Raw genomic sequence first — 72,089 nt, forward strand, 5'->3', positions numbered from 1 at the left:
AAATCTAACATAGAATCAATCATTTTTGAATCCTATATTACAAACCAATCTAAAGAGGTATGCTATATTACAACAACAGATCTTGCATATTTCATGCCCCATAAGGCCATACTTATGATAATATGTCAAAAAAAAGTTATGTTTGACCAGAGGTTGATTGGTTCAAACACTGATTTTTCTAGTGGGGAAAGATAACAAGGGCGTAAATTAATTACGAATAAAATTTCGAAAATTGACCTTTTACAAAATATATCCTACTAATTGTTGTAGTCATTGCTAAGAGTTAGCTAATCAATCAAAATGTACCATTATATCAAAAGTTACAGGGCAATTACTACCACAAGGCCAATAGCCCACATGAAAGAGCAGCACAAACTGCTGGGTAAAATGGATCGACTTTAGCCCAAACTAATGATGGGTCCATTTTTCAATTATATTCATCTATTGTTTGGTACTTGCCTACTTGGTACTTGGTAGTTGGTACTTTGGTAGTAAAAGTATGAATTTTATATCATTAAATGTGAATTATAAATACTTCCTTAGTTAATTATACTATGAAATTTTATAAAAATCAGAAATAAAGCTAAAAACATGTTATTAGTTCATGAAATTTATTCTTTTTTTTTTTAAATTTATGATCACTACCTCATTGATTTTGTATAGTAGGTGGCTAAAGTATGAGGTAAAATTAACACCATATCAACATCACAAAATAGTAATGCTCATTCCTGTTGTTGAAATGACCTACATTCGAGTCCTACTCACATCACAAGAGAGGTTTAGGGGTTTGTCTGGTTCTTGCTCGATGTAGATTGGGGCACTCATGGGTCTCTCGCTCTAAGGCTCAAACTCAAGTGAGTAGTTAGATCCTGAATAATCGGTTCTGATAGTGAGCCGTTAAACAAAAAAAATAAATATAAAAAAAAATAACATACAAGATTTGACCACATGGATATGAGAGCAAGAAACAACCTTTATAATATAATATTACAATCTGTCAATTTTGGTCAAGAGAAAACATAGCTTGAACTCGTTTTGAAATGACAATTGACAACATTGCTATATGACATAAAAAATATTTTTAAGAAGATAGATTTAAAAGAATCAAAGAATTATTTTCAATCAATCAATCAATAAAAGAAAAACCAAAACTAAAAATAAATTTATTTTTGTTCCTCTTTGATGACCCCTCCAATATTTACGGTCTTAACTTTAAAACGCTCAAGTTTTTGGCTCATCTCTTCATCAAAACTCGCACCTCTATCCACAACTTCGAAATCTTGATCATTATGGGCTGCCATCTTCGTGGTTACTTTTGTCGTAATATTCCTCAAAAAGTCCTTAGCTCGAGACTCTCCAATCGCTTCTCTTGCAAGCCCTCCTAATGAAATTTCGATATCCCCTTTAGAAATAATTTTCTTGAACAATTCCTTCCCTTTGATATCAATTTCCTCTAAACATTCCTTAAAGGCACCAATTATGTGATCGTGTAATTCATTCGAATACATGTCATCTTGCATTGAATACGCGGTAGTTGTACTTTCATAAGCAGAGTCGGGCATCGAAGGCTGGGGAAAATATTGCATCGATTCGGTGTTACAACCAAGATCATTTATCGCCATTCTAAGACTTTGAAACAAGTTAATTTTCTGAAAAAGCATGCAGGAAGTTTTTTTTGTTGGTTAGCTTGTAATGGTGGACTTTGTATATGAAAATGGATGATATATATTTATAGCTTAATATTGGTGAGCCCAGCAAGTTTGATTAAGCAACATTCCATGGGTTTGACTAATCAAAGATCTATCCTTTTTAGACTCATTATCACACTTTTCGCTATTGAACAAGTCTCCTATTACTTGTGGAATTTTTTTTTTCAAAAATAAAATCCTAGACTTGCACGCCAAGAAGTAAGTCATATGTAACACACGTTTTACTTGTTTGGTTCGTCAGTTTAGTAGGAAAACTTTTTAAGTAAAAATAAGAAGAATAGATTAGTTTGCCGTTAAAAAATAACCACTACCAATTAAACATAACATTTCTATACCCATTTAATTATATTATTTCCATCTTGAAATATTTTATCAATATTTACTATCACAATTTTCAAAAAAAATAAAATAAAATAAAATTTCATACATATGAGGTACATGACAATCCAATGCTGTTGGTAGACGAAATCGGTCGCGGCCATTATCACCCATTTTCCATATGTACTAACTGAATTTACCGTCATCTTTAACACTTAAGAAACCACTGACAATCATGTCTTACCACAGGGTACGGTTATGAATCTTAATAAAAAACGATTAGATGAAATATGCTAATTAACTAGAAGATCTATGTGACCTACGACCGTTTTTAATTTGTTTTTCACGTAGTACAACTAGGCGTGTTGAGTTTGTTTTGTCCCTCGGGGTACATAGTGGTCCTGCGCGCGCTCCTGCCTTCTTAGACTATCCGCATCAGTTACGTCAGCTTTTCATCCATCCTTCTCACAAACACTTTTTACCCACAATAATAATATATTCATCCTTCTTACAAACAACCAAATAAACTCCAAAGTAATTTTTGCCTTTTATTTTTATCTTTCCCCATCATTCTCTATCCTTCTCTACAAACAACCATGGATGGACATCCTCCATGTCATCACCTACATCAATAGTCTCCCTACAAACACCCTCCATGTCACCACAAATTTCCTATGAACATCTTGTTGTGGATGGTCTTAGTTTGTGTGGTCGAAGTCTCTTTAATTTAAGTACTTTACAACAACCCATAACCACGTGTTGCATATATAGGTCGATCGAGTTAAGGCCTAAATTTTCTTTAACAATTCATTTTGGAAAGACATTCCACCATATTTTGTAAGATGAGAATGTCCTACGTATTAGATTATTGTATATAGGTTCGGCATTATTGTGGACATGCTCTGACCTTTATGGCAAGTATCATATATATTGCATCACTACTAAACGAAATTATCTATTTAATAATAATTATAATATATTATAAAGCAAATAAGGTTTCAATTTTTAACTATCAATTTTAACAATGTATACATGATAATGCATGATATACCATACATCAATGCCAGATAACTTTCAACTCTCATTTTCATCTTTCTCCTTAAACCTCAACCACTCATTTTTTCCTCTCCTTCAGTACCGTCTCTAAAGATTTATGGATCCAGACCGAGCATAAAAATAAGGGTGCATAAGCTAAACATAACAAATTATTATATCATATATAATAATCTCTAAAAACTACAATAAATGTTATATCAATAAATAAAATCTAAAACCCAAAGACATAAATAAAATTTCGATAAATTTAAAGCAACATAAAAAGACCTAAATAAATGACAAACAACAAACTTCTTTGTTATTGTTTTTTAAACATGATAATATTTTGTATATCATTTAATAATATATTATTATTTATATACATATATATTATTTACAATAAATAATAAACAAAAATAACTACTTGTCATACCGAATAAATGAAAAGTGGAACAATGAAAGATTACATATTTCCAGTAAGTGACGATACATCCTTTTTTAATCCAATAAAAAGGTATATACGTGGGCTTTTTTATGTGTTAAATTATATGTTTTAGTTTTTAAATGATTGTTAGAGTTTACAATACACTTAACTAATTACACATGTATATAAATAACAATAAAAACTAGAAAAAATTGGGCATCGGCCCGTCGGCCACTGTGGCCACCCTCTCCACCGGCCTTGCTCTCCTCAAATTATTTAAATTCTCTAATTCATTTAAGATCTTTTATCTTAAAAACCGTACATCGATAAATCATAAAAATTATATGGGTGTTCTTCAAATTTCATGCACTTTAATTAGAGATGTCATTCGATATACTTTCGATGAATTTTTAAATCTGAGGGCGGAGCCCGTACGGCTAAGGCATTTGACTATCACACTCTAAAACCTATCACCTCCTATTACCTATCACACTCTATGATCTATCATCCTCACCATCTCACCGCCGCTAACTCTACGGCCGTTGCAACGCGCGGATACCGTTCGTTTGACTATTAAGATACGAAGACCTTTATTGACCAAAATAAAAGTATTGTAAAAAGCCTTAGATATATGTTTAGTTGGTCAATTGCAAGAGTTGATTGTTCATCGAATATATTGATAGTTTGAGACGGTCCCTGGCTGCTACATGATCGATACCAAACAATAACTATGTTATCTACCTAATCATATGACACTTTTAAGTTTTTAATCCATAAGAATCAATGTTAGCAGCTGCCAAATACCTAACTTTTTGTAGTGGTAGTGGGTGGCAATTTTGAAGCAGTTTAATTAAATTTCGTTGTCACTATCATCAAAAGTGAATTTTCATAGACGGGAGAATTGAATAAAATGTGGTAAACATGAAATGGTTGCATGGTGTATAAGTTATTTATCAAAAAAGTCCAATTATACTTGTGTTGCTAGTAACCTAGACATTTCTCGGTTGGTTGGTCATTGGGAAATACCTAAACATTTCTCGGTTAGTCATTAAAAAAAAGTCTCTTTCAATTCATCATATGTATTATATAATTTTTTTAAATCCGAATAAACCAAATTATTATTGTCAAATCCAAACCCGATTCCTGAAGATATACCTAAAAAACACAACCAATAATGCAATGAACCAGAGATCAAATTTATATATATTCTATCGTCATATAGTATATCACTACTATACCACGTATTACATGGCTTAATTACTTGCTAGATAACACATTAATATTATACTCAAAACTTATTATAATATAATCTTAAGCAATTTTCTATAGCAAGATACTAACAACTTAACCTCGTATTCTTTAAACATAATTAACTCTAACAAACAACAGATATACATATATATTGGAATTCATAAACGAATTAACTAAGGAGGACGAACATATCCAAGAATCGTGTAAGCTGTTTGTGCAATGGTTAGAATTAAAAGAAGAAAAGCCGCCAATGCCGATAAAAAGGACCATGGCGAGTTAAAATATGTGTACTTCAAACTCGCCCATTGAACATGCCACCCGCTATGATAATGGTGGTTCACGTTGTCAAATAACCGAGCCAAGTAACACTCATCGATATCGAAAGAAATATCTTTCCCCATGTTGTTAATTAAAGTTGCAGCTTCAGCATCCGTACCAAAATAATTCTCAATTATGTTCCAGTCGCATAAATACCCCACGTCTCTAGATGTGTTTATCAAACAATCTAGCAATGTAACGTATGTTGTGAAGTGGGTTGAGCATCCACTATGACATTGTTCGAATGCTACCACGTTTAATAAAAATGCACTCATGAAATCATCGATGGTTATAGTTGGCATGTGGATCACCCCGTTTTTGAAGCTGATTACAAGGAAGCTTTCGGCTTCATGGGGTTTTAACTTGATTCCCGCTCGACGTAGCTTTGAGATGTTGTGAATTACGTGAGGCGGGGGACGGTTTTCTTGTTTTGTTGACTTTTCTAGTTCGGGTGGTAGAAAAGTTAACCGGAGAAGGTCGAGCAAGTGTTTGGCTTTGATGTTGGCATATTTCTTGAGAACATTTTCTGGTCTTTGAACTACAAGATTGAAAAAGCCCAACGTCAGGCTAGCCAGTGTTGGGCTTCTTGGCGTCTTTGTTAACTCGAATAAACATTCAAGAACAAAAAAAGGTATCTGATTCTCAAGTCTGATCAGATCCCGTAAGAAAAATGAAACAATCCAGGACATTTTTATAAGTGGATCGTGCTCATCTACCTCAACCACCTCTCCAAACTTTCTAAAAAGTTCGATAATAAAACAACCATCTAGTACCATCATTTCTATAAACTCATCAGTACTGTAAGGGATGGTCTCAGAGTAACACTCACGGGCCATGACCTCTAATGGTTGCACGGCCCTCAAGTAGTCCTCCAAGACTATCCCTTTAGCCTTGGTCCGATCAAGCAATTGGCGAAGGAACCGCCACTTGTGCTCCTCGATCATTTCAAGTTGCGCCTTGCCATGATGAAACGGACCGACGGAGATGATGTGAGGTTGGTATGATTTACCGTTTACATCAACTAAGGTTTGTGGGACTTTGAAGATGGAGCATGTTGTCCGACCCGCCGCAACACTTAGCAGTTTTGGTGTATCGAAAAGTTTGTGTTGCATAGCCGTGAGTCGATCCTTTTTTATTTCCCATATTGTAATGTTATGTTGTTCTGCAGTTGTTTGGGAATTGTTTTTCATTTTTAGTTTATGACATTAAAATGATTGATTGAATATTAGTTATTTTGTTAAGAATGTGGGATAGGGGGAATTGAATGTACGTAGAGATAGAGAGAAGAACCAACACGCTAGCATAAAATGAATAATTAAATAACCAAGTGTGTTCTTTCGGGCCACTTATTTTCTCTAATATTTTGACTTTGACATTTATAATTTGATGACTTTATTATTTTCTTTAATGGCTTATTATTCGATGACTAGCTTCTAATTTAGAGATAACTTGCTTACAAAATTCAAAACATTCAGTTAATTTTGGCTAATTTTGATCTTGGCAAGATAAGGCATTAGATCACATCATATCATATCATTGCATCCAATATTCCAATCCTAATAAGTATTTGAAACTTCTATACACACCTATCAATTCAACATAAACACACTATACTATATACAAATACTCGTATGTTCTTACTTATACTTATAGTATTAATTTCATACATACGGAAAATATAAACATATATATACTTTTCGTATAATAAGTGTTTGGATGTTTATATTGAATTAGGGTTTTCCAATAACAGAACTTATAACTCTTAAAATAAGAACGGTGAGAACACTTAAAATCATCATTTTGATGCATTAAAAGTCCATAAAACTAACATAATGCATAACTAATTACAATATAATTATTTAAGTGTTTAACAACACATTGATGCATCAAAATCGAAAAAATCACGTTTTTTGTTTTGTGCATCCATCTTGGATGCATATCCATCAAAATGATGCATCCAACAAAAAAAAACATGATTTTTTTGATTTTGACGGATCAATTTGTTGTTAAACACTTAAATAATGATAATTAGTTATGCAGTATGTCAATTTTATGGACTTTTAATGCATCAAAATGTAATTTTTAAGTGTTATCACCGTAATCTTATTTTAAGACCATTCTTATTTTATTGTCCCTATATATATATATCTTACCCCTATATATATATATATATATGAAGTATTATATATCCATGTTTTTTTTTTACATATTAAAAAGAATATCATTAATTTACTGTTATCAAAATATTATTACAGTGGTTGTAAATACATATAAATATTAATATATGGTAAGATAAGATACTTTTCATTATTTTAAACAGTATATTTGAATTAATTTACCACTTAGCTATCATAATATTAATATTAAAAAATTAAGAGAGTTGTCCTAAAGGTCAATTCATCATCACAATGGTGGCATAATTTTGAAGTTGGAAAATGAAAATAACCTATATGTTTTTGGTATCACTTAGAATTTTATTATAATTAATAAGTAAATAAGAGATTATATATAGGTGTGTCTTCAAAATAATTGGAAAACTGAAAATACAAAACATTTTTATAAATTTGTATTACGTACATGTTATGATTATAAAACGAATAGGTTGATATGATTACGTACATGTTATGATTATAAATTAATAGAGAAGTTTAGATTGAGGATACTCTCATATATACAGCTAGGCTTCTTTTTTTTTTATATATATATCAAAATTTCGATCTGTTTCAATCTATCAAGGCACCAACGTACACAAGTTGCAAAACTTACTCAATCATTTGCTTAATCATATACGAGTATAATACATCTCAAATAGTAAAATTACATCATCGTCATTCAAACAGTACGAGCATAACTAAGTATCGCGTAAATTGTTTGTGCAATCGTTAGAAGCAACAAAACGAAAGCTGCAAACGACGACATAATTGACCACCGTGTAATAAAATACGTGTTCTTGATGATTGCCAATTGGACTTGCCATGAGTACACACATCGCTTGTTCACGTTATGAAATAACGGGGCCAAGTAACACTCATTGACATCAAGTGTAACATGTTTCACCATGTTGTTTAAAAATGTTTCAAGTTCATCATTCGTACCCAATTGATTCACAATAATGTTTTGATCACATAGATATTCCATGTCTCCAGATACGCGTATTAAACAACTGAGCAATATTGCGTATGTTGTAAAGTGTTTCGAGCTCCCCGTGTGACATTGCTCGTATGCTATAGCATTTAACATTAAAACACTCATGAAATCATCGATTTGTATCGTTGGCATGTCAATTGTGTCTTTATTGGAGTAGTTAACCAACAAGAAGCCGATTTCGGCTTCCTGTGGTCGTTGTAACTTGAAACCCATTCGATGGAGTTGTGTAGCATTGTGAATAATATGCAATGGTAGATGGTGATTTTCGGGTTTTGTAGGCTTTTCAATTTCTTGTGAAATGAAGGTTGACCGGAGAAGGTCAAGCAAGTGTTTGGACTTTTTGTTAAAGTAAACATTTTTTGGTTTTTGTGCGTAACCATAAAAGCCCAACGCGAGCATAGCAAGTGTTGGGCTTTCTGTAGGCATTTTTGTCAGCTCGAATAAACACTCGAGAACAAAAAAGGGGATCTGATTTTCCATTCGGATCAAATCACATAATAAAAATGAAACGACCCACGACGTCTTTACAAGTGGATCCGACTCATCAGTATCCACCAATCCGCCAAACATTCTAAGAATTTCGATAATGAAACAACTATCTAATACCATCATTTCGATAAACTCGTCAGTACTGTAAGGGACTGTCTCAGAGTAACACTCACGGGCCATGACTTGTAGCGGTTGCACGGCCTTCAACAAGTCCTCCAAGACAATCCCTATAGCCTTGTTTCGGTTAAGTAACTGGCTAAGAATTCGCCCCTTGTGCTCCTCGATCAATTGGAGTTGCGGCTCGCCATGGTGGAATGGCCCAATGGAGACGATGTGAGGTTGGTATGATGGACCGTTAACATCGGTTAGTACTTGCGGGACTTTGAATATCGAGCACTTGGACCCGGCCGCAGTGACCGTGAGTAGTTTGGGTGTTTGGGTAAGTTTGTGTTGCAATGCCGTAAGTCTATCTTTTTTAACTTCCCATATTGTGATGGCATGTTGGTCTACACATTTTTGTGAATCTAGTTCCATTATTTTTGTGATGTGTGAATTAAGGGGGTTTTTTTTAATTGTTATTTAAAAGGACTATATAGATATATATCTGATGAATTGAAGGCATCAATCAAACTAATAATTTAAATGAAACCTCTGTGTTGTTTCTTCCCATTGCTTTCTTTTGCATTTTGTTGTTTTTGTCAGCCGCTGTATTTGAATATTTGATTCCATAAATCAGCTAAGAAAATCCTTTATATGATAAGATATCTACCTATCAAGTGTGTGGTTGGTGTATCTTGAGTGATATTTCTTTATTGGCATTGGTTAAGTGGTTTTTTTTTTTATAAATATATCTTTATTTTCTCTGAAAAGCTTTTTATAAAGAGTTTTTGAAAAAATCCAAAATTTATTAAATTACAAATAAGTATAGATGAAAGAGGGTGTTCATGTCATCAACTCGGTTGAAATTCCATAAGCTATTCTCAAAAAGACTTTAACGTCCAATAGCAACAAGTTTTAAAATACTTTATTGGAGATGCTATATCTAAATGTGTGAATATCTTGTTTTGAGAATAAGGAACTATACATATCTCATAGGACTATAGGAGTGTGTAAGAAAAACAAGTGTATCGATAACTTTAGTCAACAATGAGGCTTAGTTTTACGCATTGCATTACAACATATTCACTCAAAAGTCATAATTCTAATGTTATGGTCACACAATTCTTACATCAAATTTTAAGGTCACTTATCACACATAAAACACAGCGAGATACATGCCTTTAAGCAATTCAATATGTGAGCAGTCTTCACCTCACGTTCGCGGCCATTATCTGATACTTTCAATACTATCTTATAAAACATCTTGCCCTTTTTCAAATTCTTATTTAAAGATTTGAACTTCCTAAATTACCTTTCTTATTTATTCATTAATTTAAACATCTCTACCTAATATACCTATAATACCCTTAAATTTCAACAACTCATTTTCTTCTCTCTCATCAAATATCAACCATTCAATTTTTTTCTCTCCCCTCCATAAATCATTTTTTCCTCTAATTTATTCAAAATCTTTTATCTTAAAAACCGTATATCGATAAATTATAAAAATTGTATGGGTGTTCTTAAAATTTCATGCTCTTTCATTAGAGATGTCATTCGATATTTTCAACAAATTTTTAAATCCGAGGGCAGAGCCCTTACGGCTAAGATATTTGGCTATCATACTATATGACTTGACTTATCACCCCATTATCTCACCGCCACAACGCGCGAACACTATCTCTGCTTTGATATTAATTCATATCTTTGAGTGTGACTAGAGCATATGCTAATGTCTTCACATCTTTGTAAATTGATTTCCACGTCACAATTTATAACAAAAAACTTTGTATTACGTTCAATAATAAATATACAAAGATTTGAAACATATTATTTAAAGGACCAATAATCTATACTACAAGAGGCTCTCTTATCCGGATCCGATTAAAACAATGTATGATAATTAGAAAATCTTTTAAAAAGTTTAGACCGGTTACCCATATTTCCTTTGAACCATAGCACCAATAAAGAATACATTATTTTTCTGAACAAATTACTCGTACATTACATCGATCTAGCAAACCATGGCCTGAGCTCCCCTTGTTTCACATGTAATTCCGCCTTTGTTACAATTAAGTATAGATGAGAAAAGATGTTTATTATCATCAACAGGTTCAAATTCTATAAGCTATTTTCAAAATGGCTTTTACACCTAATGTAAATTATGTAATAGCATTAAAACTGTTAGTAAAATCACACTGTAAATGGTCTATTGCTCTTAGCCATGAAAAAATCCATGAAAAACGTCTCGGCCTCTTATGTTTGGGCCTTTGGGCTGCTCGGCAAAGTAGAGCAATTGAGTATTGACTATTTGTTAAAGAATATGAATGGGCTTTCAGTTCTTTTACCATGATTTTTAAATATGCATTTCATTTCATACAATTATGAATTATCCATCATCCACTCTTCTGAGTTCCTAACTTCCTATATATCCTGTATGGGTAATGATCGTATGCCACTTATTTTTAGCCATGCACCACTTCACATTATTATTATAGTGTACAACATTGTTAAATCATGTAAGCATCAAGCATGTAACCAAAACTCGGTTCTTCACTACATACATATTCGTTTTTCTATGCCTCCAATGGTGTGATTTTACTTCCAAGTACTTCCTGGATGAATCTGTTATTCAACACATAATAGAAAGCCAAATTACATCGATAACATAACTCATATAACCATACCTATAAAAAGTGACTAGTTTCATTTTTTTGGAAAATAGTATAACCAAAAATCCAAAATTACATCATGACATCATGTTGAGCTTTGGGGCCAAAGCCCAGAACCATCATTTAGATACTTTATTTGGCCCTAACCTATGCTTCTTTTCAATTGTAAATTATTGTATGAACGGAAAACAATCTGTATATGGAATTGTTGTTATAATGTATTAGGTTTTATATATCTTAAAACGAAAAAAGGTATAAAGTATTGCGTTACAGTACATTACAAGTGTGTAAATCTATAAAAGGTTTTTCACAATTATGCACCACACTTGTAATCCAATTCGATTACTCTATCAATTGGATTGGATAAATGGTCATTGTATGTTCACGCTAAAGAAACTTGAGAGGGACAGAAATAAGTATGTTGCTAATTAGAACATGGGGTATGGTGCTTCAATGCCGACCAAGAACAATGACATGGCAGTCCGCACCGTTTAGTTCTCCATAACACCTCATTCGGCGCCGATCAAGGATTCGATGTCCGGCGTGAAACTTCTTCTTGGCTTTTAGTGGAAATCAAATTCAGGATAACTTACTATAGCATGATGGGTTATTTATTTAATATAGGATAAACCTTACCTAGTTACCTTATATACTTAAATGGAATTGGTTTAAGGCTGGATTCATGAAACTATCTATCAACCTTCGCTGCTTTTTTCTTCTTGACTATGTATGGTTGAACGCACATTTTTGATGAGGAGTATTTCTGGAATTAATTTGAAAGTAGAAACAGAAGATCATCATAATGGAAGTAAGTATTGAAAAAATATGATGAGTAGTATTGCTGGCACTTGATTTTGTTAGCCACGTATATACTCTCAAGTTTATAACAATCTTTCTAATGGTTAAACATCCACATTTATTTTAAGACAATTTCTTTATTTTAATTTTTTACTTTTCAATTACCGAGTTGTTATATAAAAAAAAAAGTAAAAAATATGTGTTTGTTATACTTATCGGCATGTTAGTATTTTTGAAGTGGTTTATTATCATTAATGTGTTACTTTTATATGTGATGTGTTTTTATTTGATTATTAATAATTAAAAGAATAAGTTATGTGTACTTCCTATCATAGCTTAGTGGTTGAGCACCAGTTTTATATGCTGGAGATCTCGGGTTCGAGATATTGGAAAGACATTTAAAAAGAATTTCACATAAAGTCTTCCAGTGAAGCAGGTTTGAGTCCTGCAGAGGGGGCAGGGTTTTATCCCAATTAAATGTAGTGTCTTCGGGCGGTTTAGTTGAGAGTTTCTCCTCCTATTAGGTATTGAGGGTGAGGGGGATCTCTAGCGCGGACCCGGTTTAGACTACGTAAGTTAGATCCCTTGTTAGGAGCAAATGATCCACACCTTTCAAAAAAAAATAATAAGTTATGTAACTTATAAAATATTTAAAAAAAAATAAATGTTCTGCGTTCTGTATCATTCTGCATCCATAACGCCTCAAAATTGATAAATGATAAAAACTGATGTAGCGATGAAGTGACGTTCTGGATAATTTTGCATAGCACAACCATATCTGATGCTCTTAGACGGGTTGGTTATTGGCTGGTGGTGGATTAGTGAAGGACTTGACCACGAGCCCACACCATTGGTGGGACTTGTGGTCCTAATTGGGATGGATTGTAGATGATCGTCGTGGTTGTTTCAACGAGGGAGCTTTAACTTTTTCTTTTTTATGTTATCTTTTGGTATATTACGATTATTGTTACGACATTCGAAAGAGGCAAAAAATGATAATAACGTATTAATAATTGTATATTACTTTTTGTTCATTATTTATGATACATAGGTCTATCTGGCTATTTAATTTGCACTAGTCCTTTTTAATAATTAATTTTAAATTTTTTAATGGAGTATAATTTATATGAATCGTATATATTTTGAATGTAAGAAAGAAGCCCAATTCAAAGGGAACATTAAAGATGGACCCATATTGAAGTAAATTCACGATAAACACTTGTTGGTAATACCCACGGCACCCAAGTTGGGTTGGTTATTCAAATCCCATGAAGCATTGAAGCATGAGTCTAACGTTCATATTTTGAATACGTTATTTTAGAGCTGTTAGAAAACGTATTTTTAATAGATTGAATTTCGTGTCAAAACAAATTGAGTTTTTCATTGTTACTTGAGTATGTAAGTGTCAAAACAAATTGAATTTCGTGTCAAAACAAATTTTTTGTCTAGATTAAAAAAACATTATATTATAAGAAATTAACACAAATATGATTTTAAAACTATAGTATCTAAACAATATTTTTTCCTATAGAGTGATAAAAGAATATGCAAGTGTCGCTAAAATATACTCTAAAATAGTCTCTTTGTAAGTGCTTAGAATAACTACAAATGCTTACAATTTTATAAATTTTTTTATAGTAGAAAAAGATATGGGTTAGTCTTTAATATAGACGGTGAATAATAATTAATTGCATTCATGAAAAGTAATTTCTTATCTAATTTGGAATGACATTTATGTATAAAGTATAGCTTTTTATACATCTAATAATACGTATTAGTACCAAAATCCAAAAGTTTTTAGTAATTAACCGTATCAAACTTGTCATTTCTAATATCTAATATAATATATAACACTGTTCTAATTGAAACTTGACATAAATTGAATAATAGTAGTAGTTAACCACATCTTCATGAGCAAGAATTTCGGTGAAGGAATTGTTTTAGTTGGAGTGAGTTTTAGGTCATCTCCAAACAGAAATATTCTTACGCTAAATACGTCCGACAAGAGGTGCCAATTAATAACCACAAAATTTATAGTTGGTGCCTTGGTCACATTGGTAACAGGCGTTTGATAAAAATGGAAGAATCAATAGATTCGTTAAGGTATCAAAATGGGTTAATATTGAATGTAGATTATACATCAAAAGGGGTATAGATATCTCTTTATTTTCATTGAGAATCTTATTTTATAAATTTGTATAGTTACGTTTTTATTTTTATTTAGAATGGCAAACTATCATAATTATGAGGTGATGGTTACCATTACAGAGACTGCTTAAAGCATGAATATATGTGTTGAAATATTTATCTAAGACTTCAAATCAATTATTTTATCATGTTTTAAAAAAATTTACTACACTGTAAATTTATTGCTAAAATTCTACCTATTTGACTCATTCAGAATACTTACTATGTCTAGATATATTTGTGACATGTATTCGAAAACGGTATAACTGATTATATGGGGACCCATTCCATGAACAACATTATGGTGATATCCATTGAAACGCTTTAATGATGAGTATTCCAATCCGTATTTGCTTTAAAGACAATTTTTTTAGTATTCAAAAACTACCAAAATCCATACATCAAATACATATAGAATACCAAAAAGTACCACTCAATTATTCTATTTGCACAAGTTATGAAAACATTAATTATTTTTACCAGAAAAAACTTTTTTACTTTATTGTTTATACTCAAGTAAAGTCGTCGAAAATAATAATGCATGTATATGATTTTTCTAATAACATAACGTATATGATTTTTCTAACAACATACTATTAGCATCATATAGGTCAAAAAATGATTAATTGATTTCCAAATTGGAAGATACTTTTGTTCAATTCCCACCCAACAATGTGTTGTGTCTAACCATTTTAGCCATTGGATGGTACCCACCTCGTTCCAATTTCAAACAACCTTTTTGCCCTCTTTTTTAAATGTACCTATAAATGTCACTCCAAAATTCCAAATTGTAGGTAGTGTCCTAGAGATAAGATGTTATTTCACTTCAATAAATAAATAAATAAAATAAAAAAAAAAGAAGAAGAAGTTAAACCCATTTTTTCCTTTTTTTAGTAAGTAAACAAAAATTCTTCATATATTTTGTGCATACATAATTACATATCATTGCATTCATTTGTGACTGTAATATATGACTAAGATAAGATGAAAGACGTAATTGTAATTACATATCATTATATTTATATTTATATGAAAATGAAGTATATATGCATAAAATATTACTGTAGGATATAGGGGTTTACTAGATTTTAGACCCGTGTCCAACACTGGACACAAGACTTACGACATTATTAATATTAGATATTCATACATGTAATTCATAAAAGCTAATAAGTTCAAAGTTGAAGATATAAATAGATAATAAGTGTTCAATTCAAATGTCAAAAATGTTAAGCTAATAAAAAGAAAACTAATATAATAAAAGAACATTGGAAGCATATACTCTCCTTCATCATTTAAAAAACTTCTTTATAAACGAAATTTGTTTAAGGTGTCATATATTAACGCCTTAAAACTCTTTCTCGACTTAACTCAAGATACTGCAATGTACAATTGTTCGTGTGTGAAAACCGGGCTTTGTAGATAAAAACCAATTTTAATAACATTGTAAAAATAATTATTTCAGTTATTTGTTTTTTATTAATTAAATAAAATTATGTAAAAACTAATTAATGACATCAGCGAGAATCAATTTGATAAAATCGAGCGATATAATTGGTTAATAAGTCATTAGTTCAACTGTCTTTTAGTATATATTAAAATTAAAATTAAATTAAATTAAATAGTACAATTACTATTAAAATCTTAATATACTTACATTAAATTAAATTTATTTATTTATAATTAATTATATATATATATATATATGATAGAACCTCTTATTGGATATATATTAGCTATTATTTTATTGGATAAATATTAGCTATTATTCTATCGGATATATATTAATTATTGTTATTTATTTATTATATTAAAATTAGTGGGTAAAAAGTGTAAATCTGTGATGGAAAACAAAAAAGTAGAAATTAAAGTCAAAATTGAAAACAAAAGTCAACATTAAGAAATCAAGAATTGTGATTGGTCAATAAGTTATTAGAGCAACTGTGCTTTAATATAATAAAAGATGGATTGAGACTATGAGGTAATGCTTTGTAATGGGTTTAAAGCCCACCATCCCATACATTTGGGTCATTCGAGCATTTCATTAAGACATTTACAAAAATGTATTTCCATTAATCATTTTCACGGAGAATTTCTTAGTTTTAAACTTTACCAACAAAACGAGGCTAAGATTGTACACTCTATGACTTGCTTCTAATACGAATATACGATCCTCCTTTCTAGTTTATCCGTAAGTTGGTAATTTTTTCGTTGCGGGCCGCTCATAACTAAGAAAGCTTTTCCATAGAATTTACTTCAAATACTAAAAAGGCTTGGATGAACAAAAGTACCCTTAATGATCATCAAAATCTATTGTTTCTTTTGCCACATAGAATTGACTTATAGGTCAAAGAATCCATTTAATTTCCTACCTATAAGTAAATTATATGATTTAGTAAGAAGAAACAAAAAAGGAATCCTTGACTTCTACATTATTATCTGAAAATCTTGTTGCCAAGAAGAGTTAACAAGTTCTTCAGCCAATTCATCCACCAAGAATCCGAAAATAGCAGTTGTTATATCAATCCCCGTCTGTTTGATCTCCTCGTCGCACCCCTTCCATCCTTCACTTCTAAAGTCTGTTTCCACCATCATATCGATTGTATTCAATTCAACCACTTTCCACGAATGCAACCGCTTGCATACCATTTGTACAACGACTTGAGGTTCTTTGTTCTTGTTCTCTTCATCAACGAGGTCATATACCAGCTTTTTCATATACCACGGGATTTTTCCAACTCCTAGATGGCTCACAATTTCTCTAGCAAACTCTTCATTACTCACGACTTCTTCGTTCACGACATCATCTTCATCCTCGTCTTCTTCATATTTTTGTTCTAGCATGTGCTTTTCAAGGTTAATTGGATCTAAACCCGCAAGCCTCTCGAAACGTTGAAGCTTTAGCAAGAGTTTATGTTTTGCTCCTGTCAAAAATTAATATAGAAAATTCTTTAGATACAAAGCAATATATTGTTAATACTTGATACATCCAAAAAAAATTATGCAACTTTATAAAATCAAATAATATATAATCAGAGGTGACAAGTAGTCAAATACATCTAAATTACCTCATAACGAAACAAAATTAGAAGATAATGATTATTAAATATAGTGTGTATTATAAATTCATATATCATAATGATGTGTTCTTTAATCATGTACACATTTCGTGCACCCACAAATAAATACTATATTAGTGATTGTTCGCTACAATTAAATTTCATGACCCCACAAATAATTTGCGTTTCCACTTTAGTACAAACGAATAATAGAACTCGATTAGGACTTTAATCAATAAATAACTCCCAATAATCAAAACTGACCGACACAAATCCATCAACTACAAGAGGTTTGGAGGTCAATTTAAGTTAATAGATGTCATTTTCGTTTTTCATACATATATATGAATCCCATATAAAGTACATATGATTTACATATGTCAAGGCTTGATGTACTATAACACTAGACCAAAACCAAGCACAACAAAAAGCATAAACGATTAAGTTATATCTGACGATATGTATAAACGATTAAGCGATAACTAGATATTGTCACTTACTTTCTACACTCGCGTAGCTGCATTCAATATCGTAAGAATCCTCTTCTACAGTCCCACTGTCACGTTCTTCATCATCGTCGAACAAAGTGTCAAGTACCGATACTGGGCTACAATGTTCTTTTTCTTCGTCGGCTTGTCTATCAATTTCTTGAGGGTGCTCACCTTCATAACTTTGTTTGTCCTACAAAATAAAAATGTACATGCAATGGTTTAATAAATGGCATAGTTTAAAAAGGTGTAACACCTAATGTACTATCAACAACTTAATAGCTAGTGTTGTTGTTTAATATAAAGTGAATTATTGAACACCGATACACGGTTGGTATCATTTTTTAGATATATAAAGCTACCAATACAAAATTATATCCTTATAAAAATAAAAATAAAAAATGTTAGCTATGTGTTTTTCTCATGAAACTTGTGTTGATGAATCTTGAAAAGTTGACTTTTGACTTTTCTTCTAGCTTGTTCTATCTATGGACTCCCATACTTGGTAATTGGTATGGTACATTGGCTTTGTTCGAATTTAATACTAAAGGAGCCAAAAATGTAGTAAGACAAATATATGTTTTGTCCATTTGAGGGAATTTTTAATTACAATTTTCACCTAAATAGGCATTATCATGTATTAAAGACATAGTTTAATAAAAATATAACATTTATAACAAAGTGTATGTTTTTTTATACAAAAAATCACACATTTTGTGTATATTTAAAAAGAAAAAGCCAAATTGCATACTTTTGTCTCGATACCAAAATATGGATGTTTTTGTCATGTCACCAAACATTTCGGCCATAGGAATCAAAATGCAAGAAATGGTTACCAAAATCCTAGATATAGTAACATGGGTCATTATGTAAGTTTACTATACATAAAATTGTTTGGAAATACGTTATTATATGCAATAAGAATACATGATAATATAAATTTGTATAGTTAACCTTCAAATCAATCTAAAAATTTTATCTATCCTGGGTAACAATATTTAAATTTTTAGTAGTTTAGTTTATAAGTGTACTCATTCAAAATGTTCATATTTTCTGTCAAAATTAGTCTACCTGTAAGTGTGTAACTGTCACTTATGTTTATCAAAATCTCACTATTTTAGAATAACTCGAACATGAAAAATCTTCTAGCCCTTTCAATGAACCTATTCGCTATGACTTAAGGGGTGTCTAACTTTTTTTATTTTAGTTTTGACTTTTGGTATAAAATGTGTATTTTGAAATTATAAAAAAATGAGATTACAAACTTAAGGTTTACTTAAAATCGAAAGATTGGAAGTAAAATTGCTCATATTAAAAATTTTAGTAAATAAATGACGTTTAAAACAGAAAAATGATTTAAAATCAAGGTTTTGATTTAGACCATAGGAAAAAAAATTGCTAATTTAGAATTATTCATATTTAGAATCTACTATTACTTTAAATAAAATAAGACAAAAGTTGGTTAGCTTATGACATTTCCTTCTCCTAAATTAAATTGCATGATATATCATTGCTATAATAATATCAAAATAATTAAAAAATTAAAATCATATAATAGAGACAAAACCTGTTGGCAGTGGCGGCTCGGAGATGCCACCGGCGATGAAGAATCAGATTTCCGGCGAATATTCACCGGACTTTTTTGAAGCGAAAATCGAAACGGACTAGATGGATTAGAAGAACAAAAACACTGATCATTTTCTTCAAATTCATGAATCGATCTCGAACTACATGAAGTTTCCATCTCCGTCGACTTTTCCGACCAATATGAAAACCGTATCTCATCACCGACAGAGTTCGCCGTCTTTTTCCGGCTTCTTTTCACCACCGGCGTAATGGGTATTCCGGTAACCGGTCCAAGTTCACGGCATTTTGTCCTCAAACTCCGATCTTTTAACCGCCGGAGAATAGACCCGAGTAGCCCGAACCCGGTTTGAGGTTTTGAACCCGACCCAGGTTTTGGTTTTTGTACCCGGGTGGCTGCGTCAAGTAACATGGCGGCGGTTCTTGCCGGAATATTGAGAAACACGGTGGCATTGTTACCACATGGGCTTTTTATATCTTTCGCCGGAAAATCAAAAAACGGTGACTTTTTATAGTCCGGTGAGTCCTGGAATGACAAAAAACAAACATGTTTTATGGTTGATTTAATTATGGGATTTTGTTTTTTAAGGTGGTGTGATGTTTTTCCGGCACCGGCGAAAGTGGTGGTGGTGGTTTTGAGTTGGGTACGGCGGTCGGCGATGAAGTCTCTAAGTTGAAATGGTTCCTGATCTTCTTGTAGCAACTCATGTAAATGTTTATGAGTCATGATGAGTTTATATTATAAAGTTTTTTTTTTTTTCACAAGATTATGATTGGCAAGAAATAAACATAAGAAAATCTATAAAAGAGATTGCAAAAATGATGATAATAATTTTGAAAAAAGTGGAAATGAGTTGAGTTTAGTTGAAGAGATTTCAACAAGAAAAAAAGGGGAAGGTTGGAAATTGTGAAATGTTTTTTTTGAGTACAAAAAAAGAGTGAGGTGAATGAGAAGGTGTTTAGTTTTAAATATGCAAAGAAGGAATTGGGACATCCCGCCGCTCATGGTTGGGTGAAAAGATACTTTTATGGACCACTACAAATCCTTATTTCACATTCATTAGATTAGATGATTGTTATTGTTAGATTGAGTGAAAAAAAGTGTAAAACATAAATATAGGTGTTAAGAAGTGTCTATCATAAAATTATAATGATGTTTGGCTTTGATTGTATTTGTAGGGAGTTTTATTAGAGTTTTTAGCACCTTTAATATGTTTTTCAAGAAAATATCTATTCAAAAAAATCCATTTAATCATAAAACTTAAAGCTTTTGGTTTAAACGAATCTAAAACTCATTAGAGGATCATATTGGCTATCTCATTATTTATTCATAACTAATAAGTACTAACCTATAAGAGAAACTTAACAACCTAAATAAAATGAAAGGGTACCCTCATGTTAGTTTAATTTGATGGTTCAATTTGAGGAGTAAGATTCAAATATGATCATTGAGCTTATTTTGATGTCATCACAAGTACATGTCGATCTACCCTATTTTATTGTTTCAAGAAACATTACATTTATATTTGTTTGGTTGATTAATGAGTATACTTACTACGTACGTAGTGAGAAAAGATACGTAGAGCTAGCTTTATGACAAAATGTGGATCTACAAGTTGATGTAAAATTCTCCAAAAGACAACAAATCGTTCATAATGAAAACACGATCTTGATGATACAAACGTTTAGGCATATTTTAATTTGTATGATTGAAATATGTCCAAAATCCAAGAGACATTCTTCGTGTGTATATATTTTAGTTTTTAAACTATATATAAAGAGCCAAAAAGTAAACGAAAATTACTTATTTTCTTTTTCCATTCAAACATAAAGTTTTTAAGTTTCTTATGGAAATATATATATGTTATCTTTCTTATTTAATAATAATGCCCCGTTATGTGCCTTCACATGTACATCCATTAACAGAAAATATGATCCTATATAGAAAATTCATGTGCACAATAATAAAAGACTTCTATTATCCAACAAAACAAAACTCATAACCTACTCTAGCTAGCTAGCTTGCTAGTTAATCACTTAATCTAGTGATCGATAATTAAGTTTATATATGGGGCGAGAGGGAGACAAAAAGAGATCATGCATGTGGTTCCCAATTAGTTTAATTACTCAATATCTCTTGAACATGTGTATGGTAATTGTACCCGATAATTTGGCTGAGCCTCTTTCTTGCCTTCAATTAGCAAACACTTGATATTATTATAAAATCTTTAAATTTTGTTTAAGTCTATTAGATTAGTCTAACCGGCTTGTCTTCTATCTAGTGCAAATTTTACAAGAACTCTAATTGTCTTGGAAAGATGTCTATGAGTCATATTAGCTAATTTATTTATTTTTAAATTGATGTAACACCTTTTTGAGACATTTTTGGACGCTTAAAATCTTGAGTTACAACTCTCTTTGACCCCATATTACGCTACTAGATTTAGATTGTATATTTGTAATTTGTATGTTTGGCGCGCACAACTAATATGTACTTGATCGGGAGTTTAATTTATTACTCACTCCGTATCATATCGGCAACTCTTTTGCTTTTTGATTTTGATGTTACTTTTTTTTATATACTATATAACACCTCTATATAAAATATATGGACGGAATATAACTTTCATAATCTTTTATTATACTAAAACACAGTTGCTCTAATAACTTATCGACCAATCATGGCTCTCGATTTCTTAATGTTGACTATTGTTTTTAATTTTGACTTTAATTTACACTTTTTTGTTTTCCATCACAAATTTACACTTTTTACCCCATTACAATTTTACACTTTTTACCCGATAACTTTAATATAATAAATAAATAAAATTAGCTAATATATATCCAATAGAATAATATTTAATATTTATCTAATAAAATAATAAGTAATATATATCCAATAATATGTTATATCACATATATATATATATATATATATATATATTTAATTAAAAATAAATTAAATTTAATGTAAAAATATTAAGATTTTAATAGTAAAAACAATTAAACTAATGACTTATTGACCAATTATATTCCTCGATTTCATCAAATTACCTCTCGCTGAAGTCATCGTTTAGTTGTTTACATCATATTATGTAATTAATACAAAACAATTAACTAAAATAATTATTTTTACAATATTATTAAAATTGGTTTCTATCTATAAAGTCCAGTTTCACACACGAATAATTATACATTGCAGTATCTCGAGTTAAGTCAAGAAGGGGCTTTAATTTGTTAATATGTGACAAAGATGAGAAGACAAAAAACACTACAACAAATTTCGTTCATGATAGAAGTCTTTCAAATGATTAAGGAGGGTATATGTTTCCAATTTTATTTTATTACATTAGTTTTCTTTCTATTAGCTTAATATTCTTGACATTTGAATTGAATACTTAGTATTTACTTATATCTTCAACTTTGAACTTATAAACTTTTATACGTTACATGTAGTAATATCTAATATCAATAATGTCAGAAGTCTCGTGTCCAATGTTGGATACGGGTCTAAAATCTAGTTTAATATATAACACAAACAAAAGTATTTATTTTTTTAAAAAATTTGAATTATAATACTATCCAAAATATTTACACATTTACATATAAATGTATCTTGGACAGTCCGAAGAACATCCATCAACATACATTAGAGTTCAAATTCTAATCCAATTCAGGACCAAAAATACACTAAAATACCAAGCTAATTTCACAGTTATCTAGCAATCTTTGAAATGAGCACAACAGAAGAGAGTCTTCAATCAATTCGATCAGCACCATATATACCTGACTGCACCAATATAAGACCAAATAGTCTCATTTTTCATGACTCACTATTTTTATACGCAAGTGCAGTCAATCAAATATTTACTGTTAAAATTGAAAGAAAAAAAATTTGACAAAGCCAAAATTGAGCATTTAATATGGTTGTATGGTTGGGGGTAAAACTAAAAGATTTTAATGATGTGTAAAGATTTTAAGGATTTGTAAGAATATAATGTGACAGCTCAAAGATACGAGATACCTAAGGACGTACTTAGCATTTGAGATAACCTTAGTATTCAGTTCATTTAAGCACGTACGTGTAAGTATAGATAGATGGATTATCAGTAAAGGTAAAACCACAATACTGCTGTATATGTTTTAGTAGAGCTAGTGTTGCATACACTCATTACTCATAAAGTAATAAAAAGAGCTATAATATTTGTAAACTTAATAAGTGATTCAAATGAAAATATAACTTTTGTGTAAAAGAGCAGGAGCAATGCATGTTGGCATGTTGATTTGGTTGTCCAAAACCTCAAAAGAAGAAAGAGTAGATGTGCATTTTTATGCATAAAGAGGTGCATGTCAACTTTTACCAGATGATAAGGAAAAAAAGAAAAAAGTTATACCATATTCTTATTCACCCCAGAGACTTCAAAAAAGTCTCTTTTGTAATGTCGTAATCCATTGTTTTACATATGGATACCCAGTATGTAAGCATTTAAGACCCCTCCCAACACATATGGATATCAATTAAAATTAAAAAAAAACTTAGTTCAATCAATTTTATCATAGTAAAAGGATCCCTGCACGATGCAATGGCGATGATGGTAGCAACGAAGGTGTGCCGACGGCGATGTGCAGCGGCGGTGGTGTGGTGGTAAATGTATATTAATTGATGCAAGAGGGGTTAATATGGTTATTTAAGAGTTAGAGGAACCATGTTATAATTTATTTCATTAAGTGTATTATAGATAAATATATGAAAAATGTTTAAATTAATGAATAAATAAGAGGAATAAGATGGTACTTTCAAATCTTAATTACTTAAAGGAGAGGGTTTGTTTGTTTTATACTGTAATACAAGAGTATAGATATAGATGAACATTTTTGAATTGATACAGTGATGTCAATAGCACATTTCGTTTCTTTCTCCATTTTACCTTTTTTCAATTAAACACAATAATTTAAAAAAAAATAAATTAAAACCATTAAATTAAAAAAAAACATTAATAATATATATACATTAATAAAGGATTTAGATCAGAAAAAACTACTCCCCATCCTCTTTGTTATTTTTCCGTTAAAGTCATTATCATACTTATCTTCCAAGTTAACCAGTGTTTTTTCTATTTCCTTTAATCTTTTTAGTTTTTTTTTTAGAACGGCTTGTTAGTTGGTTAGTATTTCAAACCCTGGCAGTAACATCCAAACGGATAGTATGCTAGAAGTTGGACCCCGTGGGGATCCTGGAGACCAAGGGTGCGATAACATGTACGCCCGCACGCGTTTGAAGAGATAAATGTTTGAAATCATGGAGAATCGAAATTCGATCCCTAGCCAACATCCCCTCGATCCCCAAAACCCCAAAGAGGGCATCAGATGGCCACTTGATCTGAGACCAAGTGATTTAATCTTTGTTGTTTTACTTAAACATTTAGGTAATTAAGTCACGATCGGATTGATCGAGTGACCCACCCCTCCTCTTATTCCCTCGTGGTTTAATTAAGCAGATTATCAAACTTGCCCCAAGTGACAAGGTCGTTCCAACACGGTTAGGCTAATTATAACAAACAAATTTGTCAGCGTCGACCAACGAGGCTGTTAACATAGGTCAAATATGCATGGATGAAATTAGTCCGAATTTCAAATCTCGTACCCCTATATCTATGCAATTTCTTTTCTTAAATTGTTAAGTTTGATCCTCAAATCGCCTTTACACACCCACTGTAAGTTGGACAGGTCATACTTGTACTTGTTGAAGTGCATAACAAAGTACATACTCTCTAAATTAAACATTTAAACCTACTCGTTAAAGAAGTTGATTCGTTCCTTGCACAAAAATTGTGTGTTTTCATCACAAGCGGAAATTGTAAAGCATATATATAGGTATATGGACAACAAGAGGCATTCAATAAAGCTTTGATATTTTTTCAAACTGGAATCAACCTCAAGCTATACGTATATATTGATGTTGCTTCCACTAGTACTGAAACTCGAATCGTTAACATGTAAGCATCCTATTTAACAAACAACTCATACGTACTATAGTTGCCAAAATTAATGGGTGTAGAAAACAATTGTTCCTTCTTGTTATATTCTAAGTACAAAACTTCTCAATTATCTCTTTTTGATCATTATACAACTTTTAGTTGGTGTAAAGTTGCTACATATGTTTTAAAAACTTATCCAGAAGACTTGCTTTTCGACAAAAAAGAAGAAATTGGAAAATCAGGTTAGATTATTGTAATAACTACTCCTGTTAAAGAACTTTTTTGCTCTGGTTTTATGTATTTTTATTCCTAATCCAAATAATCAAATATTTTGACTAAACTATAAGTGCAATGACAGCTTATACAACATCTTCAAAATAAAGCTTGATAATGCAATTCCTATTGTTAAAATTATAAAATGTGGTGTTAAATTGTAAGTTTCTAATATTAGAAGGGGTAGTATTAGTAGAATTAGGTTATAATGTATAAATACCCCTAAACACTTCATTTGTGTAAAAAGTTTTCATATAATAAAATTAAACTTTGATATTATCTTTCTCATCCTCCATTACACACAAACACATATTATACATATTACATCTAATCTATCATTAAATCATCAATCAAGTTCAAAGTTAATTCATTTCACCTCTATTGTAAATAGAACTTTATTAGTTATCATAGTTAAATGATAAGTAATTAACTTGGTCAAAATAAATCAACTTATGAAATACGTCTAACGTCCTATAGTTATATATATGGAAAAATGATTCGTACTGCATACTTTATTTAAGTTTAAGTACTGTCACATTAAAAAAAGTTACAGATTAAATATTTGAATTTGATAAACATACATAACCCCCCCTAAATTTAGCATAAACCCCCATTGAATTTTACATAATCCCCTTTTGCTTTACCTAAAATAGGTACTGCATGTTTTACCTAATTTTTCCACTATATATATATATATATATATGGGGAAATGTTAGATTAAGCATACAGTACCTATCTTACGTAAAGCAGGGGAAATTATGTAAAATTATGGGGATTATGGGAGATTTTGTATGTTTATCAAAATCAAAGGTTTAATTTATAACTTCTTTTTATTTATTAACAAGACAATACCTAAGATAGGTCAATCGGTGCAATACAAATTATTTTCCATATATATATATATATATATATATATATATACATACGAAATGACGTTATACTTTCTTCAACAATTTGAAACAGAATGTACGTTATAATTGAATTAAATCACCTTATCCGCTTATGGCATGATGACACAACACTCACTGAGTTGTTGAAGTATAATTATTTGATCCTTATATATAATCGTTCTTAATTATTTTTAACAAATGATTATTTTACATACGTGGCAATTGATAAAGTTAACATTTTCCCCTTATTTTGGACGATATAGTATGATAACAATTGAGATTGAAAATAAAAGTAAAATTATCAAGAACAAAAATAACGATTGATATTTGAAGACTACATTGTTATTGATTGTTCTATTTGATTACAACTTCTGCCTCTATTTATACTATGAAATTGATACGTAAATAAAGAAACAAAATCGCAGCCTTGATAAGAAACTTGGAGCCAAAGTTGAGATCTTCTAATTTTGAAAATGATGATTTGAGTTGATCCAAAACTTAATTCTAGCATAGTAGTCCGTCTTTTTAACTAAAACACTAAATAGGCAAGTGTTTACAGTATAACTAATGTATTTTTATAAAAATTTATAAACTATATATTCTTCGGCCATCCAATAAATTTTCTTACATAGGTACACAATTAGATCTCTTATATTGATATCAAAACATACAACCACCAATTCACTTAGATGGTTAGAGTGATGGACACGAATCGTCCATGTGGTTTGTCTAAAAGTCTGGTTTCATCATTTGATTTTCAAAACGTCGATGATATTCCTTTATAGGTGGAAAATGATCACACATTATCCTATCTCTTAATCCACAACTGAAAAATCATGTTTCAAAATGTTTTTTTTAACTACCAATTACAACGCAAGTGATGCCTCACAATCCATATGTGTGACACATCAGACGCCTTGGATTATCCATCTCATAAGAAAATAAGATGATGTCAGACACTCGGGAAAAAAAACCCACATAAACGAAACTCGAATTAAACTCCGACCCGAAATAAATAATATATATCAGTAGTTATTATCTTTATATTTGGGCCGTATGGTTAGCAAAGGGTAGAGTATAGTAAAGAAGAAATGGACAGGTGGTGGTTAGTTTGGTGATGAAAAACAGAGAACTCCCACACCAATAAATATTGTCTGAAATGTTTTTGTTGTACGTTGAGAAACGTTCCTATCCTAAACCACTCGTCTGGCCATTGTCTGATCTGGATCCGTACCCTTTTTCTGACCCGTATCAGTCCACTCTCTTTGACAGTCAACTTTAATTCAAAATTTGGTAACAGTAACTTTTCTAGTAAATAAAGTTCTAGCTACTTTATTTTTATTTTATCTTAAAACAATCATTATGTTTTTTTTCAAAAGGGTTTTATCATAGTTTTATTTAATGCGAAATGATATATACAAAAGGACAATTTTATATCATTAACAAAGGTACATGTTTTTATGATTTGTCATCAGCCAATTACAAGTGACTGTATGTTGATAAACGGTAAATGTTGTAAAATGTCAGGGAGATTTTTTTTTTTTTTTTTTTTCTTTCTTGAGGGGTTTGTATATACTACAATTAAATAGCCAGGTTGGATCAAGTGATTAATATCCTTGCCTCTGGAAACAGAGGTCATATTTTCTATTCTCATCCATTGCAAGGCCGGAGGTCCTTTTCTATTTTTAGATAGAAACTGAAAGCAACCTCTTTACACCGTCGTAGTAGAGGTAAGGTTGTCTACATCTTAACCTCCCCCATACACCGTCGAGGTATTGGGGCCCAAAACCCGTGGAAGACGGCATTGGGCGTTTCTTACTTACTTTTATATATACTACAGTTGTACGATATGTTTTATTATTATTATTTTTCTTGAAAGGTGAATTTCTCTGAAAACTCCGTGTCACGATTCGACAACGAGAGGTCTAGCATACGTTGTTTTAACCGGATCCGCGCTAGAGAGCCCCTTCGAAGTAGAAATGTCTATTTCAAATACCCGATTGGGGGGGGCATCCTACTAATCCGCCCGAAGGCACGACGATTAATAGGAGTAAACTCTACCCCTTCAGAAACTTGAACCTGTGTAAACCCAAGCCAAGCCCTCATAAAGAAACTTCCTTATGTCCTCTCTAAGACTTGAACACAAGACCTCATATATGGTGGGAAAGTCTTTCAACCATTGAGCTAATACTCAAGAACCAAAATATTTTATTATTGAGTTATGTATTTGATTGGTTTATAAATTCGTGCATGGTAGTTAATGTCAATCGAATTCAATAGAACATTGAAAAAAAAAGTTGCCGAAAATGGAAAGTTGCTAAAATAAAGTCTTGAGATTCGTTTAAGATTATCATATTACAGAAATAGAAGTATACATCTATCAATACTTCTTTATAAAAATTATCACATCTTCATTTTACAAAATAGTTACACATTAATGGTTACATACAAAATTATTAAATTATCCTTAACTAGCTAAATAACCCGGGTTCAACCCGATAATTTTAATACAATTTTTGCTAGTCAATATTCAATAATACTTAGTAAAGGAATAATTGCATATTTGTTTAATTTTTATATATGAAATATACTTAATCAAAGAATGCAATAATAATTGAACACGGTGCAATAAAGTAGTTTCGCATTGATATATTTCACATATATGAGAGAAACTGATAAAATAATACACAAGAATGGGGAAAAAAAGTTATAAACATATTAATGTATTTAAAGCTTTTAATAGATATCATACAATCAACTTTTCATTTGCTCAACACCTTCAAATTCGAGAAATAATAAAAAAAATTATGAAAATTATTACAATACTGTATAAGAAGAAAAATCATTATTAATGCTAAAAATCTTATAAAATACACACGAATGCATAATTATATTCCTTTAGTTAAACTACAATTAAAAAATAATAATAATTAAGCTACAAATTAAAATAAACTATAACTTTATATTAATAATAATAATATTAGCATAATGATAATAGTTAATAACTATACGTGAAAATCTTGGCATGGAATTTGTAGGAGGAAGATTTAGTTTCCAAATTAAATCAAATTCTACAAAAATTTAAAGAAAAGAAAAATCAAAATGATTTATGATTTATGATGTCATAATTTTTTAAAACCCTTGTAAGAAATAATATGAATTTGACACATAAGATTTTTGTTTAAAAAACTTCTAGAAACAATTCTCTTTTATTTATATAAGAGATAACCACTCACTATGAAAAAAGTTTTTATAAAATATCAAATTTGCCCTTAATTAGTTAATTTATATTTTAATATCTAACATTTTAAGCTTTTATCTTTTAAAAAATTTTCACTATCACAATTATATCAACCTACACCACTTAACACCGCCACCACCACCAATAGTACCATCACCGACACCACTAGACCGCCTTTTTCATTACCGTCGCCGCATTACGTAGGTACCATATTCGTATACATATATGTTTTTACCATAAGCTTGAACTTTTACTCTTTTAGCTGTCGATATTTTAACATGTTTTCTATTCTTTAAACTAGAAATGATCCCCTGTCATGTATGCCCTTTTTCAATACAACAACTTCTCTTAATTTTATGGCTTTTGTAATATACGCATTGATCTATAAGTTTTGGATTTCAGTCTCATGATATGTGAAATTTGTGTGTTAGCTGACTTTCCTAGAGAAAAGAAAGAACAATATTTTTTTATTTATCTATACTATGTATATTCCTTTATAAAAAGAAAAAGGAGATTTCTTCAAGTTAACTCTAATAATTTTTGTTTTTGGGTGAAAATTAAGGGGTCAAGATTCAAAGATGATATTTGAATCTTGACCATCGATTTTTATTTAAAGGTTAAGATCTCCCCAACTCGACTCAAGTTGGGAAATCAACTTGAGAGAATCCTCACTCATAAAAAGAATAGCACCCTCTCTCCAAAATGTTAAATATGCTAGACGTGACAAAATTACATTTATACTCTCCTTATTCCCTACCCCTTTAACACACACAACTCACCCCTTATTAGTATATGTATAGCATTATGATTTAAACATCCATTCGGGGGAAAAAATAGGTGTACACCAAATATTTTGTGATGTCAATATTATAAAAAGAATACCCCAATGTTGAAAATTACATGAAGGAAAATGTTAAAATACTTTTAATGATTAAATTACATTGTCAATCATTTATCTTTTAAAATATCTCTGATAACTCTTCACATCAATTACTTTTACATCAATTATCTACCTCAGTCGATGTTGCCTCCACCACCAAGGGCTCATCCCCCACCACCACACCATCGTTGACACAAATACCGCTACATCACATTGCGTGAGTACCGTGCTAGTTCTTACTAATAAGTCTTAAATGTTGTCAATGGGGTTGGTGGTCTATTGGTAAAGTCTTTGACATTAGGAGGATCCACTTGGGTTTGAGTCTCACTTCTCACATTTGTGAGGGTGGATTAATAAGGATTTATCAAAAGTCCTGGTTTTCAGGCATATGTGTAATTTAGAAGTAGGAGTAGCATAGAATGTCGTTAAAAAAAATAATGAGTCTTAAATGTTAATCAATTCAATACTTTTAGAGTTTTAGATCTCTTTCTTCATATAACGCTGTGCTATTACGCCGGTGCTTATAGAGAGTCCCCCGCGGCGTCCTTGAGGCTCAAGACGCTCCAAGGCTTAATGATACCCATTGTCCTTCTGGCTGCGTCCTAAAACTTGTTATCCACCAAGAAGTTCAAAAACGCTCGGATGTGGGACCGTTAATATCTCTTTTCTTATTCTTTTTCTTTCTTGATTAAATTTACATATATATATATATATATATATATATATATATATATATGTTTTTATAGCTCTGAATATATGTGGCTGGATTTCGAGTTTTTTGGCCGCCGCTATCCTGATGAAGACGAAGGGCGTGTGAAATATATATGCTTTTTATTTTTTCAAATTTAGCCCATGAAATATTAATACATTTATAAATAATTATATTAGTTGTATAAATGTTAAACTTAACCCCAACATTAATTTAGTTTTAATGTAATGTCTTTAGTAATAATAGGATCTTGTTTATTAAATGTATTTTATTTGAGTTGTGTTTTTGTTAATAAAAAAAATATAAAAGAATTGATGATGTGGTGAAAAAGTTCTGTAGAAGCTTGCCTTATAGGCAGGGGAGTCATGAAGGGAGTTATGAGGGGAGTCCTGCTGACGTGACAGTGAAGAAGCTGAAAGACTCTCCTTTTTATAAGCACAAACTTTATGCAAATTGGAATTCTGTATTTAACACGTGTGTGACGCATGTTAAAGGACATTCCGTTGACTCAAAAATTTCAAAAATACATAAAAATCCTTTTTAATACATATCAAAAATTAGAGTAGAGCTCTTTGATTAGCTTAATGTTTTAGAAACCGTTATAATGCTCATCAACATGTGTTTTGAGATCACATATTAAAATTCTCTTTGAATATAATTTGGAATAAGTATTACTAAGCTTATGATAGACATAAGACAACATGTGTGCTATTGCTAATAGTAGTAAAATTTTCTCTGAATTGAATTTAAATCCATTTAGAGGGAAATTACTTCATCGACATACTATATAAAACAAAAAGAATATGTGTTAGTTGATTTACAGAATTCACAACCATATGGCAAATTTTCTTCTGTTCTTTTTGGCATTTTTCTCTTGTTTCTATCGTATTGTTGAGGGCTTGGGACGCATGCGTGCTCCAAATCTGTTGCTCATAAATCATTGTAGACTACTGCTTAAATTTTTGAAAATGACAAAATGCATTCATTTTGATAACTTTTGACACTTTAAGATTATTTTAAATAAATTATACTTTTTAAACAGCCTAATTGAAAAACATTTCCATCCTTTTACGTGTTACAGAAGTTCATTTTTGACTTTTTATAAACTTACTCAAAGTCACAAACCACTGCCAGAGTTCGGAGATTTTGCTTCAAGATGGCTAAATACAGAATGATCGGTAAAAAAACCGATATGTATTTGTTCCATTAGTTTATAAAAAAAAAGCTTAATTTTAAAAATATTAGGCCAAAGTACTTTTTTCGTCCATGTGGTTTTTTGAATAAACATTTTTCATCCTCGCCGTTAACTTTTGGCTAATATCCTCCCCGTGGTTTGCATTTCGTCCCTGCCGTTAAACCCCTCACATGCAAGTCACGTGAGGGGCATTTTCGTCTTTTCATAGAGTTAAGTGCAAAAATCGTCCCTGTGGTTTATCGTTTTTGCATTTTTCGTCCTCGCCGTTAACAATTCCAGGAAAAAATAAAAAAAATAAAAATTATCGTACCAATTTAATCCAAACAAAATAAAAACCTATATACCTACATTTGAGGATATGCTCAATCACTTTCAAATGCAACCACGTACATACAATATTTTAAATACCGGTAGTATACCCGTAATACCGGTATCGAAAGGTACCCCGCTACAACTATTTCTGATATTTTCGGTATTACCGTTCCGGTACTTCCGGTATTCACATTTTTTATTTTTTGAATTTTTTTAAAATTTATTTTTACAATACTTTAATGTTATTTTTTGTAATTTGTTATAAAGTACCTAATTTTTTTTTTGAGTGAATTCTAATTATATTTTGACTATTTCCGTTATATTGTAGTAAGTTTTATAACATTTTTTTTAAAAATAAAATAAATTAAATTAGTTGTACCGGCCGGTATTAAATTAGATCCTCATATGTAGGTGTATATATAGGTTTTTGATTTGAGTTTGTTTTGATTTTTGATTAAATTTTTGTTTGAAAGTTTGTTAAATTCAAGGATGAAAAATGCAAAAATTACAAACCATAAGGACGAATTTTGTACTTAACCATAGGAACAAATGGGTAAAAAGACATATATGCCCCTCACGTGCAAGGCACGTGAGGGGGTTAACGGACCCAAGGACAAAATGCAAACCACAGGGACGATTTTAGCCAAAAATTAACGGCGAGGATGTAAAGTGTTTATTCAAAAAATCACAGGGACGAAAAAGTACTTTGTCCAAAATATTATGATTAATAGTGCACTATCCATAACATAACTCCGTTTTTTACTCAAACACAATTTCATTTAATTTTGGTGTAGGTTATTTTCTTAGATTTAGCCACTTTTTATAATATAAGATAGCTCATTATAAGAAGTTAAGAACCAAGCTGCCTGCAAAAACCTGACTCGAGAGATATGTTCCGCGAAAACAAGTATATAAATAAATAATCTTTTATGCAATAATAAACTCTAGCTTTTTTTTTTTTTTTTGGAATGGCAATAATAAACTCTAGCTAGCTAGTGTTTCTTTTATTATTTGAAGAAGAAATTAATATTATGGTTCCTCTGTTCGTCATGTCTAAACATTAATGAGATTATACTTCTAGCAGGGAGGTGACACACCCATATCATGTCGAAAAGCCACAAATTAGAACTTTCATATACGGTAAATACTTAACCACAAAATACTAAAAAATCATATCTTACCATTTTCTATGATATACTAATTTAATTGGACATATGTAGTGTTAGGCTTTAGATCGAAACACTCAGCTCTAAACCAATATCAAATCGATATTGGGATAAGTAAAATACGATAATAAATAAGATATTCACATTTTTGAATATTTCGTGGTCAAGCTGTCGTGGTCATTATGACGTATTAGCCCTATTAATGTAACTCTTTTCTTACTTCGGTACCTTGCCATATATAGTACGTTCTATTAATTAAGATGGCTGATTAAAAAAATGCATCCGACTTAAATTAACGTTCCTTCCGCATACCCGTTTTTGGACCCGCAGTAACGCGCGGGCACAAACTGGTTTTTTAAAAGAAAACAATTCAAAACTTGACAAGAGAAATTCGCGAAAATCAGAAAACGAAAGACTGACCGAACAAGAAAAAACACTGTAGAAACACACAGATATACCGAGAGTGAAAGGTTAGATTAGATGGGATGAATGTGTGAGATAGATGCCAAGTAATGGACATGTATATATGGGTCCTCATGCCATTACAATTTATTAATAGCAAACTATTTTCACATCAAAAGACAAAAACCTTTACTCGTACGTTAGTGAAGATTCGGACAATAAACATTTAATGAAATGGAGGTATATGCACATACACAAATGTGTACTACTGGTATATGTATATATGTATATTTATATAATTTAATTTGTAACTAATATATATATGCTTGCAGGGTGGACAAGAGAATCCTATGATCCTTTTTTACTATGAGTTTTTATGTTTTTTAATTAGGAAATCATGTTTTAGAGACAAATTCTGTCGGTTTGTATGTACAAGAGTGTACAATTTGAACTCTTAAGCTTATATATCTTGATCGAGAAAATCCCGACTGGTTGGTGGGTGAACTTCTTGACATGTCAAGCACACGTAAATTAGTAAAGCTATTTTAACTTGTCAATAAAATATAACTTTTCATGTCTCTTCTAGGATTAGAACTGATTATACAGATAATTAAACGAGTACTTGGCTCATAAGCGAAATTTTTTCATAATGTAAAAAACTAATTAATGTGTACGAATTTTGAGTCAAATATTTTCTATTCATTTAACTTATTTGAGCCTATCTTTTAGAGTCGAGAGTTTTATATCTGTAATGTTTGGTTCGGTATGAAGTAATATTTAAGCCTCATGTAACCTTGACCCACGTTAATTATCATAAAATTAACAGATTCAGCTTGTCGTATCATTTCAGGATACAGAGTAGGCTAATCAACCGATACTTGTAAGAAAACAAGAGTTGTATTATTTGCCTAGAAGAGGGCAAATGAACATTTCATAGAACAAGGTACCTTTTTTTTGTGTGATAAAAATGGTTAATTTGTTTGATAAATAGAAAACAGTGATTGACTCCGTATTAAATTTGTAATAATATAGTTAGTGAGATTGCATTTAAGCTAAATGTGTGTATCCAATGACTCATTTGTCGTTTGTCTTGTCGTTCTCTTTTGGAAGCTACTAAAAATTATTTTGTTTTTTTTTTCAATCTTCTCCACCGATGAAAGTTTTTATGTCATATTGTCCCAAAAATTTTGGAACTATTCTTGAGGTGGCATAAGCTATATCGGTCACTAACACAATAGAAAAAAAAGTTTAAAAGTGATTATTTGGCGATTTTCTTTTAACTATTTTGTAGTGGCTAACTATTAGTTTTTCGAAAGTTAATAATTAAATCTAAATGTTCGAATTGAACCCCAAAATCTCTCGAGAGGCAATTCATTTTTCCAAGTTGATAACGAAACATAAGTGGTTGGATTTAATCTAGGAACATCCAGAGAGGCAATAAGACAAATATATAAAGATGAGTTACTTAAAAATATTTGTAGTTTATAGGTTTAGTTTCTGTCGACGAATGTTTAGCCATTTCATTCACTATAGAGCCACATATATGCTAGTGTCCTGATACGTATTTTGGCTCCTTTTACTACACAAATTTTGTCTTTTTTAATTCTCTCTCCAAACCTATTCATGTTTTTGCACTTTTTTGTCACTCATGAAAACGTTCATATTGGTTTTCTTTTTGGGCCAAAATTTGATAAATATCTATTCATTATAGTTAATGTCAAGAGATGAGTCTAGAATATATTTACATTGTTTGATTCTAGATTGTAATTGTACTTGTATACTTTGGTAACTAGTGTTTTGCTAGTTATTTGTTATTAATATATATATCTTTTGACGTTAAAAAAAAGTATACATCACTCGACAATTTTCTAATTAAATCACTAATCTTGGATGTGTTAGTCATCTAAGGCCCAATTCTTCAATGTTGTGAACTGAAGTATCCATCATGGACTTAAAAGAACTTGTTTGAATGAGGTTTTACATGAACCAAATCGAGTCGTTTAGTCATTTGTCACCAGTATGACTTGAACCCATAATCTCTTAATAAATGTGCCCCGAATGTCGTTAAGCTAAAATACCTTTTGGTACCTATACTCGCGCCATTTGGTTTGGCCTATATATTGATTTTGGGTTTGAAAACGAAGGAGAGGTGGGGTTAACAAACTATAAGATTACAAACGACATATATTCCACCCTTTTTGATACGTGTATACAACGTATCCAAACGTGTGGGTTCCCGGCTACCACATATACTACTCGGCGATTCACCAAAGTTGTCAACTTGTCATGGTCTATGGATTAACAAGTACAAAGAATATGATTGTCGTTTGTGTTGTCTTTTTTCTTGAAAGCTTTTATTACAACATGTTAATTTGTATTTTAATGTACCCCTCTAACTCTTTATGTTTTCACATGATTTCATTATAATTTGGTGCTACTTTGAAGTGTTAGTGACTACCTGACAAAATGATTTAGAATGTGACAATGTGTGTTTTGTCTTTTCAATCTTGTGTGTTCAATTCTTTTCTGAAAAGCTTACTGTTTCGTATAAACTTTTAGATCTTTGTCTTGAATATATTTTTGGGCTATCTCGAACGCTAAAGACGCCCTTAGACGTCTTTGAACTGCCACATCATATCCTTACAAATCCTTATACGTACATTCTTACAAATCCTTATACACCCTTCATATCTTATAATTTTATCTCCAACCATACAAACGTCCTTACATATCCTTACATATCATTTTACATCCACTAAAAACAAAAATATATCAGGTAAGGACAAGTAAAGGCATGTCCTTAGCCCTAAAGTAAGGACATCATTAAAAAAATCCTTAGTTTTGGACAAGCTTAACGGTAAAGGATATCCAAAGACATCTAAGAACACCCAAAGACACCCCATTGGAGATAACCTTATATGATTTGAACATGATGGTACTATATGGATGAGAAAATAATGACACGTGAGAAACAAAAACAACATGATAAAGCTAATTCTCAAATTCAAAACAATACAACAAAGTGACAAACAAAAGAACATATAGACATTAAGATATGAATCGAATGCAACTTTTTCGTAGTCATGAACTTTTGCATTCCTCTAGCTGCCCAACTAACTTTTAAAATTTGTTCACATGTCCATATATCGTACTTTTTTATTACTATCACACTATCAAAAATATTCAGACATGGTTATTAAACATTCAAAAGTTCTACATTGTGATTATTAGACAATTCAAAGTTTGATGATCTTATGTGGGCAAATTTTGAAAGTTCACAGTCATGTTTAAGCAATAATTGAAAGTCAATAATAAAGTACGATGTGCATATGCGAACAACTTCAAAAATACATAATATATGTTTGGAAAAGTTGCAAGATATAACTATGTTTTTCACGATAACAACACATATTAAAAGCTATCAAGACGTTATAAATGCAGAAGTTATATTAAAATTCTAAATATCTATATACTATATTATAAAACAAATCTCTCTGTCTACATTTTAAGTTTTAACATTTATTTTTCCAAAATGCCTATATATCAATTCTATATTTACCTAACACATTTTCTCTCTCCTCAAATCTCAACCAATCATTTTTTTTCTCTCCCCATAAATCATTTATTCTTCCAATTTATTCAAAAACTTTGATCTCAAAAACCGTACATCGATAAATTATAAAAATTATATGGGTGTTCTTCTCTTTCATTAGAAATGTCATTCGATATATTTTCGACGAATTTTTAAATCCGAGGGCGGAGCCCGTACGGCTAAGGTATTTGGCTATCACACTCTATGACCTATCAACCCCACCATTTCACCGCCGCAATGGGCGGGTACTTGCTCTCGTATATTATAAAGCAGATCTCCCTTGTCTACATTTTAAATTTCAACATTTACTTTCTCAAAATGCCCATATATCAATTCACCATTTCTCTCTCCTCAAATCTCAACCAATAATTTTTTTTTCCTCTCTCCTCTATAAATCATTTATTCCTCCAATTTATTCAAAATCTTTTATCTCAAAAACCGTATATCGATAAATTATAAAAATTATATGGGTGTTCTTAAAATTTCATGTTCTTTCATTAGAGATGTCATTCGATATACTTTTGACGAATTTTTAAATCCGATGGCGGATCCCGTACGTCTAAGGCATTTGGCTATCACATTTTATGACCTATCACCCCCACCATCTCACCGCCGTAACGCGCGGATACTTGCTCTCGTAATTCTAAATAAAGAACGTCATGGTAAGTGGTAACCATTTTACAGGAAACTTTGTAAAAACTTCGACGCAAGTTGTGTTTCGGAGTTTTTATCAAGTTTCCTGTAGAATGGACAAGTTAATGGAAAGGGAATATGATACATGGGATCAGGGGGTTTTCATTCAATTACATTTTTTTTTTAATCTGTAGTTAAATAAAAATATTATACTGCCAATGAGTTTGGTGGGCCACTAGTAAGGTCTTTGACCTTGGAGGGATCTACCTGGGTTCGAGTCTCACTTACCACATTTGTGGGGGTGGATTAATAGGAATTTTTCGAGAGTCTTAGGTTTCATTCCAGGTATACGTGTAATTTAAGAGTAGGAGTAGATTAAAATGACGTTTTAAAAAAAGAATAAAGTTATAGACTATTTATGTATGAATAAAATAGTTTACTTAAATAGAAAGATATGAACAATAACAAAATGGTTAGACTATGTCACTATGTTATAGAGTAACTTGGCCCATTAGTGGAAAGTGGGTCCAACTAGTATCCTTCAAGTCTTTTCAGAGGATGGCATCCATAACCATAATGGTATCCTTTCCGGCCCATTAGTTGCATGCGTACATACACATTTGTAGAAATATTGTACAAATGTAACAAAAAGTTAAATATGTGAACTTACATTTTCAGCTTGCTGTGTATATCTCCTAAAGTAAATAATAAACAAGTGAAATGTTTATAGATTGGAGGTGAGTTTGTAACTAATTATTTTTCAAATATGAAAAATTAATTCTAACATATGTCCATTGAGCATGATTTTACATTTACACAAACCATAAAGAAATTTAGAATGTTTAATCCAAAAAAATTGATTTATATTACATAAATTGCATCTCAACTTGAGCATCTACGACATACCTTAGCTATACCTTATAAAGCATATGTCCAGTCTAGTTTTTGTCTCATTTTCTCTCGTTTTTAAAAAGAGACTGAACTCGTTTACTCCACATGGATTGTGCAAGTGAGCACGTACAGTCGAGCGATAAAAGGTTGGGAGCAACGTCCTACTAATAAATATAGATGGTAACAGTCCAGGAAGAAGTCTATGAACACATAAAAACTTCGTATTGAAGAGTCAAGACTGTCCACTTTTTCTTGTTTTTACCTTGTCGCAATCTTAATGTGCTGATTTGTTCAAGTTTCTTGCCGGCTATTACATCAATGAATACTTTTACGAAGGCCACTAAACTATTATAGACTAGATATTACATCGTTGTCTCAACATATAAAATCTTGGAATGGAAAACTGATCCTATACATTAACATACTATATTTGCACTGGAAATAAAAAGTTCAACATAACATCAGAAAACATTAAGCTAAACACAGCCTCATACGAATTAACTTGAGAAAAATAATATAAAAATCATGTTCATATTCAGAACAATCACTACATTACATTACAATCAGAAACATACTATTAGTCTATTACAAATTTACAATTATGTCCGAATAACTATGTTTCTAGTCGTAGCTTACGTCCAATTATACTAACCCAGTCTTCAACCTCGTCAAGTTGTAATTGCATCCAAGCTTCCCTATAAGTTGCACTTTCACAAAAAATAACAAGCGCCATTTTGTGCAAAGGGTTTTTAGCTCCCCAACCAAGCTCTTGTAGCTTATCTCGACAATCTTTAAAAGTTGGCCCATTATTACTATCAATAATTAGTTTTAACGCCTTGGACATATCTTCTTCAATGGTTGAGATATGCGAGTTTTTCGAAACTTTAGTCTTTTTTGTTGGTCTTTGAGCTTCGACAGGAGAAGACGAGCAAGTGGGCTTTGAAGTTGAAGTTTCATGTGTTCCATTAATATCTCCAGTATCTTGATTCAAGAGAGGTTCAGGACAAGATCTAGACCTTTCAGACGCTGATCCCCCACTTTCTACCTCTGTGGCAACCACCGGGTCAAAAAGTTGTGCACACAACTCAGGGAAAACCAACGGTGTGCTCTTTAATGATTCTACGTATTTATTTCCCTGCATTTAAAAGAGATGATATTAACGACTATAAAGATTGATTCAAATTTAAATAAAACATTCCTTTTGGTAAAACAATATAAAAGTAACGATAATACGAGACCATTTTTGGGTGGGTGTGGCCAACTGCCCAAAATGTAATACAAAACTGGCACATCCTGCTCTCTCATTCTTTCATATATACTTTATTATCAGGTCTGTTTAACAGTAACTAAACCCAACAACTATAATATGCAAATACATAAGTGAAGGAAGAAGATATAGAGTAAGGTAACTCACCTTCATTTCTAGGTTCCATTCCTCTTCTGTTAAATTAAATGTGTTCGTCAAAGGATCATAAACGTTCGCCCTTTTGTTTTTCAGTTTTAAGAATGCTTTGTACTTGGATTTCAGATAGTCATAATGGTTCTTCATTTGTTTTTGATTGACAACAAGATTATGCTTACCTTTTAGCTTTTCTGCTACGACCCTCCATGTATATGCACGAAGACTAGCACCATTTCGTCCATCTTCTGCAACTTGGTTTATACAAGCTTGTAGAAAAGTTTTTACAACTTTTTCTCTTTTCCAGCTAACCCGTATTTTCTTTCCCGTTTTAGACTCACCAATTTGTTCCATACCTAAAAACATAGATAAAACAAACATTTATAACTCAAACAAGTAACAATAAGATGTAATACATCAGCCTCATAACTAACTGCAAAATTTTCCCTTCAAAGAGGTTCTCTTTGTAACATTTAACCGTAATTTCCAAATTCTGAACCATTTTGTGAGCTATTGTCCTACATTAGTTCACCTGATTAGTTCTCTTCGATTCTCTTAGGTGTTGTTTAATAAAACTGGATGACTTACTGCAGAACTAATCAGAGGTGGTGACTGGTGAGATATGCAAATATGCTGAATGCATTTGATTCTGAATAAAAATGACTACTTGAGAACAAACTAATACAGTAATACCAAGACTGGAAACATTGCAGCATATTTACTGCTACTAACTATCGAAACTATCTCAGCCAAAATTACAAACCTTGTAAGCTTAAAGACTAACAACGTTAGCCAATAAGTATAAAAAGAGGGGGAAAAAGCAGTTTCACATACGGATGAACTACCATATTGCCACAATAATACTGCTCACTAATCTGGGTAGCAGAAACCAAATTGTAAGCTTTCCATTTTCCGACAAAGTGCTACAGATACTTGGTTCAATTAGAAGGGCGCTTGTTGTGTTATACAACAGTTAGTCCCCATAAAGATAAAGGATTACAAATCCATCTAATAGACGGATGACACAGCCAAGAAAACCAACAAGCACGAGATCAAAAATCGTCATGTAGATAACAGCAGATTAAAAGTTAAACGTGACAAAAAAAGGGGTTCAGTTAAAACTTAAAAGGGCAGTCTTGGAAAAAGAAGACCATGGAATTGTCCTGTATACCCCAAACTATCATTCTGCATCTAATGCAGTACATAAGCAACGTCCAGAGGTTTTTTTTTATCGTACCAAACACACTGGATGTTGACCGATTCAGCATCCAGCTGTAAACCGGCCTAGACCGTAGCCATCAAACAGTCCCTAACCCTAAATCCCAAATTCTGAACCATAGTAATTACAACATCAATGTGCAGAAAACAAGGAAACCGACCGGGGATACTAAAATCTAACAAATCGTCAGTCCTACAAACGACAAGAGGTTGAGATTTCACCGGATAATCGAGGGTTTCATCCTAACTTGTACTAGTAGATTTTGGCATAGTAATAAACAGAACACAAACAATTCAAAAGAACAATGCCAAAGGTTATGTCATAAATTAGGAACTTAATGTCAGGCATATAATTATATATAACTATTTAATTATTTATTACAGTATTATTATTACTCATATGCAAAAGAAAAAGGCTACAAAAATGATGCTTTAATAACTAATTATTATTATTGTTATTTCAAGTGATAATAATTCAAGAAATATGTTAAACAAATATACTTATCATTAAATAAAGCAGGTTTACCTTTTTTTTTTTCTTTTTTTTTTTTTATTTATGAGATTGAAGAGATGAAATTGCTTCCTGATTTGAAACAAATAGAAACCCTAGAGAGACTAGTACCCAAATTTCAAACAACCCGGGAACCTACATTATGACCCATCAAAATTTAATACGGAGTATCAACAATTTGATAATAAATAGAATAGAAAATAAAATAATAAAAGAAATATAATAAACACTTTTGACCAAAATGCAAATGCTTAAAAATTAATTGAATTGCATTAAAAAATTTTCATTAATACTAGGAAATTCAGAAAGAGATTTTAATATATAATAATGTATAAATTTTTAAATATTTAATAAGTTGTTAAAGCTATCATTATCATTTTTCCTAAATATAATATCTTGTTTTTTCGAAATTAGTAGAAGTTTTTTCATTATAATTATCGGAGTTCAACTTTTAAAAAACAGCTAGAATCTTGTTGTCTTAGTTTGGTTTTGTATTGTAATTTTAATTATATTTTATGGGCATTTAGTACTTTATTAGTAGCTTTTTAATTTAATATGTCATTAAAATTGATCAAGGGTTAAAAAAATAATTTATAATTCAAAATATAAAAATAAGTGACACATACCCTCTAGAAAAAAATCACGTGCAAACATACGTATGTATCTTTATTTTTCATTAAAATATTTTGTATTTTATTGTTCATTAAGGACAATAAATTCATTTTCAAACTAATTTTTTTGTAATTTTTTTTCAATAGTTTTTTAATCGATGCCATATTTTGTATTTGTTGATATATCTATAATATTTATTTTTTTTCAATGTTTTGTGAGTGTTTCAACTACTTTCCTGTATATATGATATCAGTTAAATTGTTTAATCAATGCTTTAATTGAAATTCAGTTTTCTAATTGGGGTTTAAGGTTAAGTATTGAAATAGCTTTTATGATATATTAATGCAAGAATATGTAAGAGTTTGAAAACGGTTTTTGGATTGATAAGCGAAGAACCAACAAATTTATTGAAAGTGCTAATGTGATTAATGGTAACCTGAAAGCAATTGTAATACTAAATTTAAACCAGTTTCATAATTTTGATTTTTACTCTTTATCTTCATCAATCCTTTTCCTTTTCTTTTTTTTTCCTTTTTCTTTTTCCTTACATTTATCTTCATTTGTTTCATTATTTCCCTTGATGATGATGTTGCTAAGCCTGTTAAATTAGGGAGAAAGCTTCTATGCTAGTAAGATGATTAAAGTCATGTATACTTGACGGCTTACTTCTAATAGTGGTTTTGTTGACATAAAAAGTGGCTAATTTTCGTAAAATCATTTGGGTGAAGTTGCGGGTTCGTGAATATGTTATTCTTAGTTCAATGTTTTGGCTTTTATATTTATAAAGACGAATCTTTTATAATTTTATTTTTTTTCTTTAAGAAAGTTTGTTTTTTTTTACCTGGGTTAATATTCCCGGGGTTTGTGATATTATATATTGTTTTGTAGGTTTTCAAGTTCGTATGATGATGATGAAGATTGAATTCACTAACTTTGCTATTTGTATTTGTTCACACTGGACTAAATATGCTTTTGCATTTTTTAATAAAAATCAAAAGGGGACTTAATTTTGATAATGTTGTTTAGACTTGACCTTTGATCCGTATTTGCATGTGGTAAGAACATGGAGGATGATACTGCCTTATGACTTAGATGTTGATTCATCGTATCTTCATGGAAAGGGATGAAGAAAAAGAAATCGAGTCATGGTAAGCCTATAGTCATTCACCCTTTCAGTTACTTTCTTATAAACCATTCTATTAACGCCCAATATTTTAGAAGGTTGTAGCGGGTGTTGAAACAATAAAACATTTTACCTGTTACAGAAAACACAAAAGTTGGTAAGAAAAATGATATAAATAACAGAGGACAAAATTATGAAAGGTTAAGTATCTGGAAGTGTGAGTAATTTTTACATTTTTCCTATTGTGTGAATGTAACTTTCATTTGGTTCATTGTATGTAACTAACCTGCTAAATTTGAACGATTAATGTAAAATTTTTACATTGACCAATCAAAAACTTCTACGTGGCAACTCATATGGTGTGCCACGTATATACTTTTACATTAATCGTTCAATTTAGCGAGTTAGTTATATACAATGAACCAAATGAAAGTTACATTCACACAATAGAAAAAATATAAAAATTACTTACACCTCCAAATACTAAACCCAATTAAGATTAAGTATCTGGAAGTGTAAGTAACTTTAAAGTTTGAGAGCTAGAACAAAAACGAATAAAAATGTTACAAACATATAAAACAACTTGTGAAGCCTGGCCGGGCTTCACTCTATTAGGTAGTAAAGTAATATGTTTGTGGTTTATATCTAGTGACATTTTTATTGCGGCATGAAATAATGGCACTATGAAGTCCTCAGTCAAAATCTCACAAGGATTTATTATTATTATTTTTTTTTTAGATAGGAATATATTAAACTTTTCATGAATTGATGACTCGGTAATTAATTAAGTAGTTAATGCTCGGCATATTATAAAAGCACAGTGTTTTCCATCCATTGTTAGCACCAAAAAAAGAAGAATGAAGCTTATTATTAGCATGTTTATTACCCTTTTACTACTCAACATAGCAAGAGCACGACTACCACCAGTACCAAGTATATATCATATTACTTTTGCATATATGCATGTATATTTCTTTTAATAGATGTCTTATCGGTTCATTGTGTTTTATATCTTACTTTTACGTATATCTTATGTTTAAAATGTCCTATAGATTTATTGTATATTATTTCTGACAAAACGATGATAACTGACAATTCAAACTGGTTTACAATGGATCGTCTATTCATAATTTATTATTATTTTTATTTTTTATTTTTTTAAATTTATGGAAAAGCTTTTCTTGTATTACTCGTATCTTTTTATTCTTTTATATGATATGATTTTACAAGATGAATTTTGTAACGCCATTTTGTTTGTTTCAGGTGATCAATTTACTCAAATGAAGATAAATATTACGACATGTGATTACTATAAAGAATGGGCTAATTGTCAAGATAAAGATTGTAATGCGTATTGCACCAATTGGAGAGGAAAGTTCTCATGGGGATCATGCCAAGATTCAAATATGTGTGTTTGTTATTGGTTTTGTTAGCACTTTCGAAGGGCTTTTAATCAAATATGTTATGTATGTGAAGCTTATGATAAATTTAAGGTTTTCATAGTTGATTTTGTACAACTAAATGCAATTTGAGATGAAATTGAGTTTTCCATAGAGCGGGGCAAATAAAACTTTAGTTAATAGAATCTACGATAGTAGCTCAGATCAGGGTTAAAAATCATCTACATGTTCTTTTAATTACAGTATAATATTGTGATATTTAACTTCTTTCATTTTCATATTGACTCTGATTATAAAATTTAACTTTTTTCTATGTTAGTAAAGAAAAATGAAGGGTTGTCATTATTAGTTTATTACACACATAAAATATTATATACATTAAAAATCATCCCTCTGAATTTTGAATTAAAATATAAATTTTGATGTCACAAATAATTTATATAAAGGTGGTCATTAATAAAACCTAGAAAAGTAAAGGACCAATAGTAGATTGGATTTTCGGTTTTTTTTTTAATTCTCTTTTCTTTCTTTGATCAATTGCAAAAACAGGTAAAACTTAATGCTTGGGCTTTGACTCTTATAGCCCAACTAGTGGCCCAAAAGATTCCGTTAATCTGATATAATATAAGTACCATTTAATCATTTATGCTTTTATCTTACAAACTTCAAATCGTAAGCCCCTCGAAAAGCTATATGAATTTGTTATAAACTACACAAATCTCGAAGCTATATTTAAATCTATGCATTGACGTTTAATTACTAATTGGGAGATAACCAACTACTAACTACTTAAATTTGCTTTTTAAAAAAATTATAAATTCAAAGATACTAACGATTTAAAATCTATTACGAACCGTCTCACCATTTGCATACCACTCGCGTTATTAAAAGCAGTTGACACATGCGTATTAAAGGCAATTGATAACGTAAGGACACTGTTAAGATTTAGGAAGAATGGCAAACTTATAATGATAAATGAAAATATCAAGTGAACTTTTAGTTTATGACACCCATTTAACAATCTAGCGATTTATAGAGAATATATATCGGTCATTCTTTAACGGGTTCTTAGACGGATCGAATCTCTACTTGTGCTTGATTAGATAATACTAACATAAACAACGGACAGATCCGAACTAACCAGTTTGGACAAAAGTGTATGGATGGTAGCTAGAAACTCTTATAAAGATGTCATTTATTCATCAATACTATTGACATATATACGTTAGCTACAAATGTATGCTACACTTGCTAGAAAATGCGACGTGCAAAATGGTTGTAGCTTCTAGGATTATAGTACACGAATCTATTGAAAACACGAATATTAAATCCACCATTTGACGGGAAGATCAAGTATCCTTTTGTTTTCATCACCCCGCTTGAAAGTGAAGCAACCTAACAAGATGGAAGCAAAAAACTTCCTCTGCCTCTTCAGGAATTAATATAGGGCTGATCAAATGCCGTCGTACCTGTACATGTTTTCAACATAAAAATAACCAACCACGTCAAAACATACTCAAACAACATTAAAATCTGGTATCCTAGAGTTCCTATATAAGACAGCTACAGAAATTCAGAGACTACTATAAATAGGCTAAAAGCTACAATCAGCAAATAATAGCTGTTTTCGAGCATAAAATTATCCATTTGATAACTTTAGATAGTAATGCATTATTCAGAAAACATATATGCCCTTCATATTTAAGTTCTACTCCATCTACTTGACTCGAAGGTGTTATATGTTATGATTTCAGGTATTATGGTATTTGTTGGTCATCACAATTACATTTAGGTACTCAATAACATGCGAATTGACGACTGCTCAATTCAAACGTGTATTTATACGATTTGAATGAAAAATGAAGTAGTGGTATGGTTTGTAGATACTAACCAAGAAAGTCATTAATCTGAAGGCGCACTCTGGTTGCTAAGATACCATATCCCCTTCATTCACTTCGTCTGCAAAGCATATCCTTGCATTCTACAAAATTTAACATAGCTTAATTATATTAAGTTCCCAATTATGTACCAAAGAAGATAAAAGAAAGTCAGTGAGAAAGAGAGAGATAGAGAGGCACACCTTGATCTACATGCATTAATTCTGTAATTCCTTATCTATCTTGATGCAGGGGATATGTGAGATTTTGTGCCAGCCTCTTCCTCCTTTACTAGTCTTTTCTTTCAGTTTTCGGCATTCATCAATTTCTAAACTTAAGAGCAAAGGCAACAGCTTCTCTGGTAGATCTCTTAAATTTGGGCAAAACCTAATTTGGAGATGTTGGAGGGAGGTGAGGTCTTGAAGTCCCACTGAAACTGTTTTTAATTTCTCAAAATCCCATATTTTCAGAGTAGCAAGATTTGAAGGAAAAAGATGAGGAGACAATTCACTCACTTCATCTCTCGTGCCAAGTAACGTTAAGTTAACAAGGGAGGATGGAAATATCCCAGGCCCCCACTCGGATATAGACTTCTTTAACCCCCCTATTGCAAGAGAAGTCAATTTAGAAGGCCAATGTCCACGCTGAAAACAGCCTTCCGTACTTGGACAGTTCAAGATTGTCAGGTGTGTTAACGAGGGGAGATTTGGCAGCTCAAGAGACTCCAAATTTTTACAATCAGATATTATCAAATTCGTGAGGTGAATGGTGTAACAACTCAATAATCCACTCATTGATTTGAGATTTGGCCAACCTCTTATATCCAGACGTTCAAGTAACGCATTGTTGGTAATTTCTTCCCAATTCATAAACTCCTTTCCCACCACTAGTTGTTCACAATCTCTGATTGTAAGTGACTTGAGCTTGTGCATCCCTTCTCCTTGTTCCCTTGTTGGGAAGGAGACACATGCAATTGATCTACAATTTCTAATATTTAACCTCTCAACATTAGCTGGACAATTGCAATCCTTTAAATTATCGCAATCCTCTAGTACCAACTTGATAAGAGATGTTAACACATTGCTACTCAAATGCTCTTTCTCTCCTAAACTCACCAAATTTAAACAACCGTTTACTTCCAACCTCCTTAAATTCACAAGAACCTTACTAGCTTCTTTTTCTGATTTCCACATGTATCTTATTTCACTACAATAATAGACCCATACTTCTTCAACTCCCCCTATATTCTTTATAACACCTCTCCATACCTTATCAGTAAGCCCCGCAATGTTATTTATCACTAACTTGGTGACTGATGAAGCTACGGAAACCATACTTCTCAAGACGACATCACCACAGTCATCTATTCTTAGAGTTCTCAGTGAAGGTAGTTCTTTAAGTGAGATGTCAACCAGTTTAGGACAACCTTTTATATAAATCTCTCGAAGGCATGGAAACACTGTATCAAGAATCCCACTATCAGTTGACCATGTCGACCACCCAAACATATATTGGAAACTTAGAATTTCAAGAGAATGAAATGCATCACCACCGGTCCCAAGTAACTCTGAACCTATGACTTCAATTGCATCCATACCTTTGATGTGTAACTCCTTTAGAGATTGTAGCATCCCAAGTAGGGGCAAAGACGTACACTTTCTACAATCACTTATCGACACATGAACCAACTTATTGAATGAGGGATCGCCGACCCAAATCGGAAACTTTATTCCCCGATATGACACAATTCTGAGTTTCTTCAAAGTATCATTATAAGGCTTTAGTTCATTAAGGACCTTATTTTCAAGAGTTTCCTTTTGAAAATCGTTAGATACATCATCCCATATCAGGTTTACCTCACTAAGCCTTTTTTCTGACAGACTTGCTTCCCGTGCATGCATTGCGTTTTGCACTTTGCCCAACCCCTCAATGGAAATCTTCCCCATGAGATTCTTTAACGGTTTGAGCTTGGTTATTGTAAAGCCATCATCCCCTTCAATGATGACCTTGGTGAGAGTTCGTAGGCTATCTAACCCATCAATTCCCGAGGGCATCTGCTTCACTAGAGGAGTATCTCTAATGTCAAAGTGTCGCAAATTTTTAAGCTTTGAAAAGCTTTTGGGCAAATTACGTAATTTATCACAACCAAAACAAATTAATGATTGTAAATTATATAGATTGCCCACATTTTCTGGTAGATCTTTGATCTTGGTTTGCGATAAGTTAAGGTACCTTAAGTGTTTCAAACGACCGATGCACTCCGGTACCTCACTTATCTCAAAGTTATTTAAGCAAAGAACCCTCAACAGTTGTAACTCTGGAAGTAGGTCAACCAAAATCTTATTCGATAAATAAAAGCAATCAGAATTTTTTTTCACTCCAACAGACACCGCCATAAAAGTTCGTAAACTCTTAGCACTTTTAACCTCCTTGAACATCTCGTAACCAACATATCTCTCACGGATAAAGGACATATGACGATACTTGGCCAAAGTTTTTGTCTTGATCTCCATTTGATTATCAAACTTCAAGAAAAAATCTTCAGCAACAAACGTGGCTAAGTCAATTATGAGATCATGCATCACATACCCTGACTTCTCATTAGGAGCAATCTGAAAAAATGACCTTGATAACAACTCATCAAAATGTTTATGTCCTAAACATTCATATGTTAACTTGCTTCCAATTGATTCGTGTAAAAAACCTTCCGCCATCCACAACATAACCAACTCATCCTTGTCAAACACAAAGCCCTTAGGGAAAAAGGAGCAATATGCAAACAATTGTTTCAATGATGCTGAAAGCTCTTGGTAGCTTAGCCGAAGGGCTGGGACAATATTATCATCAGTTTGCCATATCTTGCTATTCAACACATTTTCCCAATCTTGTTCATTTGTTGTTGTCCTCAATAGCCTTCCAATTATTTTTATCGCTAGAGGCAAACAACCACAAATTTTCACGATACCTTCACCATGAAGTTTCAAATCCATATGTGAATCAAAGTTATCAATATTTAACGCATTTCGAGCAAGTAAAGACATTGCAGCATCATGTGACAAAGTATCCAACTTGTCTAGATGACTAAAACCGATCTGTTTGAGCAATCCCTCTTTTCGGGTTGTCATGATAATTTTGCTTCCATGAGCCACAACATGAAAGGGCTTTACTAGGTTCTCCCAATCAACATATTTCTCACTCCAAATATCATCTAGTACTAGTAGAAATCGTTTCTCCTTAAGTTGCTCTGAAAGAGCTACTTGAAGCTGATTTAAATTGTCAAACTTTTTAGTTTCACTGGCTATTTCTTTATAGATGGTTTCACTTATCTTGAAAACATCAAAATCATCAGAAACACAAACCCATGCACGAAGCTTAAAGTGGTTCTTCACCTTTGTTTCATTGTACAAACTTCTAGCTAAAGTGGTCTTACCAACCCCACCCATACCAACTATAGGTACAACACCAAACTTTTCCTTGCAAGGCTTCTCATCTTTAAAAAACTTGTGATACAACTTTCTTACAGCACTAAACTTTTCATCTCCCAACAACTTATGAAGCAATTCCATTTTTTCTCCTTCTCGTCCTAAAATCTTACATGAATCCGGAAAAGAGGTTTCGTTTCTTCTACTACTCGGCTTTTTATCTTTCTTAATCAAACCTAGATTAACCTTTTCCTTCTCTAGTTCTTGTAACTTAGTGGCAATGCTATCTAACTTGCGACGCAGTTTTAGTTTAAAATTTGGGATGAGGTTTCTAACCTTGCTGTTGAACTCACGATGAATACCATCTGTAGCCAAGTCATCAAGTAAGTCATCGATATCATAAGCCAAATGCTGGAGACTGTTGAGCCATTGTTTAACATTTTTATCAGCAATTTCTTTGTCAGAAGCATCATTAAGGAGATCTTGAATCTTGGACAATGTATTGCCCAAATTATTGATCTCGGATTGAATTCCCCACAATCCAGCAAAACGTTTCAAGCCTTCATCAGCCAGTTTTTGAAAAACAACTTGGAGTAGTGCAGCAGCAATGATTGTAGCCATTGATTGTTAAGCAGTTTAAAGTGAAAATTTGATATGAGATGGCGTATGCAATTGTTGTGAATTTGTATGTGTGTATATATATGTGTGTGTGTGTCAGTGTGTGATCGATAATGATAATGGGTATTTAGATAGAGTATGAAGATGAATGGAGACATAAATAAGGATTAGAGTCAATAATAATATATCTATTTCGTTGGCAGCCATTGTAGTTGCAGACTAGGTAACTTGGTAGTAATTAATTTTAAAGAACATGTTAGCATCTTTCCAAATATTTGCTATACAATTGAATATTCTTTCCAGCTTTTAATAAAATTAAAAAAGAACACTTGCTATATGATAACCAATGGACAATGAAACAGTTAAAATTAAAAAAGAACACTTGATGTATGATAACCAATGGAATAATTTTTTTTTTATTATTAAAATTAACAAAGAACACTTGCTATATGATATCCAGTCGATAATCAAGTAGTTATTAGTTTTTATTAAAATTTAAAAAAACACTTGTTATATTATTGGATTGTGTTATAAATATTCCTGTATATTAGATTGTAGGTATTCAGACAATAATTTGGCAGCTAAGTAAAATTCCAAGACAGCATCAAGTTATAGAAAGCTACGTTACCGATCATCATACCTTTTTTTGGAAAATGATGAACGTAAGCTTAGAGTACTATGTTTACATGGAGAAAATGTTATGTTTTGGATCAGGTTATGTTTAATATAAAAATCATTTTTTTATGTAATTAAAACATTTACTATTAAAGTAGCAATGAATTCAGCTATTAATTACTTGTTAAGTAGTTTAAATTGAAAATGTAAATGGGAGGGAGCATCTGGCCTGCAGTATGTACTAGATTATGAGTTTATGATCGACGACCAAGTATGTATATCGAGAGCTATATAATTGGAAGACAGGGGTTGACTAAGAGTTGTGATGACCTGCATTTAATAAAAAAGCATCAAGGCTATACTATATTTGGTTCCATCTTTAGAAGATATAAAATTGCAACCACCAACACCTATCGCAATAAACAAATATGCAAATTGAGAGCTATATTATTGGAAGAGGGGGGTTGACTAAGAGTTGTGACGATCTGCAGTAATATAAAGCATCAAGGCTTTGTGTATTTGTGTTAGCTATAAACATGAATACTAAGTCAGCATTATCCCCTTTTGGGTCATTTTCACCATTTAATTATTCAAACGGGTCAACATTACCCGGCCATGGGATAAGTCAAATTAACTATCTCTTTTGTGGAAATGTATTGCTGATATAATGCATATTGCAGAATGCAGATGTATGACTGATGTTACTACATAAGCCAAAAAGAAAACTACAACTGAAGATTAAATTGGAAATTATAAAAAAAGCTAACAAATCAAATTTTACTCGAGGAAATTAATGTGTATCTCATAGTTGGTCAATGTTATAAATCCCTATCTCCTAAGTTCCAAAGTGGCATCATGCTGTCAAAGTGGATGAAATGAAAATGACCAGTTGAGGACCAACCAAAGTTAATAACAGGTCCACATACGAGTTAATTGGCTAGTACAGATTGAAGAATAAGAACATGAAAGAGCAAGTAACTTTACCTTGTCAAATGTTGTACGACATTCCTTTGCTCCTGTGCCAACAGACACACCATCTGAGAATCTGAGCTCCTGAAGAGTGAACGATAAGAAAAACTTCATACGAGTATTAATCTATTACTACTACACAAAGTTTTTATTTATAATAGTATAAAAAAAATATGCATTAGCAGCCGGTTTAACCTGTTTTCCATTGCCACAAGCTGGTCTTATGAATGCTCCTGTACTTGCCACAATCTTAAAATCTCTGCCATTAACAAAATCCTGTCCCTTTTCAGTCCTTTAAGCTCTTGCTCTGTTCCATAAAGACCTACTTGAGTTGATGGCTCCACATTTCATCTTCTAATCGTCTTCAGAAGATGCCTTACAATCTCTGCCATTAACGATGACTGCAAGTTAATCATGGCAATATGAAAACAAATTTGGTGTTGTATATAGAAAATAAAAGTAGTTTTCATATATAAATAAGTGAGTTGGCAAAATGTGAGGAGCCAAAAGAGCAGTATACCTGAGCAGAGCGACAAGCTAATAAGTGAGGAGTCAGGCCTAATGCTCGCAGTTCCATAACACTGTAATGTAGCTTTCGTTTTCTGAAAGAAAAGCAAGCATAACCTTGATTGTAAGTTTGTAACAGGCGTTGACTAATTACAGTGATATACATAAATCAAAAGCCAATGGGTATTTCCTGTTCCCCAATAACACCAAGCACAGGTACAAGGCTAACATGAATGACGCAGAAATTCTTCGGTCCTAAGGTAAGAACAAAAGAGCAAAATAAGCACATTCGGCGAGTAATGAGTCTACATAAACATCTAATGAAGCATAATAGCAAGCTTACTAGTTGAAAAAAATAATAGCTGCAGAGCCTCTATGAAGGGCATAGACCCGATGTCTCACTCTCACCTACAAAGTATCATGAACGTGAATGGCAGAAATTGACTCAACCCAAACCTTAATAGCATCTGTTATGTGTGGGACTACCTAAAAGATGCTTAGAGATGCAGAGCAGCCAAGCAGGAGTAAGTACTAAACTCTCTCACTATAAAAAGGAAATAACGCAATGTATGCACATATGTTTGCTAGCCTGAACAGGCTTTCCAAGAAAATCTCCTTTTCGTCCCTTACGAAGAACAGACTAACAATACAACACCATACGGGATGAGTGCATTCACTGGAAACACAAAACTATGCCAATCATGAAACATCAATTTTGGCACCTGATAGATTTTTCCAGTCGTAATGTTGTTATCTCTAGTAAGCCTCACATTTAAGAAGTAAGAACCAATCATAGTTTCGGAGATCTTGACTATCATGAGCATGAATAAAGATAACTTCTTTAGTAAACAATGTATAACATTTTTAGAAACTATATTTAAAGTAATCATCCAAAAGGTTGATTGAAAAATGATACAGTAAATGACATCAGACAACATATATCAGAAAAAAAAAAGCAATGGCTTATGTAGATAGGCTTACTTATCAAATAAAAACAAAAACCAGACATAAGAATTGTTACTACTGCACCATCTACAAATGCAACGGGTCAAATGGATAACTACAACAACAACTGTACGTCTGTACCCCATCTCGTCTTCGACTAGGTATGGGGGAGGTGAAATGTAGACAACCTTACCCCTATCCTTAGATAGAGATCCCGCTTCCAAAAGGACCTCTGACCATCTTGTAGAGAATAAAGACCGAACCTTTGACCTCTGTCTCCAAAGGTAATGGGTCAAATTGATAAAATACTATTAAAAAAAATTAACATTGGGCACCAGGTTTGGGTTACCAACAGGTGTGGGTAGATTGGTAAAACTTAACTAAGAGAAAACGGGCCAACATGTCAAAGAGGTAAAGAGTTATCCAAACTGTTTTTAAAAAGCATAGACCCTCAACAAATACAAACCTAAACCAGATTAGTAAGCTATCTCTTGAACTCATATAGACTTTGAATCATAGCTGTTATAAGTATAAAATAAACCTTATTGATTGGTTGTTCTAACTGCAAGAAAATCCACAAGGTAACCCCTCTCTCAAACCTGTTTCGTAGCAACTAAAAAAACCTCAGAATTGTCAATGCTTGACAGGCCCTTGAACATTTGATTATGTTCGACAATTAATGTTAACAGTAAGACTCAAATGGATAAATAAGCACTTGCAAAAAAAAAAAAAAAAAGGCATGGAATAAGTGTCCACCAAATTCAGTAGTGATACGACAGTCTACTACAACCAAAATCAGTAAATAAATTAGCAAAAATGAATTGTCTCTTAAGATTTGGAACAGTTTTTTCATTCAAGCATATGCGTATCGAACATCAACATTATATGTCAAAAAACCAAGATATGATAATTAAAGGAAAAACAGCGAAGAAGCTAAAAATAATAATTTCAAATCCATGAAGTTCGTTATAATTTAATCAGTTATAAATCCGTAGAACTTAGATAAGTAGCTTGTAGTCAATTAAAAACAATCTTAAAAATAAAAATCAACGACTCGTGCTTTCTTCTTTCTTCCATTCTTGACCTGTGAATTCTGCTTTTCCTATACATTTAAATACACAACACAACAACATTATGCCACCTAGAGTGAGAATAAGGATAAGCGTCATACTACTTCTGCAATTTCAATTGTTGACAGACGAGTTTTACAAGTTATATCCAAAAAACTACTATTTATCAAATGAGAATTCGGAAATCACATCTAGATTAACAAAATGTGAAAGTCATCATTATTGATGTTTGGAAAACTGATGATCTAACAGATTAAATTTAAACATTAACCTTTTAACAACATGTAGGGATATCAATAACCAAAAGGCTTCTCATAAGGGACAAATATTGTAAGAATTATTATGTGATGTATTGTATTTGACTTTCTAAAAACGAATGTCATCAATTAAGTAATTTCACTTTGATCTCTATACCTTGCATTCACTTTCCAAACCATGTTCCGTTGTATCTCTATACCTTGCAACGTGCCCATCATCTTCGTTGTTTCCTAATGCGCCCTTATGATCAAGGAGAAGTAGCGATTCTGTGTAGGAGCTCACGAAGAATGAACCATGAAGTCCACAGATCCCAAGATTTTTGTGGTGTGGTGGAGCGGGATCATAAACAGCAAGTATAGATGAATCGTCTTTTCCTCCTTTTTCCATTATAAGTTGGCCAGTCTTCCTTATTCCAAGTACTGTCATTAATGATGCGTGTGGTAAGTTGATGGTGAATAGCTTTTTATAAGATTTTGATTCACGATTCTTGAGCATCCATGCTTCAATGACTCGTTTATCTGCCATGGTTTCGCATTGAAGCACACCAACAGCTTCCCTTATCTTATGTACAAAAAAATATTTGTTACGTTGAAAGCACATCCGCCTATCCGGGAAGCGAATTACATCAAACTTTTCACTTGTCAAATTAAATGAAACAATTAGAGGATAAGTACAACTTCCTTGAACATACCGAGAAGCAAACCAATAAATAAACCCATCTATAACCACCAGAAAGCTGATCATTATTAAATGGATTTCTCCATGTCCCTGAGCTTAATGAAAAAATCTTGACTTGCCAATTATCGCTTTTGGAATGAAATCGTCCTATTCGTGGAACCGGTTGTGGCCGGTCAATGACCTCGAGATAGACAATCTTAGGGTCAAGAGTGTTGGGACAGACCCCAAAACCAACAGCATAGCACATTTTAACATAAGATTTTTTAATATCAGGCAGACAAACAGATTCAGATCTTTGAATCAACGGATTCCAAATAACAGCCATTGAATTTCTGAAAACGCAAAACAATCCATGAGAGCTACCACATACTCTTAATTCATCATCATCATCTGTATGTAAATTCTTGATGCATCGGGGAACACGATTGTTTGTAAGTAAAGGCTTGATGGGGTCTGGAATGGTCAACAGAAACTTCTGTTGTGGGAAACTATCATCATCGTCGTCAACGATGGAAACAAACTTTTGTGTATGATCTTGTTGATCTCTGTATTGAAGAAGCAGATGTTGTGGATGTTGATTGTGAACGGTGTGATCAGCAACAAACTCAGGGCTATCGATCAACGACTTCCATTGTTTTGAAACCGATCTAAATCTCATCAATGACCTAAGAGGCAAACTTTTAATGATTTGATTTAGCAATTCCAAAGGTATGTAATCCGACATTTTGTTGTTGGAGATTTCTTAATTAGAATAGAGATTTCGTAGGGATATTAGTTTTGGAGGTCGCAATAGATAGATGACTTCTTTTTAACATTGACGGGCCACTGGCCCACGCAATCTATATTAGTTAAGTTTGTTTATGAAATTTGTTTCAGATGAAAAATGTCATATAAATAAGGATATGAAATTTGGACTGGTGCATGGTACGTACAACCTTTTGGGCCGTGACATACTATGATATTTTTGCCATGACACAAAATAACTGTATGTTTTATCCAATTTTAATGATATGTGGACCTAAATTCTACATACAAAATGTAATCTATTCAATGTTCCACACATTGATTGCACGTTGAGGGGTCAATGGATAGCGCCTTTCATGAGGACTCCAGGGGCGACAAGCAAGGTACCCGTGCCATAAGCTGTGAAAATTGCATATATATGCCGTGAAGAACTCACTCTATATGAGAACACTACCGTCTTGTCTCTCCTCATTATTGCAGAAAAATGTTGCAGAAAATAATGTCAAAGTATTGAAAAATTGAGATAACGCTATAGATACACACTTTTCCAGTGGTGAAAGAGTGAAGCATTGCTGAGCTAAATTCGTTGAGAGGATGAGACCTAGAGGGGGATGAAAAATTGCCAACAATAAAAACTCTCATCTCCCTTAAGGCAACCGTTGCAGTTGAAGTTCTCGGGTGAAATCTAGAATCTGTTATGTGTGGGACTACCTAACAGATGCTTAAAGACACAGAGCAGGCGAGCAGGAGTAAGTACTAAACTCTCTCACTATAAGAAGATAAAAATGCAATGTATGCCATATGCACATATAATTCCTTTCTTGTACAGGCTTTCCAAGATAATCTTATTTTCGTTCCTTCTTAATAACAGACTGACAATACAACAAAATACGGGTCAATACATCCATTGAGAACACCAAACTATACCAATCACCAAACATCAACTTTGGGCACCAGGTTTGGGGAATAACCAACAGGTGTATGTAGATTGGTAAAACTTAACTAAGATGAAAACGGGCCAACGTGTCAAAGAGGAAAAGAGTTATCCAAACTTTTCTCAAAAGCATAAACCCTTTCTTGTCTTATCAAACTAATTAGAACATTATATTTAACACAAATGCATCTAATACAATAGATATGTGAAAAGTTGTGTAATTTCACTCAACATTTGCAAACCTTAACCAGATTAGTAAGCTATCTCTTGATTCATATATCCCATGATACATAGCTATTATAAGGATAAAAAACCTTATTGATTAATTATTTTAACTGCTAGGAAATCCACAAGGTAATAATCTTAACAGTAAGACTCAAATGGATAAATAAACACTTGCAAAAAAAAGCCATGGAATAAGTGTCCACTAAATTCAATAGTGAGATGACAGTCTACTACAACCAAAATCAGTAAATTAGTCAGCAAAAAAGAATGATCTCTTAAGATTTGGAACATTTTTTTCATTCAAGCATATCAACATTATATGTCAAAAACAAAGATATGATAATCAAAGGAAATTAAAACAGTTAAGAAACTAAAAGTAATAATTTAAAATACATGAAGTTCACCATAATTAGTTATAAATCCGTAGAACTTAAATAGATAGCAGTAGTAAATTAAAAGTTATCTTAAAAGTAAAAATCAACAACTCGTGCTTTCTTCTTTTTTCCATTCTTGACCTGCGAATTCTGCTTTTCCTATACATTCAAACACACAACACATCAACATTATGCCACCTAGAGTGAGAATAAGGATAAGAGTCGTACTACTTCTGCAACTTCAGTTGTTGACCTATGAGTTTTACAAGTTATACCCAAAAAGCTACTCGTACTATTTATCAAACGAGAATTCGAAAATAACATCTATAAAGCATGTTTTTAAATCGATCAACACTAAAGTGTTGGAAAACGGATGATCCAACATGTAGGAATATCAATAACCAAAGAGCTTTTAGCTTAGTGCTATGTGAGTTGGCCCAACAACTAAGAGATTGCGTGTTCAAGTCTCATAAGGGACAAATATTGTAGATTATTATCTGATCTTTGTATGACTTTCTAAAAATGAATTTCAACAAATAAGTAATATCAGGTTGATCTCTATATGTACCTTGCATTCGTGTTCCAAACCACGTTTCTTTGTATTTGTAAACCTTGCAACACGGCTATCAGCTTCATTGTTTCCTAAAGCCCCCATATGATCAAGGAGAAGTAGCGATTCTCTGTAGGAGCTCGGGAAGAATGAGTAATTACATCCATAAATCCCAAGATTTTTATTGTGGGGTGGAGTGCGATCATAAACAGCAAGCATAGCTGAATGGCCTTCACCGTCAGTATCTCGTTTTTCTATTATAAGTTGGTCAGTCTTCCTTATTCCTATCACTCTCCATCCTGGTGTGTGTGGTAAGTTGATGGTGAATAGCTTTTTATAAGATTTTGATTCATGATTCTTGAGCATCCATGCTTCAATGACTCGTTTATCCGCCATAGTTTCGCATTGAAGCACACCAATAGCTTCCCTTATCTTATGTACGGAAAAATGTTTGTTACGTTGAAAGGGCATCAACCTATCTGGGAAGCGGATTACATCAAACTTTTCACTTGTCAAATTAAATGAAACAATTAGAGGATAAGTACAACTTAACGGATAATACCGAGAAGCAAACCAATAAATAAACCCGTCTATAACCACCAGAGAATTAGGATATTTAAATCTAATCCATTCAGATAGCTCATCATTACTAAATAAATTTCTCCACGTCCCTGAGATTAATGAAAAAATCTTAACTTGCCAATTATCGTTTTTGGAATCAGAACGTTCAAACATTCGTCTAACCGTTTGTGGCTGGTCAATGACCTCGAGATAGACAATCTTAGGGTCAAGAGTGTTGGGACAGACCCCAAAACCAACAGCATAGCACCTTTTAACATAAGATTTTTTGATAACGACAGGCAGACGAACAGATACAGATTTTTGAATTAATGGATGTTGGAATATAACATGATTCAATTCGTAATATACACGTACCGTGAGATCCAGAGGGACCTGTAAAGGCATTAAACATATTTGCCATTGATTTCGGGTTCCCAAAATAAGATGATTGATTTAGGATGAAGTGATGAATTCTGTTCTAATGAATTCAACAGAGAAGATGGACGAATTTTATGATATGGGGGCTGTGAATTTTTTCGTGATTAACCCTTAATTAGGGTTAATTACTCTCTATATATATAAGGAGAGTATTTTCATATTAAGTCCCTCTGGTGTTTAATTCGTACCTCATTAGTCCTCTCAAGTCCAATCACCTAATGGAAAACCCTATAATATGTCTTTAAGAGTAAATACGTCCATCGAATATTTACTTAGACATAGGGATTTCATTATCGTCAATTATCATATAAGGAATGACACATGATCAGTGACGGTCACACTAACGTGGTTCCAACATTCTCCCACTTGACCGAGCGATCATTTATCTATGAGTATTCAAATAAGTTCCGGAATAATACTCATTTTTGTTTTAAACCAAAATCATAGCCAATAAGTACAGTCGTAGAGAAGAACATCAACTCAGGACCCCCACTAGTCAAACTATGACTCAAATTTAAAACTAATAAGCAATGATCAATTGACTAAGACAAATTTTGTCACAATAATGTCAACACACTAATACGAGTACTCAAAGTGCGATTAATAGACAAACAAAATCTGAATAAGGAGGAAAAATTTTAAACAGTAATACTAATGACCAAATAAGCACAATATGCTATTAAATTAAACTAAGTCTTTAGTAAGCCCCATCTTCGACACGTGTCCTACGAAGACATTAGGAGGAAGACCTTTGGTCATCGGATCCGCTAGCATGTCATTTGTACTTATGTACTCAATACAAAGAACATTTTCCTCAACTCGTTCGCGTACAAACAGATACTTTGTATCGAGATACAGCCCAGCGCCAGTTGAACTGTTACTGTTCGAGAAAGTTACGACAGTTGAGTTATCACAGTAAAGCTTCAATGGTCTAGAAATGGAGTTGACGACTTTGAGTCCACTGACCAGATTCCTAATTAACATCCCATGGCAAGTAGCATTATAAACGGCAATGTATTCAGCCATCATGGTGGATGTTGCAGTCAGTTTCTGCTTATGACTCCGCCAAGAGATAGGTCCGCCAGCTAACATGAAAATATACCCAGAAGTAGATTTCTTATCTTCCTTGCTTTTGGCAAAGTCAGAATCGGAATAGCCTACTACTTCTAGATTGTCACTTCTTCTATACGTTAGTTTGTAGTCTTTGGTCCCTTGCAGATATCGTAGAACTTTCTTAGCCGCTTTCCAGTGTGCTAATCCAGGATTAGATAAGTAACGTCTTAGCGTACCAGCGATATAAGCGATATCTGGACGAGTACAGACCTGAGCGTACATAATGCTCCCAACTACTGATGAGTAAGGTATCACCCTCATTTGCTCCTTTTCAATCTCAGTGTTCGGACTTTGGAAAGTGCCGAATACATCTCCTTTAACTACTGGATCTACAGTGGGTGCACAATGTTGCATGCTATAGCGTTCTAAAACCCGCTCAATATAGGCCCTTTGAGAAAGACCTAAAATACCATTATGCCTATCTCGATGTATTTCGATACCTATAACATAAGAGGCATCACCGAGATCTTTCATGTCGAATTTCTGCGAAAGCATCCGCTTCGACTCATGCAACATATCCAAGTTATTACTTGTTAGTAGAATATCGTCTACATACAAAAGAAGGATTATAAAATTACTCCCACTGATCTTGAGATAGGTGCATTGATCCACTTGATTCTTTATGAAGTCTTGTTCTTTAATGACTTCATCAAACTTAAGGTACCATTGTCTTGATGCTTGCTTCAACCCATATATGGATTTCTTTAACTTGCAGACCATGTGCTTTTTACCTTTTGGAATGAATCCTTCAGGTTGCCACATGTATATGTCTTCTTCCAAGTCTCCATTTAAGAAAGCTGTTTTGACATCCATCTGATGTAACTCGAGATCAAAGTGAGCTACTAGTGCCATAACGATCCTTAAAGAGTCTTTACGAGACACGGGAGAAAAGGTCTCTTGATAATCGACTCCAGCCTTCTGAGTATAGCCCTTCGCAACCAATCTGGCCTTATATCGTTCGACGTTTCCTTTCGGGTCTAATTTGGTTTTGAAGACCCATTTGCAACCAACAGTTTTGGATCCTTCAGGAAGTTCAACCAATTCCCAAACGTCATTATGTTGCATGGAATTAAGCTCTTCAATCATGGCTTCATTCCACTGAGTGGCCTGATCACTATTAATGGCTTCTTTATAGGAGGTAGGATCAATAAGCTTTCCAACATCTTCAACTTCAGTAAGATAAGTAATGAAGTCATCAAAATTGGTGGCCCTACGTGACCTCGATGATCTCCTGAGTTGATTTTCGGGATTTTCGGAAGATCCTTCAGCATTAGTGGTCTCATGATTAACATTAGGAGGAGTTGGATCAGTGACATTCGGAGCAACGTTCTGTACAAGAGGAATTATCGGAGGAATAATACTAACCGACGAATCGTTTCCCCCCGCTTCTTGTACTTCATGCAAATCGAAGTTATGATTTGTCGTGCTCCCACTGATCTCTGAGTTCTCTAGGAAAGTGGCATGCTGTGTATCACTGATGCGAGTAGTATGGGAAGGACAGTAAAACCGATAACCTTTTGAGTTATCCGGATAACCGACAAAGAAACATGTAACAGTCTTAGGATCAAGTTTCTTTAAGTTAGGGTTATAGAATTTAGCTTCGGCAGGACAGCCCCATACTTTCATATATCTAAGACTCGGTTTCTTCCCTGTCCAGATCTCATGAGGAGTTTTAGGGACAGATTTAGAAGGAACTCTATTGAGTATATGAACAGCTGTTTTTAAGGCCTCAGTCCAAAGGAAAGTAGGTAAGTTAGTGTTGGTAAGCATACTTCTCACCATGTCCATTAGGGTTCGATTTCTCCTTTCAGCAACACCATTTTGTTGAGGAGAACCAGGCATGGTGTATTGGTTAATTATGCCATGTTCCTTACAAAAATCATGGAAAGGACCAGCGGCTTGACCAACATCAGTATGTCTACCATAATACTCACCCCCTCTATCTGATCTTACAACTTTTATTTTTCGTTCAAGTTGGTTTTCAACCAAAGTTTTAAAATCAGTAAAAGTTTGTAAGGATTCAGACTTTTCCTTAATCAAATAAAGGTGCATATAACGTGAATAATCATCAATAAATGTAATAAATGAAGTATGTCCTGTAATGGAAGCGGGATAGGGGCCACTAATATCAGTATGAATTATTTCCAACAAATTGGAACTTCTTGTGGCTCCTTTCTTATTCCCTTTAGCCATTTTGCCTTTGAGACATTGAATACATGTTTCAAAATCACTAAAGTCAAGAGATGGTAAGATTCCATCCTTTACGAGTCGTGTCATGCGATCTCGTGAGATGTGGCCAAGACGTTTATGCCACAACATGGAGGAATTCTCTTGTTGCTTAAGTGATTTTGTCTTTGTCTTAGCTATATCATCAACATTAAAAGACAACAAAGATTGTGAGAAATTATGATCTAGTTCTAATTTATACAACATTCCATCCAAGAAACCACGACCAAGCAATTCATTATTAAGAGTAATAGTAATCTTGCCGAAACCATGAATTATTACAAAACCTTCAATGTCTAGTTTAGAAATAGATACGAGGTTCCGAGTAATTCTCGGTACATATAAGGTATCTAATAGTCTAATACATTTTCCAGTACTCATATGTAAAATATAAGTTCCCATGGCTTCGACATCTAAAAGATCACCACTTCCAACTCTAAGTTTTCTTTGGCCCTTTCGTAGCTTCTGGATTGTATGGAATCCCTGCATTGAGTTAGTCACATGGACCATAGAACCAGAATCACCCCACCATGTATTAACAGGAACATCAGTAGTAAAAGAATCAAATATTACATAAAGTACGTTACCTTTCTTAGCTAGCCATTCCTTGAACTTAGGACACTCTTTCTGAATGTGCCCTTGAGTACGACAGAACTTACACTTGATGTTCAAGGCATTAGAGCTAGAGGCAACTGCACCAGGACTCATCTTTGAAGCTTTCTTTCCATTCTTGTTACTGTTGTTACCCTTCCTCTTCTTGGAATTAGCAGTGGTAGTAAGGTGAACAGCTTCAGGTTGCTCGAGCTTAAGGCGATCTTCTTCTTGTTGACACATTGCAATCAGTTCACTCATCTTCCATTTGTCCTTCTGAGCATTATAGTTAATCTTGAAGGCATCAAATTGAGCAGGCAATGATGTCATTATGAAATGCACAAGAAAATTGTCAGAGACTTCCATTTCGAGAGTCTTAAGCCTGTTCGCCATGTCGCTCATTTTCATTATGTGTTCACGGACACCGCTTTTTCCATCGTATTTCAGAGTAAGCATCTTTAGCATTAAGCTGCTTGCATGCGCTTTAGACGATCCCTTGAAGTAATCCTCAACAGATTTGAGGTAATCTTTCACTTTATCAGACTCGGGAATAGCTCCTCGGAGACCAAGAGGAATAGAGCTCTTGACCGTCATAAGTGACAAGCGATTCGCCTTGTCCCACTTCTCAAATACCGCTATCTGCTCTGCAGTAGAGGTTGCAGTAATGGCAGCGGGTTCATCATGACGAATGGCGTAGTCCAGGTCATAGTACCCCAGAGTAAGATCTAACTGATCTTTCCATGAAGCATAGTTTTCACCGGTAAGTGGCTGAATGCCAATGGGAGGTACTACAGTGGAAATAAGGAGGATATAGATTTAGGATACAAGTAATAGAAGATTAATAACGTAATGCCTAAAACTAAGGGCAATGAGATTATAGTGACATAATTAGCTATCTAGGGCAGACTAAGTAATATCTATAAAACTAATGGAACTAAAGTAATGCCTAAACTTAACTAAGGGCTAACAATAATGTTCCTTACGTAAGAGGCTAAAGTAATGTTCCTGAAGTAATGAGACTAAGACCATTATACTAATGAAGCTAGTGATAGGTAACCTATTGTAAACACCACACCAATAAGTTAACATAAGGCTCTACTTAGATTTACATCACCTTTGGGCAGAAATAACTAATATCTAAGTACACATGAGCATTAGGTTCATGCGTCACAATGCTTATCTTTTGACCTTTGGGCACAAAATTAAGAATCGTGTATCTTATGCATGAAAAATGTTCCTTTCAGTACACAGAGTATATTAAATCACCTTTGGGCAGAATCAATATACTTAGTGTTCATTATCTAAAAGGAAAAGAACACACCATGAGAATCACATCTGACCTTTGGGCACAAATGATGAAACCATGTACATTTGTGTGAAGCCCCCACACACTACGGGGATCCGGGGGCAGCGCCCCTGGGAGCGGGGTCCAAGGGGTGGCAGCCCCTGGCGGGGTCCAAGGGGCAGAGCTTTGGCTGGGGCCGTACGAAATTATAAGGTAAAACTAGTAAGCATGAACATGATAATCAACTAAGTTAATCAGTAATCCATGAAAATAAGCACGGTACGAAGATAGCTAAGTTCGTAGTAAGGATTAACTTCGTAAGTAGTGATTAAATTCGTAAGTAGTTGACTATCTTCGTAAGTTGTTAACTATCTTCGTAAATAGTGATTAACTTCGTAAGTAGTTAACTATCTTCGTAAGTAACAAACGAAGATAGCTTACGAACATAAGCAACGAAGATAGCTTACGAACATAAGCAACGAAGATAGCTTACGAAAATAAGGTAAGTTCGTGAGGAAGTAAGTGCGAAGATGAGCAGAAGTTCTGTTCTGTACACATATAAGCCTTACGAACTTAGAGTGTTCTTATGAACTTAGTGATTTTGTTTACGAACTTAGAGTTCTTAAGGAAGTTCTCACGAAGTTAGAGTTCTAACGAACTTTAAGTTCGTAAGAAGCATACGAATTTAAGCTTCTGCTTTCTTCAGTTCGCGAATTAGGGTACGAAAACGAATCAAATCAAGGGATTGCTTCGCAACCAGCTCTGATACCACATGTTGGAATATAACATGATTCAATTCGTAATATACACGTACCGTGAGATCCAGAGGAACCTGTAAAGGCATTAAACATATTTGCCATTGATTTCGGGTTCCCAAAATAAGATGATTGATTTAGGATGAAGTGATGAATTCTGTTCTAATGAATTCAACAGAGAAGATGGACGAATTTTATGATATGGGGGCTGTGAATTTTTTCGTGATTAACCCTTAATTAGGGTTAATTACTCTCTATATATATAAGGAGAGTATTTTCATATTAAGTCCCTCTGGTGTTTAATTTGTGCCTCATTAGTCCTCTCAAGTCCAATCACCTAATAAGAAACCCTATAATATGTCTTTAAGAGTAAATACGTCCATCGAATATTTACTTAGACATAGGGATTTCATTATCGTCAATTATCATATAAGGAATGACACATGATCAGTGATGGTCACACTAACGTGGTTCCAACAGTGGATTCCAAATAACAGCCATTGAATTTCTGTAAAGACAGAACAAGCCATGAGAGCTACCACATGCTCTTAATTCATCGTCATAATCGTTATCGTCTTTAAATACATTCTTGATGGTCCAGGGAAACTTCTGTTGTCGGAAACTTTCATCATCGTCTCCAAGTAAATTTGTGATGGAGGGAGGAACAGCCAACGGAAACTTCTGTTGTGGGAAACTATCATCATCGTCGTCAACGATGGAAACAAACTTCCGTTTATGATCTTGTTGATCTCTGTGTTGAACAAGCAGATGTTGTGCATGTTGATTGTGAACGGTGTGATCATGTAACACCACAACAAGGCGGAATCATGGGGTATCACTTAGAAAAGCACAGCACGACATGGAAATTATGTAGAGTAAATCTAAATGCATGTAAAGGATCAAGTAATCCATACGAACCATTCAATAGAGCATAAGCATAATCCCCTAGTCTGGAATAATGAATCATGGATCCAAGGAGTCCAAGTCCAATTCTAGCATAAACAAGCAAACAATCATCCAATACGTCCTGGAGCTAAGCTGTCACATGAAAAGTGTACTAAAACGGGTCAACATAAAGTTGGTGAGTTCGTAGGGACAAGTAAAAGGAAACAAGTGTGTCGGGATAACAACCGATAACGATATACGAGGATTAGAATACCTAATCACGTTCCAAGGAAACCCTAAAAGGTTTCACGTTAGCACAATATCAATACAATCAACGTTTAACAACGATTCATATAATGATTAGCAACGTTCAATAACGTGGGCTCAACAACCCATAACGTGGATATAAAGATACCCATAATGTGGATATAGGAATACCCATAACGTGGATTCAACAATCCATAACGTGGATATAAAGATACCCATAACGTGGATTCAACAATCCAAAACATGGATATAAAGATACCCATAACGTGGATTCAACAATCCATAACGTGGATATAAAGATACCCATAACGTGGATTCAACAATCCATAACATGGATATAAAGATACCTATAACGTGGATTCAACAATCCATAACGTGGATATAAAGATACCCATAACGTGGATTCAACAATCCATAACGTGAGTATAAAGATACCCATAACATTGCGACTTATATAATGGATAATGCGCCATATCACGTTACGACTTACATATATTTCAAATGCGTCATATCACGTTACTACTTACATACATTTCAAATGCGTCATATCACGTTACGTTTCAACTAAACATACATATACAATATACACGTTAAACAATATCGTTATCAACAACGTTATACCACAAATCGTGGGCTTATCTTGATGCCATCAAGATGGACTTAATCGTTATCACAAATCACAAATCTATAATACGTTATAGGGGGAAATATTATCATGCAATGTCCTATGTCCCGTTCCATATCAAAACGTTTTCCATCATCCAACAACACAATGCACATACACTTCATACGATTTTACTTTCAAGGAACCTTTGATGCTTATACATAGGGTCACCCGCAGCCTTCCCACCACATCTCCAACTCATTGAAAGTAAGATCGTCTTATATGTATGTACAACTAACCAAATCACAACGTGTATTCATAAGTGAAAGCGTAATTAAACGAGCAACAAGTGAATGTGTCAACTGAACAATCAATCAATCGATTAAGCAACAAACAAACAAGCACGTACACTTTTCAGCCCGAATCTCAATTGAGTAAGGAGGGTTTACGAAACTCACCTTGATTGGATATGCAAGCTAAGTACAAGTTATAGTCGAGTTATAAACGTCCAACAATCGCTTAGCGTTCACAACCTATTAACATATACGTTACAAATCACATGTCAAACCCTATCCAGGTTCTAGAAGAGTAAATCAACCTTAGAGGACAATTGGAACTCAACTCGGTTATGTTACAATCCTAAAGTGTCTTATTGGTTCAACCGAATATAAACAAGGACACTTTAACACGACATTTCTGGAAACATTGGGGGATTCAAGTTACAAGAGTTATACTATGAGAAAGTAGACTCTCTCACGATTCCAACGATAGATCATACGTCTAAAACGGAGTTACGGTTCAAAAGTTATTAACGTTTGAAAACTGATGCGCAAAACAAACGAAAATCTGAAAAGTGACTCAAGGGAGGGGGCGTAAGCTACGCCACAATGGGGCGTAACCTACGCTAGTTCAAAATTGTATGGGCGTAACTTACGCCCAAAGTTGGCGTAACCTACTATCACCTGGAAACTCAAGTTTTGGCGTAAAGTGGGCGTAAACAGAAGATTTTGGGCGTAACGTGAAATTGACATTTAGAGATAGGCGTAACCTACTACCACTTAGGCGTAACTTACGGCCCCAAATTTTACAACTGGCGTAACCTACTACCCAAACTGGCGTAACTTACGCCTAGCTAGAAACAAGCAAAAATCTGGGCAAGTTCTTGATTTTCCCTGCACGAACCCAATAACCTCTAAACCTCATTTTTGACCTTGAAAACGATTTAGGAGGTTCCAAGACTCATTTTTAAGCATATTAAACATATATAAACATAACCCATAACAAAAATCCATCCATAACTTCCCACAATTCCGAATTCATCTCAAAATCATTCAAAACCCTAAATGAAACTCTAATTCGACTCAAATCCGGTTTTGACTCGATTCAAGACCCAAGAACATTTAGATTTGACTAGGGACATGTTCAATAACATAAAATGGTTATTATGAGATAGTTTTTACTTACCAAAACTTCCAAAAGCCCTTAAATCCGAATTTGACCCAAAAATGAAGGTTCTTTGCACTTGGAGATTTGATCCTTCGATATGATGTTTAGTTGATGATGATGATGAAGTATTTATCACTAATCTAGCCCAAACAACAATAGGTAATCCAATAATTTAGAGAGAAGAAGGAGGTGTTTTGGTGTTTTCCTTTGGAGAGAAAAAGAAAGAAAGAAATGAAAAGGGAAAGGAAGGGGGAGGGAGTTGGGGGCCGGCCTATAGAGGTCCAAAGGTGGCTCCCGCTCCGCTAACTTCGACCAATAACTATTCTTTACCCATTTAAACGCTAGAACGAAACCGTAAACACAATCTAACTCAACATTACGTTAAAACATGTCAAAATGTTCTGGAAATTTGTCATTTTAATCATACCTTAAATTTCGTTTCGTTACAAGTCAACATAGTCAAAAGTCGCGAATGTTACAGATCAGCAACAAACTCAGGGCTATCGATCAACAACTTCCATTGTTTTGAAACCGATCTAAATCTCATCAGTGACTTAACATGCAAACTTATAATAATTTGATTTAGCAATTCCAAAGGTATGTAATCCGACATTTTGTTCTTGGAGATTTCTTAGTATTGCCAGAATATAGATTTCGTAGGGATTTTAGTTTTTTAGGTCGTGGTAAACATATAACTTTGTTTATAAAGGAAAATGTCATATAAATAAGGGTATGAAATTTGGGTTGCTGGTTCAACCTTTTGGGTTGTTGACATACCAAGGGATGGCAAAGAAACCCGTACCCGATTGGGAAATCCAAAACCCGACATATTTGGGCTGGGTTTGGGTCCGGGTTTGCGGGTCTTGGGCCGGGTATGGGGATGGTTTTTAAAATTTTCGCGGGTTCGGGTCTGGGGATGGTATTTGATAAAAACCCGCATACCCGAAACCCGTACCCGTATACCCGGCCCGCATGGATTTGAAAATGCATGATATGTTGATTTATGTTTTGTCAGATATTTTATAACTTAATCTTTTATTTCTTAGTTTATTCTCAATAGAAATAGCCAAACGCCACATATAATTAAATTTTTACAGTATTATATTTTTAACTTTCTGTTTTATCAAACCAACTTCTTTGATTTTTATGGTGTTTTATTATCAAGTTTTGATAGCGAGAGATTTTAATCAATCAGAAGACTTTATACTTCTTTATATTTAGAACAACCATCTTTATTAAATCAATCAAAAGGTTTTAAATCATGTTCAATGTATTGTGATTAGAAGAAGTTGGAAACTTGAAATGTTGGAAGTTCGTAACTGTTCAACTCTTAGAATGGTAGTTTATGAGTGACTAATAATGGGGATCCCTGATACCTGTGGGGAAACCCGTTACCCGATAGTTAGTAAGTAAACGGGGACCCATTGGGTTTCGGGCCAGGTTTGGGACATGGTTTTTTAATCGGTCCGGGTCTGGGATTACTTAAACCCGACCCGTTGTCATCCCTCATATACCCAAACACAAAAATAATTGTATGTCTTTTGAGATTTTAATGATAAGTGGACTTAAAATCTATATATAAAAAAATGTAATCTATTCAATGTTCGACATATCGATTGCATTTTGATTAAGTACATTCACCGGAAACACAAAACTATACCAATCATGATGACATCAAATTTTGCATCAAATTAACTGTAATCTACAACAATCAAAATCAGTAAAAAAAAAATAAAAATAAAATCCCTTTAACCCTAGTGGTGACCCGCCACCATGTAACCGTTTGGACCCACAGATGAAGGTTGGTTCGAAACTTGTCAACGACAAGTGGATAAACTATATCTTGTGATCCATGTGTGAAAATGATACTTCACCATGTCACCGCCACCGGGCATGAAATCTATGCGGTGTGTCTGAGGGTTATACAACGTTCAATGGGATTAGAGGGTTCCCACTCACTTACTTTTTTTATATGTAAAACTATATGTAAAACAACAAAGATATGAATATCAAAGGAAAATCACTAAAGAAGCTAAAGTTATATTTCCAAATCTATGCATTTCACCATTATTTAATCGTTATAAATCCGTAGAACTTAACTAAAGCGTTGCAGTAAACTAACATAATTT

At 32.9% G+C, this 72,089-nt stretch overlaps 5 protein-coding genes across 7 annotated transcripts; all 5 read right to left on the reverse strand.

Annotated features, from left to right (window-relative positions):
- Positions 1 to 4,820: 4,820 nt before the first annotated feature.
- On the reverse strand, positions 4,821 to 6,319 carry LOC122582832 (UPF0481 protein At3g47200-like). The gene has a single exon (XM_043755268.1). The coding sequence runs from the start codon at positions 6,243 to 6,245 to the stop codon at positions 4,911 to 4,913; it is 1,335 nt and encodes a 444-aa protein (XP_043611203.1). The 5' UTR covers positions 6,246 to 6,319; the 3' UTR covers positions 4,821 to 4,910.
- A 1,489-nt stretch (positions 6,320 to 7,808) lies between these two features.
- Positions 7,809 to 9,298, reverse strand: LOC122582405 (UPF0481 protein At3g47200-like). Its single transcript, XM_043754795.1, has one exon. It carries the CDS (start codon positions 9,223 to 9,225, stop codon positions 7,888 to 7,890), a length of 1,338 nt encoding a protein of 445 aa, XP_043610730.1. The 5' UTR covers positions 9,226 to 9,298; the 3' UTR covers positions 7,809 to 7,887.
- Positions 9,299 to 16,725: 7,427 nt separating this feature from the next.
- Positions 16,726 to 20,496, reverse strand: LOC122581873. Its single transcript, XM_043754188.1, has 3 exons — positions 19,562 to 20,496; positions 18,007 to 18,187; positions 16,726 to 17,371 (listed from the first exon to the last, which is right to left on the reverse strand). Exons 1-3 carry the CDS (start codon positions 20,303 to 20,305, stop codon positions 16,875 to 16,877), a joined length of 1,422 nt encoding a protein of 473 aa, XP_043610123.1. The 5' UTR covers positions 20,306 to 20,496; the 3' UTR covers positions 16,726 to 16,874.
- A 19,737-nt stretch (positions 20,497 to 40,233) lies between these two features.
- LOC122582489 (L10-interacting MYB domain-containing protein-like) lies at positions 40,234 to 43,007 on the reverse strand. 3 transcript variants are annotated; one of them, XM_043754888.1, is made up of 4 exons: positions 42,884 to 43,007; positions 41,322 to 41,495; positions 41,155 to 41,180; positions 40,234 to 40,875 (listed from the first exon to the last, which is right to left on the reverse strand). In XM_043754888.1, the coding sequence occupies exons 2-4, from the start codon at positions 41,491 to 41,493 to the stop codon at positions 40,354 to 40,356; spliced, it is 720 nt and encodes a 239-aa protein (XP_043610823.1). In that variant the 5' UTR covers positions 41,494 to 41,495; positions 42,884 to 43,007; the 3' UTR covers positions 40,234 to 40,353. The 3 variants fall into 3 exon arrangements, 2 of the variants coding, with proteins under 2 accessions (XP_043610823.1, XP_043610822.1); XR_006321190.1 differs by lacking the exon at positions 41,155 to 41,180; XM_043754887.1 differs by having other exon boundaries at positions 41,155 to 41,495.
- A 4,909-nt stretch (positions 43,008 to 47,916) lies between these two features.
- Positions 47,917 to 51,923, reverse strand: LOC122583682 (putative disease resistance protein At3g14460). Its single transcript, XM_043756062.1, has 2 exons — positions 48,084 to 51,923; positions 47,917 to 47,984 (listed from the first exon to the last, which is right to left on the reverse strand). The coding sequence occupies exon 1, from the start codon at positions 51,921 to 51,923 to the stop codon at positions 48,099 to 48,101; it is 3,825 nt and encodes a 1,274-aa protein (XP_043611997.1). The 3' UTR covers positions 47,917 to 47,984; positions 48,084 to 48,098.
- Positions 51,924 to 72,089: the final 20,166 nt, after the last annotated feature.

Source organism: Erigeron canadensis, chromosome 9 (genome assembly GCF_010389155.1).
Source record: "Erigeron canadensis isolate Cc75 chromosome 9, C_canadensis_v1, whole genome shotgun sequence".
Classification (NCBI taxonomy): domain Eukaryota; kingdom Viridiplantae; phylum Streptophyta; class Magnoliopsida; order Asterales; family Asteraceae; genus Erigeron; species Erigeron canadensis.

Excerpts from the sequence above, each read along its gene's own strand:
- LOC122581873 (XM_043754188.1), bottom strand. The coding sequence starts at position 20,305 with ATGACTCATAAACATTTACATGAGTTGCTACAAGAAGATCAGGAACCA. Across the intron at positions 18,188-19,561 it reads CGAGCCGCCACTGCCAACAG|GACAAACAAAGTTATGAAGG; the intron begins GTTTTGTCTCTA and ends TTTATTTTGTAG. Across the intron at positions 17,372-18,006 it reads CAGCTACGCGAGTGTAGAAA|GAGCAAAACATAAACTCTTG; the intron begins GTAAGTGACAAT and ends AATTTTTGACAG.
- LOC122582832 (XM_043755268.1), bottom strand. The coding sequence starts at position 6,245 with ATGAAAAACAATTCCCAAACAACTGCAGAACAACATAACATTACAATA.
- LOC122583682 (XM_043756062.1), bottom strand. The coding sequence starts at position 51,923 with ATGGCTACAATCATTGCTGCTGCACTACTCCAAGTTGTTTTTCAAAAA.
- LOC122582405 (XM_043754795.1), bottom strand. The coding sequence starts at position 9,225 with ATGGAACTAGATTCACAAAAATGTGTAGACCAACATGCCATCACAATA.
- LOC122582489 (XM_043754887.1), bottom strand. The coding sequence starts at position 41,493 with ATGGAACAAATTGGTGAGTCTAAAACGGGAAAGAAAATACGGGTTAGC. Across the intron at positions 40,876-41,154 it reads AATGGAACCTAGAAATGAAG|GGAAATAAATACGTAGAATC; the intron begins GTGAGTTACCTT and ends TTTTAAATGCAG.